The sequence below is a fragment of the Drosophila miranda genome, chromosome 2 (assembly GCF_003369915.1).
Source record: "Drosophila miranda strain MSH22 chromosome 2, D.miranda_PacBio2.1, whole genome shotgun sequence".
NCBI lineage: Eukaryota > Metazoa > Arthropoda > Insecta > Diptera > Drosophilidae > Drosophila > Drosophila miranda.
Window position 1 is genome coordinate 25,625,423 of NC_046675.1, and position 65,066 is coordinate 25,690,488.

At 42.9% G+C, this 65,066-nt stretch overlaps 9 protein-coding genes and 1 long non-coding RNA gene across 12 annotated transcripts; 5 read left to right on the forward strand and 5 right to left on the reverse strand.

The window, feature by feature from the left end:
- Positions 1-11,414: 11,414 nt before the first annotated feature.
- On the forward strand, positions 11,415-13,318 carry LOC108153877. The gene is made up of 3 exons (XM_017283977.2): positions 11,415-11,950; positions 12,954-13,044; positions 13,161-13,318. The coding sequence occupies exons 1-3, from the start codon at positions 11,876-11,878 to the stop codon at positions 13,316-13,318; spliced, it is 324 nt and encodes a 107-aa protein (XP_017139466.1). The 5' UTR covers positions 11,415-11,875.
- Positions 13,319-14,264: 946 nt separating this feature from the next.
- LOC108157520 (tol-Pal system protein TolA) lies at positions 14,265-15,353 on the reverse strand. Of its 2 annotated transcripts, none has more exons than XM_017289623.2 (2): positions 15,137-15,353; positions 14,265-15,079 (listed from the first exon to the last, which is right to left on the reverse strand). In XM_017289623.2, the coding sequence occupies exons 1-2, from the start codon at positions 15,257-15,259 to the stop codon at positions 14,333-14,335; spliced, it is 870 nt and encodes a 289-aa protein (XP_017145112.1). In that variant the 5' UTR covers positions 15,260-15,353; the 3' UTR covers positions 14,265-14,332. The 2 variants fall into 2 exon arrangements, with proteins under 2 accessions (XP_017145112.1, XP_033245916.1); XM_033390025.1 differs by having other exon boundaries at positions 14,265-15,074; positions 15,137-15,212.
- A 2,215-nt stretch (positions 15,354-17,568) lies between these two features.
- LOC108157598 (calmodulin-like protein 12) lies at positions 17,569-19,273 on the reverse strand. The gene is given in 2 exon segments (XM_033389619.1): positions 17,569-18,147; positions 18,738-19,273. Coding segments are annotated over 2 exon segments (918 nt in total). The 5' UTR covers positions 19,161-19,273; the 3' UTR covers positions 17,569-17,652.
- A 6-nt stretch (positions 19,274-19,279) lies between these two features.
- LOC108157596 (calmodulin-like) lies at positions 19,280-19,840 on the reverse strand. Its single transcript, XM_017289723.2, has one exon. The coding sequence runs from the start codon at positions 19,820-19,822 to the stop codon at positions 19,325-19,327; it is 498 nt and encodes a 165-aa protein (XP_017145212.1). The 5' UTR covers positions 19,823-19,840; the 3' UTR covers positions 19,280-19,324.
- A 27-nt stretch (positions 19,841-19,867) lies between these two features.
- Positions 19,868-20,684, reverse strand: LOC108157594 (calmodulin-like). The gene is made up of 2 exons (XM_017289722.2): positions 20,549-20,684; positions 19,868-20,495 (listed from the first exon to the last, which is right to left on the reverse strand). The coding sequence occupies exon 2, from the start codon at positions 20,475-20,477 to the stop codon at positions 19,965-19,967; it is 513 nt and encodes a 170-aa protein (XP_017145211.1). The 5' UTR covers positions 20,478-20,495; positions 20,549-20,684; the 3' UTR covers positions 19,868-19,964.
- A 4,967-nt stretch (positions 20,685-25,651) lies between these two features.
- LOC108157806 lies at positions 25,652-26,121 on the reverse strand. Its single transcript, XM_033389694.1, has 2 exons — positions 26,011-26,121; positions 25,652-25,941 (listed from the first exon to the last, which is right to left on the reverse strand). The coding sequence occupies exons 1-2, from the start codon at positions 26,084-26,086 to the stop codon at positions 25,694-25,696; spliced, it is 324 nt and encodes a 107-aa protein (XP_033245585.1). The 5' UTR covers positions 26,087-26,121; the 3' UTR covers positions 25,652-25,693.
- Positions 26,122-28,741: 2,620 nt separating this feature from the next.
- On the forward strand, positions 28,742-30,910 carry LOC117187441. The gene is made up of 2 exons (XR_004472121.1): positions 28,742-29,394; positions 29,480-30,910. It is a non-coding gene; the product is annotated as an uncharacterized LOC117187441 (long non-coding RNA).
- A 14,173-nt stretch (positions 30,911-45,083) lies between these two features.
- Positions 45,084-45,957, forward strand: LOC108154509. Of its 2 annotated transcripts, none has more exons than XM_017284810.2 (3): positions 45,084-45,497; positions 45,555-45,746; positions 45,810-45,957. In XM_017284810.2, the coding sequence occupies exons 1-3, from the start codon at positions 45,446-45,448 to the stop codon at positions 45,878-45,880; spliced, it is 315 nt and encodes a 104-aa protein (XP_017140299.1). In that variant the 5' UTR covers positions 45,084-45,445; the 3' UTR covers positions 45,881-45,957. The 2 variants fall into 2 exon arrangements, with proteins under 2 accessions (XP_017140299.1, XP_017140298.1); XM_017284809.2 differs by having other exon boundaries at positions 45,323-45,497; positions 45,555-45,755.
- A 113-nt stretch (positions 45,958-46,070) lies between these two features.
- On the forward strand, positions 46,071-47,432 carry LOC108157764. Its single transcript, XM_017289946.2, has 2 exons — positions 46,071-47,118; positions 47,181-47,432. Exons 1-2 carry the CDS (start codon positions 46,086-46,088, stop codon positions 47,420-47,422), a joined length of 1,275 nt encoding a protein of 424 aa, XP_017145435.1. The 5' UTR covers positions 46,071-46,085; the 3' UTR covers positions 47,423-47,432.
- A 10,240-nt stretch (positions 47,433-57,672) lies between these two features.
- On the forward strand, positions 57,673-58,771 carry LOC108154322 (probable palmitoyltransferase ZDHHC24). The gene has a single exon (XM_017284581.2). It carries the CDS (start codon positions 57,759-57,761, stop codon positions 58,665-58,667), a length of 909 nt encoding a protein of 302 aa, XP_017140070.1. The 5' UTR covers positions 57,673-57,758; the 3' UTR covers positions 58,668-58,771.
- The last annotated feature ends 6,295 nt before the right edge of the window (positions 58,772-65,066 follow it).

Below are 65,066 nucleotides of genomic sequence, written 5' to 3' on the forward strand. Positions count from 1 at the left end.
TCCCCAAAGCAGCAGCGGAGGAGCAAAGAAGGAAGCACCTAAATCCGATAGATGTTTGGCAATATTTCTGATTAATTTGCAAATTGGTTTGATCAGCTCCGGCTGATTGCTTGGCTTAGGGAAATCGCTCTGCGACCAGGACTCAATCAATTGGGAGCCGGAAAATTGCAATTGACTGTGTGGCCCTGCCATGCCCCGCTTACGCTTTTATCGCTTTAATGAGCGCCTCTCGGCCTTGAGCCAAGGCAAATAAATCAACTTTTTCCGTTTCCGGTCAATTAGTGTGGTGCCAGGAATAACACTGTCCGTCTAATCGGCTTTGCCAAAGGTCGAGGGGCTTGAGCTTTGCGAATGGAGAGGGCAAAAGCAAACAGATGAACGGAGTGTAGGTGGAGGTTGAGTGGTGCAAGTCGGTTCAATGTTTACATTACTCTTGGATTTAGCCCCTCCCTCTGTCCACTGCTCTTGTTGCAGCAGGCAATGATTATATTTTCTTAACTGTCCGATTCCTTGGGCCACACTCGGGCCACGCGTATTAGCAATTTTAATGCTCTTGGCCTTATGGCACATATTAAATGCTAATTCGGATACGGCACACGACTCCTCCAGACTCTATATACAGTGTATGTTTTTCGAAAACGTAAGGTTCCCAAGCTCACGGACAGGCGCACGGGCTAGAACATATACCCTACATGACATTTACAAGTTATTATTATGCAAAGGACATGCGGTGGATGTTGAGGCGTCCTTTCGCGTGCCTGCTTTCTCTCATGTGTTGCAAAATCTGCTGCGGCGTTGGAAAATTTGCATTTATTCATGGCATAAATAAAGCATCTACAGCGTACGCGTTAGAGGGTGCCAAAAAAAGGGATATATTTAATCTGGTCGTCCGCCAAACGTGGGTACCGGGTCCATGTAGATTGTAAGGTTCAGCAGAATCATGACACGCTTTCGTGTTGATGTCGATGCGTTTTATTTATAAATTATTTTCCCGGAAAGTGCAACACTCACGCACACAAAGAGGTAGGGCAGGAGTGCACCACCTGCCACTGACAACCGCAGTGGCTGCCGCAAAAGTGACGCAAATTTTGTTTGCCCAACGCTCTTCCACATAACAATTACACGCATTTAAAATCTGGTTTCGGTTTAGAGATTCGCGGTTCAACACCCAATACGACTGTACATCGAACAGTTTATGCTGTGGCTGCCGCATCGCTTATTTACATGTGCCACAGAAAACCGCTGATTGGGATAGTAAGTGGCAAATGCATTTCCCCGCGCTGGTAATGGAATTCGCCTTATGCACACACACAGTCGCTGACTACAAAGGCTAATGGAAACCTTCATTAGGTGAGCAAAACATCCAAGGAACCAGACCCAAATGGAATATTTTATTTGGCCTCAAACCTCGGTAAATCTCCTTTAACCCACAACCCCAAACAAGAAATAATAACCTCATAATACGGAATTAGACGAGCGTAAAATTAGCCTCAAACCGAAGTCAACTTGAGTTGGGGTTCGAGTTGAGACCGGGAGCTGGGGAATGGGAGCGTTTTGTGTGTAATAAGGTATACAAATAAAAGAATGGCAAATTAAGCGCCGAGTAGCAGCGCAATATATCACAAATCAAAATGCTGTAAAAATCCAGAAAATGTCCCCTGTTCCAGCTGAAATATGCATACATATATGTACAGCATATGCTTGTGGCGCCATGTGGATACAATAACGGTGACCTTATATCGCTGTGCACAGGAACTGCAGGAATACGCGTAGGGGAACTCATGCTGTGTGTTGTCAAAGCAGTGCTTCAGCTTTCTCTCAGGAAACCTGACTCCCTTTTCATTCACTCTCAGCCTCAGTGGGTCATTAATTTGTTGTAATGTCTGTGTCGCACACCGCCAGCAATTTGCTTACTCTTCTGTTTGACCTCTGCTCGATGCTGGGTTTCCTTACTCTCTTATTACACACGGAAAACGTATAATCTATGGGTATATTAAATCCATCTAACAGGAGAAATGCAAAGTTAGCTTCAGTGATTCAGTTTGTAGTTTATTATAATTTGTATCATACAAAAAATGACAATGACAAAAATTTCATCAACTGAACTGCATTTGTTGCTCTGTGACTCAAGAAATAAATCTTGTTACTAGAGGATATTTTATAGTCGGAATATCGATTATACCCCTCTTACTGGTTCACTCTTTTGAGCTGGTTTATTAAGTCCGAGAATGGGGCCGTCGTCTTTTGTATTCGCCGTTCGCTGTATTCGCTGATTCCTTTTCCATTAGCACTTTAATATTTAATGACTTCTGTTTATCGCACTTAATTGAATTCTGTTGTGGTCTTGGGCCGACCTGCCTTTACCCGGAGCTGGGATGTTTGGAGGCTGGGATGTTGGGATGCTGATGCTGGTGCCAGCCTTTATTATTTGCCCTTGGCTTATTGCTCATTATATTATTATCTTTTGTTTATAATATCCGCAATATTGTTTGAGTCACTCTGGCATTTTTATGAGGCTTCATTATTTGGTTTTTATTCATATAAATAATGCACAGAGAGAGAACAGCTCTTTCTCCTTTTTTTCTCTGGTCTCCTTAGCATAATTCTCAATCAGAATTCAGACACATATGGCCCAGCATGATTTTCTGTATAGGACCTCCGGCTCCATTTTCTCTCCCTTTTCGCCCGATTTTCTCCCTGCTGATTACTGATTCCTGGACCGGGAATGTAAGTAAAAGTTACGCCCTTGCGCCTTTTTGAGTTGCTTGTTTTTGTTCTGTGGGCTTGGTAGTGGGGCATTACCGAAAATTTAATTAATGTATTTTCTTCGTGTTTTCGCATATTCATGCCTCAAAAATTGGCTGCATGTGTGGCACGTTTTGCTCATTAGCCATTTAGGTGGTATAAATATGCATTAAACCATCTCGTAGAATCCCACTTCCTCCCATCCCCGTCCCCTGGCGCTCGACGAAACGTTAGTTACAATTTATGGCCATTACATGGAATGGACAAAAAACGCAATTCACACACCCAGAAAATTCAAGTGCAAGGCAAACCGAAGGACACAAGGGGGCGCCAAGGACAGTTGCCTTTTGTCCTAATGAAAAGACAACAAAATGCGAAGGATAAACGACTTGGCAAAGCTTATAGAGGACTCAAAGCTTGGCCGAAAGCTCTCTCCACGAGTCGGTGTCCTGCAATTGTCGAAATATATATTTGACAGCTTCATAATTGCCCCTAAACATGGGCTCGGTTTTACGAAAAAATTCTAAATTTAACCTGCATAAATTATACGGAAAAAAACATCCACAGTTATTTATTATGCGGTGACCTAAAAGGAAATACAGAAATAAAGGAAAAGAGTTTTGCTGAAAGCTAAAACGAAGGCAAAAAGGTACAAGAGCACATCTCACAGCCTTCAGCCATAATTCAAATTTGTATATAAATTTTATTTTGCAGAGGAACGAAACAAAACCGCAAAAAGGCAACCGACACGCCGGCCCAGTTAACTTTGCCGAACACTGAACTGAACACTGGAGAAATGGCTACAAGGGAAATACCTATCCAAGCCAAGCAAAAGCGCACTTTCATGGCTCTTTAAGCGAATTAAACTTGAATGTGGGAATGTGCGTTGTGTTTTGCTTAGTAGTCGGACCAGCGGGTTGGCGTGGCTGCCCTGGCAATCCATCAGGCGTGCGGCACCACTGACGTACACCCGACGTTGATTGCCTCCCGCCCCCCCACACAGACACAAACGCATATGCATGGTACACTCACTCACATAAGTAAAAGATCACACCAGAAGCAATCTAATCCGGCGAAGAGCAAATTGTCCAACGTTTTTTTGTGCTGTGTATTGCGGTTGACAGGCGAGCGAGCATTTTGACAGCTCCAAAGACAGAGAGAAAGAAAGAGAGAGAGATACGAGTATAGAGGAGGTATAGCAGAGCACTCTCAAATGTATGCTATGGTGTTTTGCATTTATTATACCCTTGCAGAGAGTAGATTGATTTTACAAATATATCTATATCAATCCTATGAATCCTAGTTCAACATTTTCTTTCTCTGAAAATTACACGTAACTAATATTTTAGCTAAAATCTGACACTGAAATTTCTTTATGTTTGGGAACGGTGGAGCTGTGAGGGTATTTCAAGCCACAGCCAACGAAGCAAGTCATTTTCTCGAGCTATCTTTTCCTTTCCACCTAATGAAATGCGAGTGAGGGAGTTGTGATAGGGGTTTCAGCTTACCCCTATTAATTGCACACGTGCCTGGACTGCATCTCTGGAGGAAAATCGTTCACATGCTTAGCATATCTTTTTGCTGATGACCTCAATTTGGTTTTTACGGCAAAAATATGCGGAGAATATGCTGATTATCCGGTAAAAGCCTTCGAGAAATTAATGCTTTGCTTTGATTTTATGTGTATATTTCTTGTGAATTTTAATAAAATGATTAAAACGTATTTGCCAGCTGACAGCTCAATTTATGACCTCGGCTCAAAGGCATTTTCCGTAAGGCTGACCTCTCTCGCTCTCGCTCTCTGTCTGGGCTCTTAATTTGCCCCTGGAGCTGGTCGGGGCGGCAGGCAACAGTCGGGGCCATAAATAAGCCCCAGACCCATGCAATTATGCGCTTGAGCTGTCATTGCAGTTGCGCTGCTCGTTGGTGTGAAAATTGCATATTGGCATAAATTAATCAGCAGCGACAACGCCATCGCCAGGGCCCTGGCGACTCCGACGACATCTGTTGGCCATGATTGCCCGCCGTCTGGCCAACTGATGGAAAGACGGGACGGGGACTGAATGCCTGCAGCTGCACTGACTGCCATTAATATATGAACGGTGACTGACGCATGGATGGTGTATAAGAAAATCCAGGACTGCCTGAGGCTGATTGCCGACAGATTGAATTGTGTTTGATTTGCATCGATCAATGAATTAATCACAGCAATAGACCCGCTGATGGTGCAGGTAAATTGAGCAACCTGAATATTGGATTGATCCAATTCAGTTGAAAAAACTGATGCAACTGTGGCTTTCAAAAGTTGATGGAAGTATCCGATTCTATAAACATTGCATTCATGCAGTTGCAAGCTTTTCTAGGTTTATAAGGAAAAAAAAGATAATAAAATTGCCCCATGGAGTAACCTTTGGAGGCTTATGGTTCCTTTCGTTTATCTTCAGTAATCTTCAATCACACTTCTGCTTCTCATTTGAATATCCCATGCATGAGGCATAAATGTGAAATCCACATACGTATCATACGCAAAATTCAATTTTCCTTTGATTCCCCAACCGATGACAGTTTCAGAAGCTCTAACAGGGGCCTGCTTCAATTTGCGGCGGGCTCAGCTTAATTGATTTGCTTTAAAGCTGAGACGGGAACTGGTCGAGGTAGGCAAAAAACTTTTCCTAGCTGACTGAATAGAAAAGAAAACTGCAGACAATTAAGCCCGGCCAACAGAACGGGGAGAGAGAATAGGGAGAAAATGGGAGATAGAGATAGTGAGAGAGAGTGAGAGTGAGACAATGAGAGGGAGAAATTGAGAACTGCAGCAATTACTTACTCGAAATCTGTTGGCGCTCTTGGGCGAGTGGGTCTCGAGACTCGAGTCCCGACTCTTGTGGCTGCGGCGTGAAAGTGAAATACTTTGCCAAGGACTTTGCCATTGTTGCGGTTTGGCTGCCACTGCTGCCACTGTTTCTGCAAAAGATTGTGCAATCTTTTGGTGCCCCAGTCGCTCTGTCCCGCCCTGTCCTCCTCCTCTGCCCTGTCAGAGGAAGTGTGTCAAGTATTTGGTTTCGTTTTGATTTGCGTTTTTAATGGTTTTTGTGTTTTTTTATTGTTTTTGTTTTGGCAGCGAGCAAATTGCAAAAAGGTTCTTCCGGAGCCTCACAACTTTGGTAGCATTTCACATTTATAATTACAACAATGCCACCGAAAGTGGCCAGCACTTAAAAACCCTTTTTAAACACCCCACTGCCATTGCGACCACACTCTCACATTCTCATTCTCGAAATGAACATCGAATTAACAATTTTAAAGCGATGGGCGGAAATTGCATTGGTTAAGTACACAAAAGACATGGAAAACCAACAAACAAATAAAAATATACAACTCGAAAAAAAACACTTATAAATGTGTGAGAAATTAATTGCACTTTCAACCGAAATTGGATGACCGCAAATAAAAGCGCGGGGCGGTCAATTTTATTGCGTGGAATTAATAAGAACAAATACAACTGAAAAAAAATACAAAAAATATACCATCAATTGGTGAAAAAAATTCAATTCAAACAGTTCGATATCGATTTGAGGCAGTTATCACAGCTCGATTGCAATGGAACCGTGCTATCTGCTATCCATGCCGATACTCGGAACATATTGCACTTTTTTTGGGTGCGAAAATCCGTTTGGAAAGGGAAAAGTAAAGTGTGCTTTAAAAAGTGAGAAAACTTCTGAAAGCACTTCTACATATAAACGTAATTATTGGATGATGTGTGTGTTTCAGCTGATAGCATAATTTTCCTTATAAATACTCTTATTAGGTGCAGTTTGCACTTTATTTAATTCATATATTTTGTGAAAAACCTCTGAGAATCGAATAGATTCAAATGGATTTAAATTTTTATTCTCGTTTAAATTTTTGAAATTGCAAAAAGAAAGTGTTTTTTTTTTTCTATTGAAAATACAAATATGTCATATTCAAATTAAGGATTTTCATATTTTAATTAAAAATATATCCTACAAATTAAATATACTTTAAAGTGCTTTATACTTAGATTAAATACTGGCCGAATTAAAATACTTTTTAATACATTAATATTTAAATCAAGGTAAACTCTTTTTAATTTCATATGTTTGTATATAAAAATCGAATATTTAATTGAAATATGTTTTGTGTATTTCTTTTTATCAAGCAATTTTTCTTGGGTAGGTTAGGTTTCTACGAGTAAATTAAATATATTTGCATGCTCTTTTTAAAGCACCCAGCACTCCATAATGAAATACACAGCTCTGCTTTGTTCCGTATTTATCAGTAAGGCAATTAAGGTAATTTAAGTTAAGCAAACATCAAGCGGGCTTATGCAAACGATTTCGAATCAATTTGGCCGCAGATGTTTTTAAATGGCTCGATGCCATTAGATCTCATCCTGCGGATGGCAATGGCATTCCGCCAAGCGGTTGCTGTCAAGTCGCCTTCCTGTCTTTTAAGCGTCTTGCCGTGCAATCACTCAAAGTTGTCCGCATTTGCATAAACACTTCTAATCCTAAGGCCTTGCAAGCTGCAGCGAGGAGCTCGAGTCCTTGGCTCCAGTGATTCCGTCTCCACATCCTCCTCCTTCTCCCGGCCACTTACACTCAATTGCCAGGCGACCCGTACGGTGGCACCTTCCGAAGTTGAAGTGACAACGCTAAACTGACAGCCAGCCAAGGGATGCTGCTCCACCCACTACTACTGTCTTTCTGCTCCTCCGACTGCTTGGCGTCCTCCGCGTCATCAAATGATGTTGGCCGGCGGTTAAGCAATGTTGCGTGCCAGGACGGCGTTTCCTTTTTCCTTTTGGCACCACTCAGCTACGATTTCATCAAACAAACGTCGAGTGGGCGAATGGATCACGCACACAACAGACTTGCATGTCATTCATTGTGGCGTGATGCCACAGCCGGAGTCGAACTCGGCTCCCTGACTCGGACCCGTACCCGGAGTGGGAGAACGGCCTGCAGGAGCCGGAGCGCTTAGGCTGTCAGTCAGCGTGTCAGTTGTGTGGCATTTCATTGGTTTTGGCTTCTGGCCTGGACTGGCCAGGCCCGGTCGGCCCGGAATGGAATGGAATGGCCGAGCCAACATTGCGGACAATTGACAGCACGGCAAGTCCTCTTCAAAAAGTGTCTCTTTGTTACTTTAATTCCGGTCGCCTTGCAAACATTCTTAAATTCCCCAAGTAGCCCGGTTCGGCCATTAGTTGTCCCTCAGCTGCAGCTGCTGCTGCTCCTGGGCTTGCTGTTGTTGGCAGCTCGCTCCATATTAAAAGTTTGGGACAACAAAAAAATGTTGATTAACTTTGCTGAACTAGGGGAATTTCCCATTTGGATGCACTTAGCACATAGAATGTTAGGTTGAAGTGTTGGAAACTTGTGATGGCAAAGAATGATATTTTATACAGTAATTGTTAGTAATATCTATACGAAACCTGAGTGTTTCGGTACTGTTACGAAAGCGATATGTCTTTGATAAGAAATTTTCATGTTTTCCAGATCCAAGAAATTGTAGTTCCAAAATATATACAAATTTCTGTAAAGTTTAGAAATCTATTTCTACATGGTTTTAAGCTTCCATAAGATCATCTTCAAGTCGGTTATGTTCTTAGTGAGCAACTTCTCAATATTATTCCTGGAAAATGCTCTTAACTTTCGTGCTCGTATTGAATTCGATACGGTTTCGACATGGCATTGGACTGGGGCGGGATGATATTCTGAGGAGTACTTGTCTCCTAAACTGCCGTACTTTGCATAAATTCTGACTTAAAGCATTGCACTTGCCTGAGACCATCCCCATCCACCCCATCCACAGGAGTACCATTCCAACCGAACCATCTCCATTTTTCCACTCACTCACCTCTTTCAACTTTGTTGTTGTTCATTTGTGAAAAGTTTTGTCTTTGGTCTTGCTCTCGCAACAATTTACCGTTAAAAGCTCAACATTGTTACACTGGTTTTTCACTTTTCACTAAGTACCGGGTTTGTGTTACACATAAAAACCCAGACGGAACGATTGAGGCGACATTGCGACAATTAGATTCCTCTTTACCATGGAAAACAGGTGAAAACTCTATCGGAAATACAAAATAAATTAACAGAGCTCATGATAAGCGGCATTAATTATGGATTGTTTAGCTTTATTCGAAATTGGTATCTATGACAGTCTGACATGGTTATATCTTTTCGGCTGTAGAGTCTCGAATCGAGTCGAAAGCGAGAACGAATATACCCATCGACCTTACAAGTACTGTGTAGAAAAACTGCAGGAGGAAAATATACCCGCAGGGAGAGGTGGCAGGGAAACCAAGGTGTACGGATTGGATAGAGCAGGGGTCGTTGAGTAATCTGCTCAAGTTTTGCCAGCGTCTTTTGTGCAACGTGCGAAGTTTGTCACTCCGTCAGTGAAATGGCAACGGACCCGGACAACCCGGACAACCCGAACAACTACGGCAACTATACCGGCAACGGCACCACTTTGTCTGTGTAGTGCATCCGTCCCTGTAATCCACTTGCAGTGAGAAACACCCACATCCACTCCATGGAGTCAGGTGATGGCGGGTGGGCGCGCTCCAGTTGTCGTGTCAACACAAGTTTTGCATTTGGCGATGTGTTTTTCTTCTGGTGGCCCTTTTTTGACACTTCCCTCGCTCTCTGCCCCGCGCATCTCTTAAGTAGTTAAATGAGTTTTCATAGTTTTGGGGCAAACAAACCCTTTCCCTGTCCATTCAACCTCCAACCCTTGACTCTGCTACGAGTATGTGTATGTGCGGAAAATTAATTTTTTCCTTGCCCCACTTTGCATGTATTTTATATAAATTTGCCACGGGGGTGCATTTGCTTAGAGAAAAAGTTTTATATTCCAGCGGATTTTTATTAAAATGTAGCAAGAAGCAGTAGTTTTCGAAAGAAAGTTGGAAAGTAATAGAGAGTTATGGGTTCAGAGCGGATTTCAGAAGTTAAAAGAAAGTAGGAGCTAACATGTGTTATACTTGAAACTTGGGGAATGGCCTTTGGAAATGGTTAAAATATATAATAATTTAAGTACGCTTTGTTCTGCTTTTGTTCTATGTAGATCCAATGCATGAGAGCAATTTATCAACATATTCATAACCTCTAATCAAGCTAATAGCCTCAGCCTCAGAGAACAGCAAACACTTGAGCACCATCATCGTTATCATCAGTATCAGCATCAGCATCAGAATCAGGAGAGCACCATCAACAATAATTAATCAGTGGAAATATAATAACCGTCATTAAACTAAACAAACACATTTTGCCATTTAAGGTTCGCCATTCGCATAAATTTCAATACAAGACCAGGTACATTATACTTAACCCAACCACTCATCCGACACCCACCTGAATACATTTCCAATTAAGCGGGAAAGTTTTCCCCACCCAGCCACACCCACACACGCACTTGCAGTCTCTCTTCGCTTCAGTCATGGGAGTTTTGGGCAAATAATATTCCCGGGCAAATGTTTAATGATATGAAATTAATGCGCAAATATCAGTGGCCTCTACCATTGAGAGGGAATAGTAATTGGGAAACTGGGAAATGGTATAAAACGCGATGATATGCCATTGATGATTCCGTGGAGAGTTTTCACAGCTGGCCCCGCCAGGTGAAAATGTAAATGATATACGACTATGCCAGCCTCCAGCTGAGTGGAATAAATTGACTCCTTCACCAGCCGGCAGTATAATGGTTCTGAAAAGTTCTTAAACATTCGTTCTCTTATTTGCTCGAAAGTCAATTTAAAACCCAGAAATATACGAGTTGTCGTTGTGTCGATTTTCATTTGCATGCTAGTCACACAAACGCAATACATACTACGAGTATGGGTGGGAGAGTAGGGGGAGAAAAGTTCCACAAATTATGTTGTTGCCAGAGATTTTTATGGTCCTGGCCAGGCCACGCACACATTTAACGCCTATTTCCCACTCCCGCGCATAATACAATATTTCCCCCAAAAATGTTGATCCAAGGCAAGTAAGAAAGCTGTAGAAACCCAAACGACTATATAATACCACCTACTCGAAGAACTATCAAGTCATACAAATGTGGTTCGTAATGTCTTTTCCATATCTAGATTCAGTTTCCAAAATTGTATCTATTAAGGTACCAGAGTTCAAATGATGTACATACATCCTTGTATCGGGATTGACAGTGCCTGTTACATACCAACATACGAATACAAAACACCCTCGAACTCATCTCGAGCCGAGGTATAAACAGCAACAGATTTGATTTTACTCAGTTTCTGTTTCTGATTCTGTTTCGGTTTCGATTTCAGGCCGAAAATTTTTATTGTCCAGTGGGCGTAGGAAAAAAGCGACGAAATACGCATGAAATTTGATTTGCTTCATTGAATTGATTTCATTTCATTTGTTTTGATTTGTTTCCCCAAAAATACGCAAGAACGCAAATTGGAAACCGTCCGTCCAAGAGGCAGAGGGAGGCAGGGAGGGAGGGTCTAACAAAAACCGTCCGAATCCGAATCAGGATCCGAATGAGAGTGTTGAAATGAATACATTTCGGTTGAGTTCGAGGCGTGTTCAGGGGTGTGGCACGGCACTGTGGTTTATGTTGATACTGTTGACTGACAAGGCCTGGCCACACTTGCCATTGGTCTCCGGTTCTGTGCCTGTGCCTGACTTTTAGTAGTAGTTTATTTAGTTGTTGGAGCGATCAACACTTGCCATATTGCCATGGCATTAGAGTGTCAGCAAATATTCGGGATTGGTCTGGAGTGGAATGGAATGGAATGGCATGGCATATGGCAGCTGAATAGCTAGGAAACGGTTTTAGTTCCGTTCCTGCTATGATTTGGGCCACATGCGGCTTAATGCCCCCAAAAGAGCTCTAAGCCTCGCTCCGGGTCTGGGTTTCAGCCACGAAAATCCCCAGACACTAAAACAAAAGTTGCCTCTCAATCGAACCCTTTTTGTCTGCCTGTCATCAGCGGGTAGCAAGTGCTCTTAAAGTGTAACAAAACTATAAATGGGTTATCCCAATGGGCTTGCCATCTCAGAGATACATACAATAATGGTCTTTGAATGTTGTTTGATGCCTGATAATTGTTGTCTCAAAAACACACATTGAAATGTATCTGTTGGGGATTTTCCGATCAGGAAAACAAATAATCCCAAACTTTATGCAAGACTCTAACCGTTCCCCAGTGAGTATTTTACCCATCAATTCTCACGGCTCTGAAGGGAAAACTTCACAGTGAGCGTATTCCTATACAGTGGCCCGATGATGACCCAATTAATACTTACATTGAAATTTGAAATGTACGTATTTATGGGAGTAAACTTTTCAAGGCGAAAACGAAACGAAAACTTTAAGCATTTTACGTATCCTCGAGACCTGCCCCAGTGGGAAACCCAGAACTAATCATTATTGAAAACGTGTGGTGGAAACTTCTGTAATGCGCCCCATTGTGTCACGCCCACGTTCACGTCCACGTCCACGTCCACTGCTACTCGGAATGGAAAACGGCATGAGGGAATGGGAACGACAAAGCAAAAAAAAGAGGAAAATACAAACTCAAAAGTTATAACGAAATAGCTTTGGTCAAATTGTTTTACAAGCCAATTGGGTTTGTTGTCCTTTTTTCGGTTCTGCTCAGTTGCCTTTTTGGAGTCCTGCGGTCCTGTGGTGCTTTGTGAGGCGCAGGGAAAGCCCTAAGGCGCTTAGCAAAAGGATGTTCCAATGTGACATCGATTTCTCTTTATAAAGGGTGATGTTTCGACTTACACTTGGGTTTTAACTGAAGCCCCCTGTTAAAATCTTTGCTTTCTTTTCAAATATTGTAGTGAAAATATTTGTCTGCATTTGCTTACAGAAGATTAATATATTCTATTGGCTGACCTGGCATACGATTTGCCGCAGTATTGCGAACTATTTCTGTTGCTCTGAACGATGTCATTTGGAAGAATGTTTCAAATAAAGCAAGCCTTTCAATTGTCTTCTGGTGTTGCTTCAATTTCAAGTAGTTGCTCTAATGAAAATCTTACACAGTCACAAAAAGCGTTCCACACATACAAAAACAAATAAATTAGGTAGGTAGGTAGAGGTAGGAAGGTGAAAAATACTGTTTGTATATGTATATGTATTCGCATACCTACTAAATATACAAACAACTTTGCATAAAAATCGGTTTATCCTTTTTGTTTTAGGTGGCAGCCCATCGTCATATGACCTTTTTGAGGATGTCTTTCATGCTACATCAGTCCAAATCCTTCGATATTAACCCAGTTGACAGCACAGGTAATATATTTAATATGAATAATTTAAATATATGAATAAATAAAAATATTATTTGCATTATTTGCATGGTCCAATATAATATTCGATTACGAATCGGATGCTTCGGACCTCAAAAGCACTTCGATCAGTGATGTCTCCATGGGGGTGCCATCGGCGTGTCGACACCGTCGAAAAAATTATTTTACTGGACGAAAAAAAACAGACGGTGATGCAAAAATTCACCGTCAAATGCTGTAAACCTATAGAAATAAATGAATATCATTTACATATTTGAACTTCATTGAACTTTTTATTCATACAGAACTATATATAAAATGTAGCCCCAAAGTGTGACGTATAACTTCAGCCCTTATATTCAAGTTCGCCCCAAAAGTTGATGAATAGTTTGCTCTTGCTCCGTATTGATCTCTGCTTCGCTCTGCTAAACTGAGAAACTGTCGGAAACTGAGCAGCATCCAGTCTGTATACAGTCCAGGATACAGCAATCCAAGCAATCCTTTGGACAAGCTATAGTAAAACGTCTTCTGTTCCGGAGTAGCTTATACAGAAAAAGGGGTTCATTACGATCTTTGAAAATGTTAATGCCAAATCTCGTAAAATTATAACTAATACTTCAACACAATAATAGTAATAATTTATTAATTTTCACGGGACTCATTAAATTTTCTATTCATTTTAGATGTTTCGGAAGTGTGTGAAAATCTGTAAAAATAAAACACCATTTCTACTGCATCTTGAGATCTCGCTTGAACTTCAATATGACTGAATCTATTAGGGAATTTTTTCGCGCAATTATCATTTAAATATGCTTCCTTCGTGATCTTCTCCTGGGTGGGAAATTTGCTGGCAGACACGACTCAGCTTGTTAAGCAATTACCTCACGAAAAAATTCCAATAATATGCGGCAGACAATGGCTTGGGACACGCAAAACATTTTTACGCGCCAAAACTTTATTTTTGATTTGCTAGTTCTTCTTCTTACTAGTGGTGATGGGCACGATGGGCAGAACTTGGTTAAAATATTCGGAAAATCGGAAAATCAACTTAAACGCCACCATAACTCAACTTTTTGACAAAACTAGGCCCCTACGCTTATCAAACGTAAAAAAACTGAATTTGTCTAAAAACTGTTAGCTCAATGACTCAAGCCTGGAGTAAATAGGGTATAAGATTATTAGAGTGCAAGTTTTCAATGGAAAATTCCTGTGCATGAACTAATATTGAAGCAAATTTTTTAATTGTAACCAAAAAATAAATTAAAAAATATAAGTTTATGCTGTAGACTCTGTCACCATTCTTCTAATTGTTGAAGCAGCTGTTCCATCCCCTTCTCCTCCTGTTGCTGCTGACGCTGCTGCTGATGCTCATTCTGTCCCAATTTTTGCGGTTGCTGAGAACGGAATCTCCCCCTTAATGATCGTCGATCTCTGGCAGCCTTTTCTTTTGCATCGGCCGCGGCACTGGCAGCCTTGCGGGCCTCCTTCTTGGTGTTTTCGTAGTCAATCTGAGCGGATTTCAATTGCTTGAGTAGCATCTCTGCCCGGTTGTGAGCGGCGTTAACGAGCTGGTTCCTCTCGGCCAGCTCCTGCTGGGCTCCTTTTTCCGCTGCCGTTGCGTGGCCGATACTCCCCTCGGAAATTTTGACAGCGGCGAGAAGGTCTTGGTGAAGTAACTGGGCCTGCTTGACCGAAGCGGCGGCCGCTTTGACATTTTCCTCAGAGTCGACCAGGGAGGCGACCTCATCCTGGGCGACGGTCTCGGCCTCCTGCACCTCCTGTTGCAGCTGCTCGACAATCTGCTGTTTACCTGTCAGTGCCGCCTCGGCCGCGCGGGCTGCCGATATGGCCCTGTCTGCGAATTCGGTCTTGACCTGGCGAGCGGCCTCCGCCGCCGCTGACTGCTGGGTGTCGGAGGCTTGCTTCGCCTCCTGGGCGGCCTTCTGGGCAATGTTTGAGGAAGTTTTCATCGAGTTTTTACGCCCCAGGCCCATTAGCGAATTACCGTCACATTGCCCCATATTGTTCATTCTCCTTTGCTAAACGGATTCGCGGATAAGACTCAAAGGTGGGCAAACAGATGCACTTCGGCTCACCTGGCACTGCTGACGTTGCTTCCGCTGTTGACGTCGTTCTGGCAGCTGGTAGCTCTGAATGGCTGCGGCAGAGATTAGCAGTACGTAGACGAAGGCCAGGGTGCAAGGCGGCGAATGGTGCATAATTATGTGGGCCTTCAAAGTTGCGACAAGTTCTCCGTTCCAGCTCGAGCTCAAACATTTTTACATTTGAAGTAGTTCGCTAAGCCAGCGTGTTCCATAGAATGAAATGTTTAACAAAGTTTTTGTTAGGAAAAGTCAGGGAGAGTCGTCAGGAGAGTCAGGAAACGGAAACGAGGGATCGATGGTGGGCGGTGGTTGCGGGTTGGGCAAGGGCGGCATAACTTTTCCGCGCAATTTAACTTAACGTTCACGAGTTTCTCATTTTTATTTTCTTTCTTTTGTACGGTCTTTTTTGCACTTTTTCTTTGACATGAAAAGTAGACTAACAATGCATGTGGCAACGTTTTTTCTTTGCTGTTGTTGAACCAAAATTAATTGGGTCGTCAAAGTTCTTCAGCCCGCCGATAAGCTTTCGGCCTTATCAAAATGGCAGCTGAGGAGCGCCGAGAGAGCACCAGAAAAAGAGCCGACAAAAAGTTGGAATAAAAATGAGGGAAAACCCAAGACGATTGCTTGGGTCATTTGTGCGTTGATCTGTTAATCCGGAAAGGGTTTGCCGGGTTTCCCAGCCTGAAAGCTACGGATTTTCGTCCCATTTGATTGAGAGTCCTGGACTTTTGTCGATGGGAAAAGGCTTCGCCCAGCATTAGAAGACTAAAAAAGGTCTCTGGCCACAGTTGCTCGGTTTATGGCTCATAGACAAGCCAACAAAGACAAGCGTATGCGTAATAAAATCCCCAACTTAAAATTCTACATATATGTACCGTTTCTCTCCCAATTAGAGATAACTGATATTTTTAAAAGTTTAAACTATTTATGTGGCATGTGCCAAGGCAAGGTCCACATTTGGGTCCCCGGCATCATGGAGTGGAGCTCCATGGACACACTCACTCGGCCTTGTTCACGGACCTCGTCACTTGCATCCGCCTTTTTGCGTATTCAAGTGCCTGTGCACAAGTGCTCCATCGCCCCCGTATCTCCACTCCCCTCCACACCCTACACACACACGCCCCAAATGACACTCTGAGTGGGAAACGTGGCGGCAAACCGCAAAAAAGAGTCTCCTAGAAGGAGGAATCGATGTGCATGAAAATTTTGCCAGCAAAATGCTGGCAAAAGACCTCAACCACATCGAAGCTGAAATTCTCTAATGAGAAATTGTGTTTTTGGAGAGAATTAATGGATTAATTAATGCTATAGGCGTTTTATATAATATCTTTAAGATTGATCTCCTCCGATCAAAAGTTAGTGGGTTGAATTGTGTTTCCCTCATTTACGCTAAGCGAATAAAGATCACTAATATTACGGATTTTATTTGAACTTTTGGGAATATTCCTGATGTTACAACTTGTTTTTCGCCAGTGTATGGCTGCCTCGTAGTGCAGTTCCCTGCCCCCAAGCCCTTACCATACTAGAGGCCATATGGACTGGTCCACAAATTCAATTTCCTCTGCAGTCAGTCCATCGAGCAATGTCCTGTGCCCTGCTAACTGCCTCGTCTATGTGGTGATGCGGCGATGTGCCGATGCCATGTCTTTTTGGTGTTTGGACATCCCACCTACATACACACATATAGATGATGTACTCGTATACAGGGTATATATAACTTGTATATATAATATTTATGCCACAGTAAGTGCTTATTGATGTCAGATCTGAAATTGAAATCTGTTTGAGGCTTTTGTTCTTATTTCGTATGGATCCACGTTGCAGTTAAGGTTTCGTTTCGTTTTTGGTTTCAATGGTTTTATGGACTCTCAATTAAGCAAGTTGGCATTTCTGACATGTCTGAGCTTCGACTGAAACCGAAACTGAAATCGAAACTTGATGCATGAAAAATTGGAAATACACTAGTACATCCATACGTACATACACGTTTACGTTTATGCATGCACACGAAATATTTATAAAGTCAGACACAAGGCCCATCTCCCAGGAGAAACCAACGAGAACAAGAATGGAAATGGGCATGGATGTGGGGGTATGTGGTATGAGGTACAGAAGAGGAGCAGGAACTGGGGTGGCGGTGGGGGTGGGGCCGTTGAGGCCACAGTAAAATTTAATTTCAATGCATAACCAAATTGAATTTAAGCAACAGGAAAATTCCTCGCCTGGCCACAAAGGTGCCGCATATGGGCGGGGAAGGAGCTGAAAGAGTAGGCTAAAACCACGCAGAGTGTTTCAAGTTGAAAGTTTTCACCTAGAGTAGAGTAGAGTAGAGTAGAGAAATTTCTCAAAAGCCAGCCAACCACAATAACCCGAAAGTGGAAATTGCACGAGTAGCAACATTTTCGAGAGCAAAGAAGGAATTTCAAGAGTTTTGCCTCAATCCACAGGAAATGCTTTAATGTTTCGAAATGTTCGGTGTGTGTCTGTACTTTGTTTCAGGGTGCCTACTTCTGGTTGATCATCCAAACAAACTCCTCGTAGTTTATCAGGCCGTCCCCATCGAAGTCAGCCTCGCGTACCATATCGTCGATCTCCTCCTCAGTGACCTTCTCACCCAGATTGATCATCGCGAAACGGAGCTCTGCCGGCGATATGAAGCCGTCATGGTCGCGGTCAAAGATCTGGAAAGCCTCTCGCATCTCCTCCTCCGTGTCAGATTCCCGTTTCTGCTTGTTCATCATCTGGCAGAACTCGTTGAAGTCGATCTCGCCGTTGCCATCGATGTCGACCTCGTTCACCAGATCCTGAAGCTCGGCCTCGGTGGGGTTTTGGCCCAGGGAGCGCATCAGGATGCCCAATTCGCGGGTGGTGATGGACCCAGTGCCATCCTTGTCAAACAGGGCGAAAGCCTCCTTGAACTCTGCAATCTGCTCCTCAGTCAGTTCGGCCATTGTTTGTGATTTTTTGTATTTTTAATTTAGTATTGCTGTGGATTTAAGCTGCTGGTTGTTGTTGACTCAAAACTAATTGTGATACAGAATTCTGTGAATTTTGTGACCACATCCCGTTCCGTTTCGATGTTACGGCAACGCCTGCCCAGTTCTGATCTCTCGGACATCAACTTACAAAGCCTACGTAGTCGATGTTTTCCTCCTCATCGTATAATTTTTTTCTCCCAAATATTTTCTTATATGACAGAGCTCCGCCTCTGCTCTACGGTCATGTCCCTCCTTATCGAATAACTTTAATGCAGCAATAATCTCGTCCTTGGGTGTCATATCCTTGTACATCTTGGACATGACGTATAGAGAGTCGTCCCGCAACATATCGATTTTAGTTCTTTCAAGTGGAATGTTTTCATATAGAGCAGAGTAGAAAGGAGTAGAGGGGAGTAAAGAAATTTCTCAAAAGCCAGACAACCACAATAATCCAAAAGTGAAAATTCCACGAGTAGAAACATCTCGAGAGTAAAGAACGAATTTTAGGAGATTTTCTTCAATCCACAGAAACAGCTTTAATATTTCTAAAAGGGTTTGTGTATCTGTATTTTTTTTTTTTCGGGCGCCTACTTTTGGTTGATCATCCAAACGAACTCCTCGTAGTTTATCAGGCCATCTCCATCGAAGTCGGCCTCGCGTATCATCTCATCAATCTCCTCGTCGCTGACCTTCTCACCCAGATTGATCATCACAAAACGGAGCTCTGCCGGCGATATGAAGCCGTCAAGGTCGCGGTCAAAGATCTTGAAGGCCTCGCGCATCTCCTCCTCCGTGTCAGTGTCCCGCATCTGCTTGCCCATCATCTGGCAGAACTCGTTGAAATCGATCTCGCCATTGCCATCGATGTCGACCTCGTTCACCAGATCCTGAAGCTCGGCCTCGGTGGGGTTTTGGCCCAGGGAGCGCATCAGGATGCCCAATTCGCGGGTGGTGATGGAGCCACTGCCATCCTTGTCGAACAGGGCGAAGGCCTCCTTGAACTCTGCAATCTGCTCCTCAGTCAGTTCGGCCATTGCTTGTAATTTTTTGTCTATTTACTAGTAATTTTGTATTTTGAATTTTTTTAGATTTAGTGTTGCTGTGGATTTCAGTTGCTGGTTGTTGTTGAACCAAAACAAAATTCGATACTGACCCTCTCCCGATCCGTTTCGATGTTCCAGGAACGCCTGCCCAGTTCTTATCTCTCGGACATCATAGTCACAAAGCGTACGTAGTCGATGTTGCCCTCCGTATCGGAGTCTGCGTCACGTATGATCTCCTCGATCTCGTCCTCCGTCATTTTCTCACCCAAATTAGTCATTATGTGACGGAACTCCGTCTCTGCTATAACGCCAGTTCCCTCCTTATCGAACACCTTGAATGCAGCAATAATCTCGTCCTCGGGTGTCATATCCTTGTACATCTTGGACATGATGTATAGAAAGTCGTCCCGCAACATATCGCCGGATCCGTCCGTATCGATTTCAGCATAGATATCGCTCAGCTCCAAATCCGTGGGAAAGACGGCCAAGGCACGCATTAGGTACTTTATCTGTTTCAGTGGCAGAACTCCCGTATTCTCCGGATCGAACATATCGAAGACCGTAGTGCAATCCTTGCTTTGCTCATCGGTTAGCGTATGACTATGGCTGACCCGCTCCTCTGGCGGCGGAGTGCTAAAGTCAAACTCATCCATGGCAGAGGTCCAGAGAGCGCTGGCGTCACGGGTCTATGGGGGGTCTAACAAACGATCACTTCAAATTTTTATTTATGTTTATTTCATATTGTTTTTCAATTCCATTTCATTTTGAATTTTGGGGCAAAGAGATTTTGTAAGACTATGCGGATGTTTCTCTCTCCTGAAACTTCTGAACAAACGGCTTCAGCATCATGGCCACAAACTCGGCACAACTGATCTTGCCATCGCCATCGATGTCGCCGGCTTTTAGCATTCTTTCGATAAGCACATTCTTGGGTTGGATGTTCATGCTCTTCCACACATTGACCAGATCCTCTCCGCCTATGTAACCATCGCCATCCTGGTCGAACATCTTGAAAGCCTCGCAAAGCTGGCGCTTCTCTTCTCTCTCGAACCTGTCCATAACGAAGCAGAACTCTTTGAAGTCGATTTTGCCATTCCCATCAATATCTGAGGCTTTAAATGTCTCCTCGAGCTCAGATTCCGACGGATTCTCGCCTAAAATTTTGACCATTACGCGTAGTTCGTCAATTGTGACCACTCCGTTCTCATTCTTGATCAAAAGACCGAAACTCTTTGTGTATTCGGCCATCTGTTCCTTCGTTAGTTTCTCCATAATGTCATCGAATGTATGCTTCGATTTAAGATCCATCGAGTGAGTCGATGAGTTCTGCAATTTATTAGTATTTTATTACTCTATGCTTTTATTGTTTTATTGCTTACTTTTAGGTGGTTCCAAATTATATAATGTTAACCAAATTTTAGTTATTTTAAATTGCAGTTTTTACTGGTTTTTTTTTATTTTTTGTATTAAAAAGGTCTATCCTATGTATTCATACCAAATAATTTTAGAAATGAAAAATTGAAACTAAATTGAAGTTAAATTTGAAGATAACATGATTAAGAATTCATTTTTGAACAGTTGACACCCTTTCTGTCCATTGCTCCGTTTCGATAAAACAAAAATGTTGTGAAGACTGTAGGCTGACTGCTCCAAAACAAACAGATATTTTCCCCAGTAAATTTAACAATTTAATTTACAGAATATTCAGAAAAAGTATGACCTTTTTATAGCCTTTTGCCCAAGCCTCAAGCGCTGCGGCAGTTTAACAGCTTGGGTAATTACATTTTTAATTAAACGCGACGCAAACGCAGTTTGTTCCATTTTCTTTTATTTGTATTTTTATTTGGGTATTTTTTGTTTACCGTAATGTATTTCCCTTGGGCAGCCATTTCATGCCGCCGCTGGTGACCTCCTTGGACATTCTTTTTCCCCGTATTGAAATTTACGTGCAAATTCGAAAATTATCCAATCCAAAATTTCGAAACAATTTGCATAATTTTCGACAACGTACAGAGGGAGAGACACACAACCCAATTGCATAAGCCTAGATCCTTGGACATCCTTTATCACACGTTCTCTCCCCGGCAGCGGCAATGGGATATTCTTGCTAATGAGAAGCAAATGAAGAAGCAGGGGACGAGGGACAGCTTAGGGACAAAGGGACAACAGGCCAAGGGCCAAAACTCGGGCCACACCCAACGTGGGATTGTCAAGCATTTCTGTGCATAGATTAGAGATGGAGTTTTGGGCCAAGAAACAAGGATATATGTATGGTGTATGCAGCAAGCTCATGATGGTGATGTGTTTGTTGTTTGACTTTAATCAGGCGTAAACAGGGCGAGGGCATCCATGAAAATGACAACTGCCCTTTGGGTATTAGTATAATTTGCATTTGCGTTGTGCATCAGACACGAGCATCGCTGCACAAAAGGTTCCCCCATGCCAAAATCTGTTAATGTTTGAGCTCAGGGCAAGGTTCTCCATAATATCAAGTATACGCCGCAGTGAACACCGTTCTTTGAATGTACTCGTATTGAATGAATGAAAGCGACTCAGAATGAAACCGGACAGGACAGTCCATTGATTGTTTTTCCTTCACCGGTTTCGACCCGCTTTGACAGCGCCATTTCAATTAAGCATATGAAGGCGGAGCTGGCTACACAATGCCCCACTCCGAAATCCAATTGAGTGGCCAATGGCCAGTGGCCAGTGGCCAGTGGCATACACTGGCAATCGCGTCCGAGCAGCTCAGTCGCCATTCAATCAATCCGGTCGGTGCCGTGTCAGAGTGGCCGGCTCCGGGTCCAGAGCGGGCAGAACAGAGTTGCAATCTGAGCCAGTTGGCCCCGGCGTGGATTTGTCTATGCCAAAGCGTTTTCAATATGCGGACTCGGACTCGGACTCTGACTTGGTCTCCGGCTCACACACAAGTGCAGGCTCCGGAAATGAATTATGGCCAACGGCAATCCATTGTGGCCCGCAATGAGCACAGCCATTTGTGAAAAATGTTGACTGCCACGTCCAGAGGCATCTCCAACAATTGATGCGGAGTTCCCTTATGTTTTGATTTTCAATCGTATAGCTGGCAGCCACTGGCTGGCTGCGACTGCCACTTTTCATTACGGCGACTGAAAGTGAAGTTCAGCGTCATCTTGTAGTCCTTTCTTATGCATATCGGATTCGCTCATGTGTATGCTTTTCTGCTTTCTGGCTGAGCAAAGCAAACAGTCAATGTGCTCGACAACGTACTTAAGCCGGATTGGCATGAAGGGAGCGTAGAACAAACCTGCTCCTGCACCTACGCCATCTATTGCCTTTTCTGTTTGTTTCTCCTTTGGTGGCACGTGGTGCGTGGAGTGTTTCAGGACCATGCCCAGGTACGATACGGAGTAGGGGTTGGGCTTTCTACTCAAGTACAAAAGCAAATATCCAAGTCAATGGCAGAATGTTGCCCCAAAGTGAAGTGAACTCCGGAAATACGGCAAGAAAAAGCCACAGGAAGGGGAAAACCACAAACCAAAGTTGAGTTTTAAGGTATTTGAGTTTATTTATCTGGGAATTTAGTTTCCATTTCTTGGAGAAAGAACACTCAGATCCATGATAATCAATAAAATAATAAATTAGTTTATTTGTCGCTTAAATGTTGCAAAATTACACAATCCTTTCTGTGTTTAAATTCAATATTTAAACTTCAACTACCTCTTTTGATTCTTTTAAAGCACTATGAAAACTTTTCATTTTTTAAGCAGGGAGTATTTTTTGAAAATTGTATATATATCCTCAGTGTGGGAACGATTTTAAGCATTGAGATATGAGATAAATCCGTCTATAAAGATCTCATCTGGCACTTTTCTCACCAAAAGTGATGTCTAAAGATTAAAAAAAGGATTTTAAATAAACACGTACACACATGGTACGAGTATTGACACAACTATAATCGATAAATAGATGAAAGCAAATCAATCATTGGTTACAAAAGTATGACGGGAAGCAATTTCGCAGAGACAATGTTATACTCACACCGAGAAGTATGGTATAATATTCCATTCTGGTAAACAGAAATCCTTCCGTTCGATGCTCATATTATAAATGTAAATCCACCTTGGCTGGCTTTCTCTGTGTCTTATTATGCTAAGAGCATCTGCAGTGCTGAAACTAATCCTAAAACTTAAAATCCAATCTGGAATATAACTTTGTTTGACTTTTGTTTGTTGCCTTGTATTTTCTTCTATTTTCCCCCAAGATTTTCCTTGTTTGTTTTATGGCGCAAATTGCATTCTGTGGGTGTCAACAAAAGCAGCTTTCTCTGCTGTGGGTCCACATCCACGCCCCCTTCCTGTCTTCACTTCCTTTGTCCAGGGCCACATGAAACATGATTAAATTACTCATACGCCTCGTGTGTGCGTTTTGTGTGCATGGACAACAACTTCAATGGAGTTATTGTTTTTGTTGCTGGCATTTAGTTAATTAAGTTTTACAACAGCTTGCACACCAACCCCTAGGACACCCCACTGCCCCTTTAATTAGTTTTTAATTATTTCAGAGTTTTTCGTTGAACGTTTTTCCAAAATTTTCCAACGGGAGGATCCACAGAGAGCCACGACTCTACTCGTGTTGGACTTTGGCCTGGAGTTTGCTTTGAGTTTTAGTTAATTTTATTTGTATTTTGCAAGTATTTGCCACGCCCCCACACAAAAATAAACTAAGGCTTTTGTTCATTAAGCACATTATTTCTACACGCTTTGTTTTTACTGCAGTTTGTTTGTTCGCCTGCTCGTTTGTTCTGTTCTGTTCTCTTCTGATCCCTCTGTTCGGAGGGACTCTGGCCAAAGTTTTATGCAAGCCCATTAGCCTAATAGGCCAACCAGCAGTCGCAGCAGTCAGCCCTGGCTTATGTAGTATAATTAACTTTTGTTGCAGATTAATATAAAGAACAATGCAGTAAAGTTGCAGATATTCGGCAGCTTCGCTTACGAAAAATAGTTTTCAGGACTAGAGTTTAATAAAGTGAACCCACTTTTGGTTTTCGGATGTACAGAATAAATGTACATCAACTTATGTAAGGGTTAAGTTAACACACAACAAACAAATTAAGTTCTTTCCGAAGCTTTTAAGGTGTGTAGAGAGATAGTTTCCATTGAAGTTATAGTATTTGGTAGAGCTATTTTGTTTAATATATTAGCTAATCGTTTTTTGTTTTAGTACATATTAAAATATAATGTGATAACTTTGCTTCATATCTTTAGATACTTTAGATGAGATAAACTCACAAAGGTTAGCTTTCCGATCAATTGTTTTTATGGCAGCTGAATTATGTATATAGCGATATGTCTTATCATTGGACATAGGGATTTCCGATTTGAAGTTACACTTTCAGCAGAGCGGAATACGCAACATTTCACCCTTCAAAAAACTGCTCTTTTTCAACATTTTCAGCTAGCTTCAAACCTGGAGAACATAAACATACGGACAATTGCATGGCCTGAGGTAAATATCACTCAGTTGCTGATGTCAATCCTGTATATTAGATTGCAAATAATCTCCTCGTACATTGCAGGCGTTGCTCCTGCAAAATAGGTTTCAGCTAGAATATGTACAAAATAAATATTAAATGAAGTATTTTTCATGGGAATTGATAATATTACTCCATGTTTTTTCCATGGCTTCTGATGACACATCAGTTGGTAACATAATGCTGATTGAAATGCACCAGCAAAAATTTCACTTTATCAACTTTTGCATGTTTAAGCGTTTCCGTTTCGTGTGTGGGTCCGTGTCTGTGAACATTTCCCTCCAACTGAATACAGCTCTGCATCGCCTAGAAAAAATATTTACACGGCTCGCTGTATGGCATTTGCCATAAACTACCATAAAAACAATAAAATTCGCAATAAACCAAATGGAAAGCGGCAACTGCCGGCTCATGTGAAATGCATGCAACAAAAAAAAGCAACAAACAAAAGCCACAACACAGCACAGCACAATTAAGCAACAAAACCAAACGAAACGGAACGAAACGTTTTTCATAACTTAAATTGCAAACTGTAGTAAGGGGGTAAAAGCGAAGAAAAAATCATGTAAGAACGTAATAGTTGACATTTCGACTAAAAGATACCCGCTAGTGCGAAAGGGAATTACCAGATAGTCAGCAATCGTAATTGGGGATAAGTATATACTTTTTATATCTAATCCTATAATGCTATCTATTTTGTATGATCAGGAGAGGCATTACAAGATCATAACACACCATACGTTGCTGCTCCAATTCAAAAACAATATACCTCTATCGATTAATACAATATACCCTTTTGTATTCTACGAGTAACTGGTACAAAGAGAAGGAACAGAGTGCGACTGCCTGGAACATCAACAGTAGAGAACAAAGCCATATAAACAATGGAGGATGGAAGTCAAATGTGACTGAGTAAGAAAAAGGAAAACTTCACTTTGATACTCGTACGTACATCCCATGGACAAAGCAATTAGATTTGGCATTGTTAGCAGCTATGCCACATCATTTCCATTTATTCCCTAGTAAAATTCACATACCACATTATAATGTTGTACAAAAATGAGAATACCTTCTTCAATTTGCTGAAGAAGGACACCTGCGGAACGTTATATTCTTCAGCATCATCAGAATCGTCAACCTTTTCCTTAGAGACTTCCACTGTTTCGCCTATTGTTTCTGGGTATGATGAGCGACTACAGCTCTCATCTACTCCCAAGCCTGAAAGTTGGCTTAGGCTTTTTCCAGAATGTTCACAGGAAGCTGTAGAATAGATAAAATATATCTACACTGTCTTCGATCCCAGCAATCCTTAACAATGGTTTTACTTACAAGCATTTGTCCCATAATTGGGAATAGTGGCCAAAACCACCAGCATTAGCAGCAAAGCCAACGAAATGTACCGCATGACGATATTGGAGAAACTAAAAGTTGTGTAAGGTGGAACTTCAATATATGTGGGTGTACGAGTTGCCAGATTAAAAGTACATGGTGGAACGGATTGATGGATTTCTTGGTCGGAAATGTTTACAAAAAATTTAACTATTTTTCAAAACTTTACAACAAACTGCTCCTTTTTTTATACCCGATACTCAAAAAGAGTATTAGGATATATTAGATTTGTGGGTAAGTCGATATGTGTAACGCGCAGAAGGAAGCGTTTGCATATCAGCCTATAATCAATAGCCGAGGCGATATAGCCATGTCTGTCTATGCATAAATCTCAGAGACTATAAGAGCTAGAGAAAACAAATTTTGTATCCAGCCTTCTGTGATACACTGCCCCCACAGAACTAAAAACCTGTGTCATTTACAATTTTAAAGATACGAGAAAACTATAAGCGCAGAATAGAAAATATCTCTAGAAGATTGACGAATCTGGATCAGTTCTAAGTATTATAGCCAAAATTAACATATCAGTTGGCAGTGACTGCGCAACGTCGTCCACGCGCTTACTTATATCTGACTCGCACACTCTCTTCGTGCAATGTGCGCCCTCTGGCGGAGTAGAGCCATACTGACTGAACCGTTCAACTCGTTCACACTATTTTTGAATTCCAGTAATTGAAAGTTTGGCCAGAAGGCACCATTTTTTTGCTTTGTCAATTTATCCATATGTTCAAGAACTTGAAACTATTTAAGGTAGCCACACGAAATATTATATTGTAAGATATGAATATTAGTTTATAAGATTTGAATATTAGTTTAAGATTTACTCATCGATAGTATTATAAGAAATACCAATGTACTCGATAAATCGATACTTGTCCTCGACAAGTATCGATATGCCAACACACATTCATTCGAATACGCCGATCAAGAAAGAAGAACATATAATAAAACCGTGCTATTAAAAGTTTACAATATTATGTAATTAAACATTCCTGATGCGTTTAGAAATACTAAAACGTTTAGTATCAAGTATCTCTTAGTCGAAATATTCAACTTCACCGTGTCCCACTTGCATTAGCTAGTCATCTTGTTGATTTATCTGTATTACGACTTGTGTTTTAGCCACTTTCCGCCTACATCTGCCTTTTACCACTTTGCAACATCTTTGGTTGTAGAAGCACGACCCCCTCGACCCCTTTCAGCGTGCAAGGGACTGGGAGCCACCGGCACCGCCACCTGTAACAAAGTTCGTTCGATAAAGTTCGCCCTCAGCTCTTGGCTTTCGCTTTGATCATCGTATGCGTCTCGGGCGGCTTTTGCTTTTGACCCAGAGATTCACCCATTTAAAGCCTTTTGGCATGGCAACATATTCAGACTTAGCGGCTTTGCGGAAAATCTCTTTGAAGTGGGCTTTCATTTAGCCATTCCTTTTCGATGCCCCACTGTATCAGCTGTTTATATTTAGGTCCTTTAATTTATTGCCTGTCAGGGGTAGATGTGGGGAGAATAAAATGCACGGAGAATTAGCAGTTGATAAACGGCCTTAGCCGCTGGCTAGGATTTCTGTCTTTCGGCTCTTTTAATAATTCGACTTTGGTCGTGGCCATACATCACATGAATTTCGCTTGCAGCTGCAAAAATTAAAGCCATAAAAATCTGCAAGGGCAGGAAGTTGTTAGTTGTTGGGCAACACGGGAAACAGTTGAAACAGCAGCAGCAATATTCAGCTTCTAGGGCACTTGTGGTAGCTGATGTCGAGTGCACGACGCCGTATGCAATTATCACCCAAAACACTACCAGGGCCAAGAGCTGTACATGTCCTCCGCCTTGTCCCAGGTACGGAAGGAAAAGGAGAAAAAAACTCACACACATTATGTGCTCAAAATGTAAATGTCATTTGTACCAACAACTGGTGGCAAGTGTTGCACATTTGAAAAATGTGCTGCCGGTGAAGTGGGCCCCGGACAACACTCCACGTCTCCACCTCTCCATCTCTCAGACTCTATGAATAAATGTTAAAACACAATCGAGAGCCGTAAATTCCGAGAAGTCGTGAGCTGAAATAGGTGTAGGGAGAGAGGAACGAAAGAATAAAGTACATAAAGAGGGGAAAACAAAAGAAAAGGACAATCCACTGCGAATGGGAATGGCACAATGGACCCAAGAGAATGCAAAGGAGGAGATCTCTAATTGGCATAATAAAATGTCATAAAAGGAAAGAGCAATGCACTATAGGACTCCAGAGGCGAACTGTAGGCGGAACTGATGATTGGTTCAAGTCGAGAACAATAGTAATGCCCATATTGATGCATGTCTGTCCCCAGACAAAGCGATTCCGATTGATGGCAGCAATGGATGCAGGAGTAAGGGATATTGATTTGTCCGATTAGACAGAAGAAAAGTAATTTTCCCAGCAAGAAAGAGATTTCAATCAATTAAAGATAATTTGACCAGCTAAATTGTCTACAACATCTCACTTGACAACACACCATCATCCAACCGAAAAACGAAAAGCGAGATACGAACGAAAAATAGCAAAGAATTCTCTAAACTGACAGCAGCTACTAAGACACTAAGCCACGCCCCCACTCGACCATATATCAACTGTCGATGGCTATAAAGCTTTTGCTGCTGCTGTTCCCAATGCTTATGCTGGTGCTGATGTTGCTGCTGGTCCTCGTTCCGTCAGCGCGAATGTACAATCAACAAAATTAGTTTCATTTGAGCAAATGGCATGGCTTGGCAGTCAACGTCGACCCACATAGCAGACTCGGCTTAAATAGGTGTAGGGGCTGTGATGGGACGTCTTTGCAGAGGAGGAGGACGACCTGGCAGAAGGATAAGCAAGCCGGCTACTTTTGATTGCTGGCTGGCGTTCGCTTTTGATCTCTCCAAACAGCAGATAAATGATAAGGTGCCCGGGCTGGAAGAAAAAATGCTGCAAAGTGTAGAAAATTGCGCCGCAGGTGTGTGATGGACCCATCAGTCTCATCTCCTGTTGGCCCTGCTGCTGGAGCTGCTGCCGACTCTGTGGGTTGTTTTGAAAGTAACTTCAAGGCAACCGCAAAGCAAATAATTAAAAATTTCCCGGCTGTTACCTACTGCAAGTGAAGTGAAAATGAAAAGCAAAATCAAGAGAAAAATTCTGCGGACATTGGAAGCCTGGTGGAACTGTTGTGGGTGTAACGGAGGCCGCTGACTGTGAGCCGTTGCCAATTAGCGGAAAAATATACAAAAATTCACAGCGAAAACTAGATAACCTGCTACGTGCTTGACTCTGTGCTGCTTGGTCTACGAGTACCTCCGTACTCGTCGAGTACAAGGGTATGTTGTTTCGATGAGATGTTCGATAGAACAAAGACTAATCTTTCTCTACACCAAAAGTAAATATGTTTCTATTCTTGACCAGCATCAACAGATGAGAAAGCATACTTAAGTCGCCTATATCTACTCAAATGCATGCAAACAGATCAATAACTGCATCCAACGAGCGGGAACGCTAACAAGTACTTCGAACCTTTACATCCGTTTCGAGTTTTCGTTTCGCATTCGAATGCGAGCTAAAAATTGAATATTCCGCTCATCCGAAAGTGCTGATTGCTGCTATGGAGAAAGAATGTGTTGCGCACCTGGAAAACAGGACTTATCTGAAACTGAACAGCTTGCTCACCGGCACAGATCCAGATTCAAACCTGTTTCTGAAGTCCATTCGCACATTTAATTCTTTCTTCCAGCAAGTTTCACAAATGAATACGATTTCAAAACCAGTATATCTTATGCAACCGTAAAGTTATATGTATTATGATTCGATCCGCCTTCGGCCTTTTATTGCTCTTTGCTTGGAGAGGGCCAGTTCAAACTCAGACTCAGACCTAATCAACAAAAATACGAGTTACAACAACAACAGAGTTGGACGGTGAAATTAAATCTGACCTTCAATTGATGCTCTTTTCAGACACTTAATTGAAGACTATAGGTACTAATAGTACAAATACTGTGTATTTGCAATAATCTAGTATAGCATTTATGTTTTATTCGGGAAGTAAAACGAAGAATAGTATACTATGATTGCTTTATGGTTCATTTTCAATGCTAATTGCAAAATAGTTACTGTGACCAAATTGAAGGTTCGGTTTACATAAAAAACACTTGCTGCATCACAATGAAATTTTAAAACGGGTTTACATACTCGTTGGAATAGGAACATTCAATTTCCATATTGATGATTTACTAACAACATTTAAAGTTTGGAGAGTGTCTAGCAGTCGGAATTTAATCTGTAGCGTTTCTCTGTGTTTTCTATACGGAGGACTGCCCACTGCAGAACAGAACAGGAGCCTTGACAGCCAACCCCCGGCTGTCCACCCTCCAAGCTGGTTGCGAGAGAGTTGGGGAGGAAGGGGCCACTGTCTGTCAACCTGCAGCCATAAATAATGGCCGGCTGCAGGCTGCTGGCGGCAATTTATAAATCTGTTTATTGTAACATCCTGGCGACTCGCGCATGTAATTTATGTATCTGAAATCTAGTTAAGCCACTGTCGTCCCTCTGCGAGAATGGGCTAATGAGGGTCCGATTGCAGCGCAACGGAGTTGACGGAGTTTCAAAAATGTTGCCGTTTCCTTCCCAACAAAAAATCACTCAAACTCCATGGTATTATCCTTTTTTTTTTTTTAATTGCATAGATAATTCTATGAGCAATTCCAATTCAAAAGAAAGACTGTACCTCCCAGTGTTTGAATATTAAATGTTAATTATTTAAATCATATCTCTAACTTACTTTATCCAGAAAAAATATTAGTTTGTTATGACAGCAAATAAAAACTCTTACGAAGAACTTAATAAATTACAGCACTGAAGTTATTTAGTATTTTGTATTGGTAATTTAGCTAAAACTCGATTTAAATTGGTTCGAAGCGCATAAATTGAATATTTGTCATTCAAACAAAATACATACATATTTTGAACATACAATGTATTCATAACGAGCTAAAATTGTGAATCATGGCAGAGAATTTGCATATACTACATTTTTACAGATATATAAGTCATCTTTTTACTCTGCTGCAAATTGTGTCATTCCTAAAAAATCTACGGACCGAATCCAATTAAAAATACATAACTATCAACCCGTTTTGCGGTCATTCGAAAGTGCAAAATGTGTTGCGAAATGCCTACGGGGAATCACGACAGGTTTTTGTTTTTCTTTAGCAGCAGCTTAAAAAAGTGTCGAATAAATTACTGCCTTGTGCTTTTGGGACTACGGACTGGAATGGAGTTAGGTTATAGAGGATTTGAAAACTGAATAATGATTCAAAATGCCGTTGTTGAAATCGTAATAAACGAATATTTTAGAGTGTCCTTCCAATTGAATACCGAAAGATTATCATTAACATTTTATTTGCACATCTCGTTTCATTCCTTCCTTTCTCTGTTTTCGTTTGCTTTCTAATTATATTATGTTTTCCCCATTCAAATTAAACATATCTTCTTCGCATTACCATTATCCCCACAGTTTAACCCAGTTATTTTCCTGAGCGATTTCAGTCCCTCCTCGCTTTTCCGACATTTTCACTCAGCTTTCTTTACGCCTGGCATTATCTTTGGCTCTGTCTTTAGCGGATGCAGCGCATTGCCACTTCGTTGGCCCCTGCGTCCTTCGTCCTGGGTTTTCCATCAACACTCTCATCATTTCTTTTGTTTTGCTATTCTTTTTTCCAACCATTTTTTAGTCATGTCATTCAGTAGGGTCCTTCCCCAGACATCAGCAACCAGCTTACCCCCCACATCTCCACTCATCTGTACACTTTTTTATGCCTTTTCATTGTCTTCTTGGATGCTGCGGAGGAGAGGACTGGACTTTTATACGAGTACGGTGCTACCGTACCCCGGTTGCAGCTTCTGTTTTACATTGGCATACATATTTGCATACATTTTTTTGACTGCCTTACAACCCCTTAACCCACGCTACTATTCTGGCACCATCGTTCTACCATTCTGTCGCCATCGTATCACCTTCCTGCCCCCTTCCCGATTCAGTTGCTTGTTTTAATTTCGTTTGCCAGCGTTTTGTTCCTATTTTTCCTGCTGCTATTGCTGTTGCTGTTGCCGTTGCTGTTATTCGGGTAGGACCAGGGCGGAGTGGAGTGGAGCGGTTCTTTGATGACAGCTCTTGGAAATTGCAGTCGCAGTCCCGGCCCTACTTTTTTCCACATCCCTTCGGAGCTACATTTCAATTGAATTGTCAGCGTTTTGCTCTTAAAAATGTGTCATAAAATGTTGGCTCGTTAAGGTTTCTCATTTTTTGGCATTCGCATTTTAAAAAATTTTTTTTGAAACTAAACCAACAGCAAGTATCTCAGGTAAAACTGACTGATTAAATCCGAAAATGAAGGATGAAGGAAATTCCGTAATGGAATTTAAAATTTTCAAATAATTTAAAATAATTGTATTTAAGAGTTATATCGTGCACTAAGGATTTTTCCCTGGCTTTACATATAAATATTTAGACACACACTATTAAGTACTTCTTTAATGAAATTTATAAACAAAATCCGTTATGGAAATAATAAGTTAATGATGAGTAAAAGCTACTCGTTTTTGCGATTGGCTTTGGCTTTTATTTGAATCATAAATGAATTAGTTGTCCAAATGTAAACAACAGTTTTATGGAGTCCTTTTTCCTGGTATCCTGCTGCCCACTCGATGCTGAATTAATTTATAATTTAAATGCACATTGTGCGGCTTAATTATGCTCATTATGGAGTCATCGCTGGCATTGTTCGCCGTCTGTCGTGGAAAGTTGGTTGGATTGGTGTTACAGCAGAAATAATTAATGTTTTCATTGGGGCCCGGCCCGCGCTTATCTATGGTCTTGCATCCGACTGTCAGTTACAGGCGAACTTTTACGGCTGGGGTGGGGTTGGAAGGTTGGGGGGTGGGACTTTCAAGCAATTGAACATCGAACAGACTTTCACACAAATCCCAAGTGCAGCTGTCAAATGTCTTTCCCCCCCAAAAATCGGCAATAAAAACGAGCCAAAAACAAACCGAGTGCCGAGTTGAAATAAACTTTAAGACAGTCTTGACATATTGCCAGTTTTGCTCGGCTCGGGCTCGCAACATAATTTTCCATTAGTCGGATAGGAGGTAGAAGCAGGGACTGAGCTGACATTCGGTTGGTTTTTCTTGGACCCGAGTTGACACATAAATAAGTTAATAAGAAGCCAGCAAAAACGTGGCCCGGACCAGGAATCAGGTATTTGCTTTGCCCAAGACCTGGCGAAGACGCAGACAAGTGTCAGCCAGCGGTGAAGTAGCTAATCAGGGAAGGAAGGAGGACTAGATTTCTTGGCAAATTGTCTCCAAGTCAATTTTGTGTCCCTGAATTATAGATAACATTGCAGTTGCAACAGGGCGTACTCTTGATGACCTCAACGCTGGCAAAAACCCGTGTAAAATTTTAATGAAAACACAAATTATACATTATTTGGGCCCCAACAATTGGTGAACACAGGCCTGTCTAGACATCAATCATCCTCGGGCAAGTTAAAGCTGTGCTTTAAATGGGTGGAAACTTCCAACAATTGTCAGATGCAAAACAATTACGCACACACTCGGACACACAACGAACACACACATAAATCAGGGAGTGGGAGAGAGAGCTGTATTTGTGCACTTCCGGTCAGCGCACGGATGTTCCGGTGATCAATTTTCAAATGCGCTGTGTCAGTCCAGCCATTGGTTACAGTGCTCTCTGGTCAGTTGTATTTATGTGTCGGTGTAGTGTGTGTTTTGTGTGCGTTTTCGTGTGCGAGTATGTGTCTGGGTATGGCATATCCTGGACAACTGCTCAACCTGTCGGTGGCTCCTCTCCGTCCACTTGGTTACGTTTTTGTGGCTGCTCGTTGCAAAAGTTGTGCGCCAGCAGAAATTGAAATACAAATTCACCCTTTTTGCATACATACATATTTGCCCGCCTTGTCTGTCGGTCAGTTCCTAGGCTCCTAACTAACCCGGATCTCCCTCATCGGGCTGCAGCATACACTCGTATATCCCTGCCTGTTACGTGGCATTTATTTGTGAATTTTAAGCAACATTTGTGTTGCTCCTTTTCCTTTACTGTGGATTAGTTTTATCTATTTCTTTCCCTTATTCTGTCAGTGCAATTTGTACTCCACTCCGTGTTTTCGTGCGTGTCTAAGTCATCGATTGGGAGAACCACAGATATAAGAATCTTTTAATTATTTATGATAGCAATTCCGTTTCACTAAAATGGTTTTCGGTTGGATAGCAAAACAAATAAGAAATAAATGCAAATTTGCAAAGAGCAACACTCATTTGGCAATTATCGAGCCAATGAATTATTTATGCAACTAATTTCAACATTAAATCGACATCAATATCGCTTACATGCCGTGGGATCCTGGGATCATGGGATGCTGGAGAGCCAGGATACTCGAGATGCCTCACACAATTTCTGACAATTTCCGTTCGCAGCTGTCGAAAAGTTTGCCAAACTAATTGCGATGCCTCTTACCCAACTCCGTCCCATCCTTAGGAACCGATTCCCGATGCCTGCCCTGCCCTGCCTAATAATGAAATTAATTAGCAGCTAATCAAATTTGCAACTAGAAGGAGTTTGTGCTACCGACTCTGGCTGTCGCTGGCAAATTGCTTGGCTCAACTTAATTAGACCCATTCTGGCATTAGCTATTTTTAGTTGCTTTTAAAATGTTTGCCAACTGAATCTTTGGCTGGGCCAAGACTTAAATGCGAGGACACGAATGTGATTTCCCTGCTGTGGGGTTTGTTTAATGTAATTTTGGGTTGGCGTCTGTCTTTGGTCCCTTTCCATTTATATCACCTTTTGTCATTCTGCCAAATGAACCTTTTGTTTGCCGTTGCAACGACATTCCTGTGTGTGTGGGGCTGCAACAATTTGCCTGACAATTGTTTAATTATGCAGGACAAACATTAAGCAAAGTGCTGGCGGCAATGGAGATGAAAAGAATGGTTTGGAGCAGGAGCTGCAAGTGAACTTTGCATAGTTTCCCCAGGCATTTGGCAACAAAGAGAAAAGGTAAATAACACTTTTGGCTGGCCTCCGGCGAGACACAGAAGCAGACGACTACGAACCATACCTCATGCCATCATCAGAACGGTTGCCCCAACGGTTGCAGCGAGCCCCTGCACCACTATTGCACCGGGCCAAAAGAAAACTTTTCACTAAGGAACTTGCTCAGATTTATTTCAATGCTACCACGGCCCAAGGCAACGGCAAAAGCAAAGACTTTGAGGCAGGACTCGACCCACAGAGAGAAAGAGGTTGAGGCTGAGACAGAGGCTGAGGCTACGACTGAGACTGAGATTGGGGAAAACTATGTCAGTTGCCAGGTCTTCCACTGCTTCTGCACATTCTTCTTCGCCTCCATCTTCATCTTCTGCTTCTCCTTCCACTTCCATTTCTTCCTTCCATTCAAGCTAAGCGCAAAGAAAAACACATAATAAGTAAAGTGTTTGGGGGAAGGAAGCGGAAATTTATGTTATTTCGCCAAGTGGTTGCATAAAAAACGAAACGGAAAAACTAAAACAGCACCCCAAGATCTCAAACTGCTAGTCGAATACAAGACTACGAATACCGCGATACCCTATCGAAGAGTTCAGCAATAGACTGAAGGGCTTGGATCTATACATTTTCGTTTCCTGTTTTACTTTAGACAGTAACTCCGAGAGCATTTAAATTTGTAAAAATCCGAATTTCAAGAATCCAAAATTGCTTCTGTCAGTGTATGGCTATCATCTTGTTTCTTACAACACCTCATGGCAAAAGGGTAAACAAATACAGAAAATAAAGATGAAACTTTGGCAGTGAAGCAAAGTTATTTATTTAGCTAAAAATTTACTTAAAGTTGCAATCGTTGTATGCTGTTCTTGTTGGCTGCTGCACTCCTGCATCTGGATAAAATTTCATCTGCAACAGGAGCAGCAGCAGCCGTGGCAGAAGCTGGGGCGTCAGTCGCTTGGCTTACGTTCAACTCATTTGCATGCAACATGACAACAAAATTGAGTCGCTATGACTGCTGCTTATAAATTATGCTCTTTGGTCTGTCTCCAGCAGTCTTCCATTCCCAGTGGTGTCATGCCAGGATCCCTTTTATATCTCTTTTCCTGCAGCCCATCAGAAATTCAGAATTAAATTCGACGCCCTGATATACTCGTGCCAACAGAACTTTGCATTTCCAGTTGAAGCTTTTCATTTTCATTTTCGTTTTTTGGCTTTGGTTTTTTTTTATTTTGGCATCAGACAAAAGAATTGACTTTTAATTAGGCAACTGTCAACAGTTTTTGAGGCAGTTGCCTCTCAAACTCCGCGCCTCACAAACTTCTATCAAAATCTCATTAGCACAACGCATGGCATGAGACCACAAAATGGCTTCCCACTCTGTCTCTGTTCTCTGTTCCTGTGTGTGTTTTCATTGTGTCTGTGTGGGTGTGTTTTTGGGAGCGTAACGGTTCACTCCTTGCGGTTGCCGTTTCGCTGTGTGTATTTATCTGGCCCAAAAATGCCGAAGCGTCGAAACAGGGAATGTCAGAACTGGGAGAAAAAACTTTTTATAATTAGTTTGCTTGCCATGTTATTGTTTAAACATCCAGGTCTCTCTCTCTCTCTCTCTCTCACTCTGTCCCTCTCCTTCTTCTTTCCATCTCTTTCCCCCACACATGCTCTCAACATGCCAGTAATTGTGATTCTAATTGCAAAGGGAAAACTTTGACCAGGTGCCAGCTACAATATTGCATTACGAGTACTCTTCTGTTTCAGTTCTGTTGGTGAATATTTTCAGAAATTGCTTTGTTTTTTAGTTTTTGTACAGCTTACAGCTCTTGTTGGACTGATATTGAAAGCTTGTAATTAACAGTGCCCCGTCAGGATATGCTGCAGATGGATGAGCCAGGTCCAAGCCACAGGATGGCCAAAAATAACAATGCAACATTTCCTCCTTCTGGATTTCATTTGAAAAATGTTCCATGCTGTGCGTTCCATAGGTCTTTTGGGAACCTTGGCATAATTTGTAAAGGTATTTATCTGCTCTGACAGACTGACAGAATCTCAAGGTGGTTGTTTCATAGGATTTTGAAATATTTGGCACTTGTTTTCGATTTTTATGCTGCTTTCGTATCCATCTCCAGGTATTTACATCTCCTCTTTTCTGACAGGCCAAAACAGGGAACCATTTTTATTATGCGCAACGAAATTAAAAATTAAATTTTCTGTTCGTGTTGATGCTGATCTCTCTGGGCACGTTCTGTGCTTGGAAGGCACTGGCCTGAGCATTGGCTTACCCTGCCCCTAAATGCGGCAGTAACAACAATCAGTGTAGATGAGTTCTGTGGATGGGGGACGCATCCCCCTGGGCGATGCGGCAGAGGGAACAGCGCAATTTGCGAGCCGCAAATTGTCTAAGGTAATCACTTGCCGCAAATTGTTGTTGTTCTTTTTGCCCCAACACGAGTCCTCCCCGCTGCTGTTGCTGCTGAAGCTGCTCCTGTTTTTGTTGTATTATTATTGTGCATTATACGGAAATTGACAAAGAAGAAATTTTTTGTTGGTTGGCTTGAAAATAGCAAAAGGAAAACTGGGAAAAGGCAACAGAAAATTCGACTTCGAATGCCACTTGAGAATTTAATAAAAAGGACGAAGAAGGAACAAGGAGGAAGAAGGGCAGTGAAAGCAGGAAAGGGACAGAGACGCAGTCAGAGAAAGAGACACACAGGAGGATGCTGGAATTGTTGAGCACAAGTGCCGGTTAAATATTTTAGGCAAATGCCGTGGCCCCAGCTCGGATCCAGCCCTCGCCCACACCCACACCCACCCCTAGGCTGACGAGTTACCAGGACAAAATAAATCAGCTGGGGCGTAGGCACTTGAGTTGATTTATGGCCAAGACTGGAGGAGGCTCACGCTACGGCAGAGGCTGAATCATCAGGTTGGGATGCTATGCTCCACTTTCCCAAATTGCTTCGAGCCGAGCTGTGGAGACAGACTCCATCTCCAGTCATTGACAATGGCTGCCGGAAGGAGCTAGGGTACCCAGACGCACTTGCGGAGCATCTGAACTCGTTTTGAAGTTTGAGCCTCTGTCGAAAAAAATTAAAAAAGGGAAACAAATCTCGAATCCGAGACAAGAACTCTCCGCCCAGCTGCAGTTCATCAGTCAGCCAGGTAGTCTGTCATTCAAGCATTCAGGCAATGCAACATTTAGTCAATCAGAGCTCTTGTCCTTTATGCCACTCGAAGCTGAAAATTGTCTTTGATATTTGGTAGACAATTCTGGCTTCGCTTCGTTTTGCACTTCAACGTATCTGATTGTCTTGCTCCCTGCCTTCCTCCCAGTCTCTATCGCAACCACCTTTGCTACCAATTTTGCGCTGTCCGCATTTTAATTACGCAGACATTAAAAAAATACACAACAAAACGAAATTAATTCTGGGGATGGCCTGAAAAGGTGGCCAGGGTACGAGTAAGTGAGCCTACAAGCTGTCGGCACGTGGACAAACTCAGGCCGAAGTGAAATCGAAGACAATCAAAAGGTGGAACGCACTTTGAATACACTGTCGATGGAAAAGAAAGAGGTATTCAATGTGAAATTAATGGAATTTGAGGAGATGTGATTTATGGAAGAACGAGTAAAGAGGGGTAGTAGCTTTTGTAACAAGAAAACAGGTATTAAAATATTTAAAACCAGCAGAAAATCCTACAAATGAAATAAATGAATGGTATTGGTAAACAAAAACTGGAGTCTTAGTTGGAAACTGAAACATATTCTTGTTAGAACTAATCTTGTTACCGAAGATATTCGTGTTACGTAGAAGATTTACCCCCACAAGGGGATAATCCCAATAAGGCTGTCCCTCTCCTGTAATCTTGTCACCAATTTAAGTATTTTCCCAGCATTGCCAGCTCTTACACCTGAAAGAAATGCTCTCGGGAAGGGCATTCAGCATATTTATGGCTGCAATTAAACTTGAATGTCTTTCGTGGGCCGCCAAAAAGTAGGCAACACATTTTAATGAGCCAAACGCCCTAAAACCGAGCCAAATACTCGTATAATTAAAACAGTTGAGTTGTGTGCTGGATGGGGATGGGGATGGGATTAGCAATAGAAGAATTGGACCAGCACTCCGCTAAAGCCCTATTAGAAGGGATAATGGTATGGCTGCTGCTGGGCCACAGATATCATTTGAGTGTTAATATTTAAGGTGGAGAGGATTTGAGAAGCTGCAGCTAAAGCGCACAGTCACACCTTTGCGGAGGACAACTAGGAACCAGGAAAAATTTCATTACTCTAATGTGTTTCACGTCACATCAATGTCAGCCGGTGTGCACTCTAGATGTGGCAAATGTGAAAATCCGGAACAAGCTGGAGTCAGATGGCCAGGACGGAGAATGGCAGGACCAGGATCTAGAGCAGGGCGAGTGCCTGCCTGGGGCTGGATGTCGCTCAGGATTCTTCCCGGCTTGTTGTCACTGCAACGTGCCAACAGCAACAGCAACAATGACAATGAGACCTCTTCCACCCACCAACCCAACCCCATATCTTTTTTTCTTCCCCCCACTCTCTGTTTAGTTCTTTCTTTGTCTTCTGCCATACATCTTCGTCATTTCATTGCAGTTGTCAGCCCCAACAATGCCATGCAAAATGCCACAACCCGCCTCTGTCTGTAACACCCCAACCCTCTCCCAGAGTGATGCATTGTGGTGCCACATTTTTCTACCCTCCCATAGAGTATTTTCGATCTTATCCAGATGATGTAAAGAAGAGAAGAAATCATTTCAAGAACGATACAATATATATTTGGGGGCCCGAAAAAATATATTTTGTTGAGCGATTTACACACCAGACACTTTGTAGCTGCGAATCGAAACGATGCATCTGAAAGGGTAACTATGATTCGGCTTGAAATACTTACTTTCATTTCTTGTGTTTTTTAGAATGAACAATTTAATCTTTCAATCCGATGATTTGCTGGTCCATATTTTTGTACCTTTCTCTGGTGGAGTCTTTCTGATCCAACTTGCCACTGGTATCCTGGCCAAAAATCTCTTTCGGTGTCAGGGGGTTCAATTTGCCTTCGTCTTGCTTGTGCTCCAGTTCTTGGTTCTGTTTCTTGCTTTTGCGTCTCAAAAAATGGCTTAAAGAGCAGACACATGGGATTGGGCGTGTGGCACAAATAAAAGCAGGTAGAATTCCATTTTATACTGTCAGGGTCTTTGCTCAGGTAATTGGACAATCCGGGCAGTAGGCAGAAAAACATACCCATAAATGTGCCCATATCGGTTGAGTTGTCAATGGATAAGTTCTTAGCTTTATTTCACATGATATATCATTGGTAACGCAATTCAGAACGAATTTTATGATTTTCTAGATACGGTAGTTTATCGATTGACACATAGAGGTTTCATTACAGATTCGATATAAGTAATAAAACCAAACCAGAAGTTAACTATCTTCACATTTTGTTTCTTGTTAATTTGGTTTCTAAATGATTGCCTTGAAGGTGGTCTTACATGATCATATTGCAGGTACTCCAGAAGATTATAAACTTAAATCTTACCGTACAATCTTTTAGATTATCTTGAAATGATAATATATTTTGAGTTACAAAACAACTATTTGCTATTAAAAAGGGTTGTTGTCTTTGTTGAGATCTCTGTCGAATGGTTATTGGTTATTGTTAAGAATGCTTTCTAATAAATAAAACCGTAGAAAATCAATCATTTGGTGCTGAAAAATGGCCAAGAAACTGCCTTTCCGCACGTAGCAGAATTTATTTCCTCCCACCAAAATCAAAACATCAAATTTATGGCTTTAGTTTAAAAATTTCAGCTTTGATCAATTTATTGCCCGGCACGTTTCCACGCTAACTAACTCAAACAATTTGGGGCCACACGTGTCCCGTTTCTGCTCGGGCTGAACCTAAACCAATTGAGACCGAAAACTGACCGCTTCTCTACCGCAACTAAAACAAAGGCCTGGACCTACCTGGACGGAACAGCAGGTGGATGATGGAGCTCTGGGTGGAGTATTGGGATTGGACGGTGGAACCACACTGTGCTCTCTTTATGGAGCCATGTGCACGTGTTTCTGGCAGACAGTGGCCGCTGGCCAGAAAACCTCCTTAGTGTTCGCTGGAGAGGAAATTCATGGCCACTTAAATGCTGTAAAATAGACCAAACTGCCGGCACTAAAAAGCAAAAGTTGCTCCCTCTACTCGACCCAGAACTTTAGTTTAGCTTTCAAAACCACACACACACACACACACACACCTTGGCCACTTTTATGGCTCATCATTTTTTTGGCCCCTATCTTTTGCTTCTATTTTCTCCAGTTTGTTTGGGCAGTTATAAAAAGCTAAAGTTGAACTTTTTCTAGCCGAGCGGGTAGCAGGCGGTAAATCGGTTTTTATTGTGCATAAATTAAAAATGTTCAATTAAAACAGTAGAAAGTAAAAAGAGTTTCTCAGTGTTCCTCTGAGGCAGAAACTTCGGTGTAGATGCAGGTGCCCTAAAGCTCGGGCTCCAGCTCAGTCCTCTTGGACTTTGTTAGCCCGGTAAAATATAACATGAAAGAAACGTCTATTTACAAATTTACTTATGCAAAACACACCGAGAATAGAAAACGAGTGGAAAGCGAAACTGCAAACATATGCCTCACACGTGGCGTATGCGAAATATTCGATGCAGACACAAATACCGAGGCAATTATTTATCCATTTGTTGCACATTAATGCATAATTATTGTCAATAATTAACACAACAAGAAAACAATGAAATGCTGCAGCGCATTACAATTATTTTTTCAGTGTGTGCTCCATATTTATCGAGTACATTTGCATAATCAGCGGCAAACACATGATATTTTTTCATGATATCCATTATTAATACAGGCCAAAGCCCTGTTCTGGCACCACCTTTTGTTTGGATGCATTTATTATATGTGTTAAGCTTAAAAATTAATCCCAGTTGCTTGATTAACAAAAGACCAGATATGTGTGTGTGTGCATTATTAATGATATTTTTTATGCTACAAAAAATGGATTTTGTAGCGCCCGGATAAATTTTCAAAATAATGTGTAAATGGCCACCAACAAGAGAATTATCTGAGGGAAAATATCATTAAAATCCAAATAATTTGAATCAGATGTAAACTAAGTGAAAACATACTCCCAAACAGCGACACATGAGGGAAAACTTTCGTTTATTCTGCGTAATTAGAAAACATTTTATAAATCTCTTATTTTCTCTTGAGTCTTCCACCTTCTTCTTAACATTTTCGAGCCAAAACTAACAAACTGTTAACTTCAAGCGGAATGTCTGTCAAGCAGTCAAATGCAAGTCCCGGAGGCGATGAAAATCAATTTTCTATGGCAGCGTGCAGCACGAAAAAAACCAAAGTCTGAAAGGAAAAATTCCCAGAGACACATGCCGAGGCGCACACGGAATGATGCCAGCCATCTCCATCTTCATCTGAATCTGCCGCCTGAATCTGAATCGTGAATCGGAATCAGAATCAGATGGAATCAAGGGGCAGGAATCAGCAAGTCGAAGGAATGCCGAGCAACGCAAATAGCTCTAAATGCATTTGACGATGCTGTGATTTGATTTCGATATACCATGCGCCTCCTTTTGTGGGTGTGGGCCTGTCTCTCGTATCTGTGTGTGTAAGTGTGTGTGTGTGTGCGTGTTGACTTTCAATTTCTGTTCGCGAGCGAAACTTTTTCTCTTGCTTTGATTACACTATGCTCCAAGGGGAGCTTTTTTCTCGGTCATGAAGCAGAAAAGGCATCTCCTCGTCTAACATTTTCAGTATTCAAAAATGGCTATAAAAAGAATTGGCGTTAGAAATGTAAATAAAAGTATGAAAAAGGGGAGAAAAATGTTAAGTTTCTCACAATTTCAGTATTTTGCTGAAGAGTGTTGCCGTTGCAATGCAACGACTTTTTCCTTTTGCAGAAATTGCATGTGAAAGTTGGTAAACTGCTTCTAGCATGCTTCCGTTTAATCATTTTCCCCGCTTTACCCCGATTGTCGTTTCTCCTGGTATTGTTGTTATTGGGCCCGTTGTTGGCTGATTGGGTGGCTGGGTGGGGTAGTGGGGTGGCTCCACGCTCACTTAGCTGATTGCAGTAGCTATCAAAAATTGGCCGGAGACAACGTGTCGTATGCGTGATATTATGTTGGGTCGTGCTCATTCGCACTTGTCTCGAGTGGCACGGGCCACGTGGCCTGTCCTCGCACATCTTCATTCATATTGTCTGTCGCTCCAGGAAGCACCTGGAGGTGTGCAGTATGTCGGAAGGGAGCCTAGAAAAAACTTTGTTAATTTTGAGAAGCTCACGCAATAAAGCAAACGCAGGCAGCGCATCACGTGCGCATTTAAGTTGCAAGTTACAACGGCAACGTGCCGCATCCGCAGATACACGGACACAGCCAAAGACACACATAGATACACGCTCGCACACACACGACTAGTTAGCTCATGTCAGTGTAAATTTTACACATAACAAAACCAGAGAAACCTGATGCCGCATACAAAACCCACTCGAGAGCAGATCCCCAGCTTCCCCACGAATTTTCACCTTTTTGCGGTTTATTTTCACGCGCGTGTGCAATAAAAAGATACTCGTATACCAAGGCGGGAGTAACGGAAGTCGAGGCAAGTTTTTGGCATCTACAACGGCATAACGGAAAGAGGTCGCTCACGTGGAGGCAGAGGCACCACCGTCGCTGACTGCGCTGCATAATCAGGCAAAGGCGCCGTCGACAACGACAACATTTATCAAATGAAATGCACGTGCCAAGCGCTTGCCTCGACCTGCCCTGCCGTGCCATCCGACTGGTTGCCGCTTCCGTGTGCCGCTCCTGGTTGTTGGGATAAGGTTCTGGGGCACCGGGCCCATATCTCTTGGGCATAACTTGTGCGCGAGGGTTGATCTTGTGAGTTCCCGAAGCCAAGAAATAACTTTCTACCTATGAGATGGTAAGTGCAACTGGTCTATAAAATGCTTTACTACTCAAATGTTACTCATTACAAATGGGGATCTGCAGATATATTGAAATGGTTGAAAAGTCGATAGAGTTTAAGAAAATATGTTTGGTTATCAATCGAATAATGGGTACAAGTTGAGAAATGAATTGAAACCGTAAAAAATATTATTTTTGTCTGCTTGTAGGGTGGATAGAATTGAAGTTGTAGTTGGAAAAGTGATCCCAGATCTCTTTGAATACGAGCTTTAGGTATCATCCGAACTCCTTTATCAGCCCTCTCTGCTGGATAATATCTATCTTTACAGAAAGAGTTTATATCTTTCGTATTCGACTATGGGAGCTAAGTCAGCTGCCAGTTGCAGTTGCAGTGCATCCTCGTAATTATAATGAGCAAAGTTTGGAGCATCGGATTCTTTTTCAATGAATTAGCATTGCGCAGCGATTTGCAAGTTGGCCTGGGACCCAGGCTATGGATAGATGAGTGAATGAATGGATAGTCCTTAAGTGCAGGCCCCTCCCGCACAGCAAACTGGCTGTGACTGATTACACAAATACATACTCGCATAGTGAAGAGCCTCCTCCTTTCCGCCTTCGAGAGAGAGAGAGAAATTGCATTCTGCTGTCGTGGAAGTTTCCGCACCTTGCAACCAAGTGGCTGCCACCGATGCTGCTGCTGACTCTGATGCCAATGCCACTGTTGCTGGTGTTGTTGCTCCAGCTGCCTAAGTGCCATGCATTGAGATTGAGTTGTTTTCCTTGTAGGAGTGCGATTCCTCTTCAACCTCATCTTCTTCATCTTGGGGGTCCCCATCCTTGGGGCGCATTCCACTCGAGAAAATCGATGATGTCTTGGGTGCTTTTGTTTTTGCAGCCGCACTTCAACTTGAAATGTTTTGATAAACTACGTAGCTCTGGCTATGCAAAAAAGGAAGGAAAACCCAAGGAAAGGAAAGCAAAAGGAAAAGAAAAGAGCCAGGGAACTTTAAGCTGCAACTGCAGCAGCAGCAGAAGCAGCAAAAGCAGCAGTTGTCAAAATGCTTAAGTAACAGAGGTGGAGCCATGGAGAAAGAAAAACTTTGGCCAACTGTCGAAAAACAAGCGAAATGAAATTGGTAAAACAATTGTCAATGCGTCAATTTGAATGGATTTCAGTTGCAGGCGACAGACGGCGGCAGATAAAAACATCAGCAAGAACAAGTGTCGAAAGTTTTCCCAAAACAAACTTTCACAATAGAGAAAGTAGTCCTTGACAAAGCTGGATAAATAGAGAAGATCTATAAACAGAGCTATTTTCGGAGAGAGATTGTAAACGAGCAACAGCCACAAATATGAACTGCAAGTTTCCTATATTTTGTATAATATTCAACTTATTTTGTATGGGTGAGTAGCCAATGAAAGCCAATCAAATCACTCCCCTGAACTCCGCGGCATTCCCAGATTTGTTAAGCAGCGCCAGCTGTCTGCGGAGCACACGCGACATGTGGCAGCTGCAGCCTCCCAAAGAGATGGGCAGCTGCAATCGACCATCACCATTACGCTCGGAATTTGACGACAAAGGAACTGTTCCTGTTGCTGCAGCCCTCAATAATGGATGGTCAACCCTTGGAAATTTTCTCTCTCAATATGCAGGTATTAACCGTAAGTCCGATTATAATAAGGCTGTTGAACAGCAGATAACGATGAATGCGACAGTTTCAGGAATAGATCCAACAGATGGGCAACTGAAGAACAAACCGGCGAAGATACATCGCATGTCCATATAAGACTCTATCCCACAGTTTCGTTGTCTGTTAAGAGCCTCATTTTATATTTTACAAGTTAATAAAGATTAAAAAGCAAACATCATTTAGTTATCTAAAGAATATGCAGGGTATATATGCCCTTGCTTATCTAATGTTCTGCCGGCTGCCTTTATCTTTTATCAGCAGCCACCTCAGACCTCGAGAGATTAGTTTGAATCGGTCACTTATGGCAGCTGCAGCACCCGCTTGGATCACCGCTAAATATCTGGAAGATGCACTGCGACGGCATTACCAGGAGCCCCATATTGTGGTAGTTTTCCTTCAGCTCCAGTCAGCTCTGGGCAAGGGTGAAAACTATGGAGCCGTCCTAACACGCATACGTCTTGTGTACCGCATAGGATTGGGTCAAGAGGTTACCGAATATCTGATAGCCAAGACCAAGCTGGATGATGAGGATGCAGACACCAGAGAGAAGAAGGCACCCTACGACATCTACAATCGCGAGCTGGAGATTTATGAGGAGGTGCTGCCGAAGCTACAGCAGCTGGCAGGTGAGAGACTCTGCCCCAAAGTGCTGCACATAGATCGCCAGCGAGGAGCTCTCATCATGGAGGACCTGAGCAGGCAGGGTTATGTGATGGCCCCGCGATTGGAGAGATTGGATGAGCAGCATTTGAGATTGGTGCTGAGAAAGTTGGCCATGATGCAGGCAGCCTCGGCAGTGCTGGAGGAGAGGTCCCAGCGAGGGGGTTGTTTCTCCCTAAGGAAATACGATCGCGGATTTTTTAATCGCTATACGGAGAGCTTTCGTTCGTATTTCGTGGGATGTCTGATGTCATGTGCCAGCTACCTTAAGACACAGCCGGGCTACGAAAAGCATTCTGAATTGCTGGATGAGCTGTCTCCCCATTATATGAGACTGGGATTGCTTTGCTTTCAGCCCGAGGCAGAGCACATAAATGTGCTGACTCACGGCGATGTTTGGACAAACAACATGATGTTCAAGTACGGTGCCGAGGGGCCAGTCGATGTGCTCCTGATTGACTTTCAGTATGCCTTCTGGGGCTCGCCCACGCTGGACATTCATCATCTTTTGAACACCTCAGCGGTGGAGCGGGTGCGAAGCGAGCGTCAGCTGGAGATGAGATGTGTCTATCATGAGGTGTTTGTTCGTGAGCTACAGAGGCTCAAGTTCAAGAGTCAGAGGTTGCCCAGTCGGAAGCAGTTCCATTTGGAATCGGAGCAGAAGCGTTTCTACGGTGCGGATGGTAGTGGTTTATCCTATATGAGACAGATGATCAAGGAATTTGTATTCTTTCAGCTGTCCACTGCGGTCTGCTGCTGCAACCTGTGCTGCTCAACACGGACGATACGGATGCAGATTTCGCAGCACTGCTCTCGGATCAACCTCGCGGACTGAACATGAAACGAAGGCTCTACCAGAACGAAGCCATTCAGGGGTCCATCAGACAACTGGTTACAGAATTCGAACTTGAGGGACTGTTAGACCCGCAGCAATATGATGGACTTACCCTTAATGAAGTGGGGTCTGGCTCCTTTTGATAAACTCTCACCACATTACACGTTTCAATTAGTACGGGGGCTAATAAGCATAAGGGATGCATAGCGGATGGAAGACACAGCCACAGGCCGCAGGCATTTTAAAGCTTTTCGCCAGAACATCTCTCTGAATTATGAGCCACAAAATATACAAAGCGAAAACACATTCAGCCAGGCCAAAACAAAAGAGCAACATATTTAGCCAGCAAATGGCAAGAAAGAGGCAGCAAAAGACCGAGACAGCCATGGATGGGGCCAGGCTCCGAATAGTTACACACATTTTTTGAATTGTTTAGCATTTTTGTATGAATGTGTGAGTGAGTGAGTGAATGAATGAATGAATGGCCGGACGGGCTACGAGGGTTGCAAGCTGCGGGAGAGCTGTGAGTGCGTGTCTGCCACAGCCAAATGGGAAACGGAAAATGAAAAGAAATGGAAATGCGGAAGAGAGAGAGAGAGAGAGAGTGGAAGGCACGTGCTGCTGGCAATGGGCTCTGGCTTAATTAAAACTTTGGTGCGAAATGCCAGCCAAGCTGTTGGAAATTAACAAAATTATGACGAGTCTCTGGCGTCAGCGTCTGACTCTGGCATTCGCTGGATGCATTCGCATTCAAAACTGCATTAAAGCTTGGCGCCATTAGGCTAAACTTTGCATTTAGCTGGAGGCCTGCCTGCTACAGCCACTGCACCTGAAACTAGGCAACAGTTTAGGGACACAGAGAGAGAGAGATAGACAGCATTACTGTGATGGACAGAGGGACAGACACCTGGAGGGAGAACTGCAGGGACAATAGAAAATGGCGACGACGCTGCCAAAGTCGAAGTCGACGGCGGCCGGGCCTGGGCCTGGGCCTGGTGACATTTCACAAATTCCAACTAAGCCTAATGCATGCCATTTAGCGATTGTAGTGTCACAGTGTGTGTGTGTGACTGCTTCGGCATGTGTGTATGTGTGCCAGCGTTATCTCACGCCGAGACGTCCTCAATGCGACAAAAGTGTCGCGCGTAAAAAGCAGCCCCGAACCAACAATTTATTCTCTCTCTATCTCTCTCAGCTTTGTCTATGGTCTCCCTGTCGCTGTCTCTTTCGCTTCTTTATGTTCATGCGTATGTGTGTGCTGTCATCCTCGAGGCAGGCAACACAAACAGATACGCATGCATACACACACAAAAAGACACAAAAAGCGAAGCTCATGTCAAACATTTTAACGTTTTTAGGTGCTCGACTTGGATTTGCTTTAAAATAGGAACCAACAAAAATCTGAACATTTTATGTACTTTGGCTACATTTTCACATTTTCCCTGTGAATATTTCAACAATTTTTCTATGGAATGAGTTTTATATAGAATATTATATTAAGCTTGGTTTTAAACTATTTTGTTTTATGATTTTTCATTGCAAACTGTATGATTCCCTTTGTCGAAACTATGATTTTTTGTACAAATTTATTTCACACTTTTTTGTATTATTTCTCGAATATATATTTTATGGTTTCAGACACAAGAGTTGTGCTTTTATTATAGTTTTTGCTACATGAAATTTAATTTTCAATGCTGGTAACTTTTAGACTATATGGTCAGGTGCTTCCTCCGATTACATTTTGAAAAAAAGAAGAATTTTTTACTCACAATTATCTCATTTTCTTTTATAGAAAGATTACCCAATGCTATGACAACTTTTGGTTAAGAAAGTTCATTTCCATGTAAGCCAAAAATTGGATTACATAGATTAAAACTTTGCTTTGTCCAAAGAGCAACGACAAAAGATAAAAATAGAATCAAGGATGGGCCTGGGGCGGGGCCAGGAAAAATATTAAAATTGTCCAGCCAAGGACAGGATTTATTTTCTTAATCCAAATAATGTCAAAAAGCCACAAACAAGCGACAGCCACATAAAACAACTTAGCAAATGAGCACACAAGCACACACTCGCACGATTCGGAGTCCAAGGGAAAAACCAAAGAAAAATGTAATTTATTGTTATTACGAAAATAAATAAGAAAGACACAGCAGAATGAAGAGAGAGAGAGAGAGAGAGAGAGAGAGAGAGATGTAAAAAGAGAAGGCGGAGCATGCCACACCCACCACACATACGAGTACAGCAGTGCAGCACTGAAATTGTGGCAAGTAAAAGCGTAGAAATTAAGCAACTGACCGCTGGCAAATAAACCGAAAAAGTACACACATGGACACAGATACACACAGAGAGAGAGAGCGCAAGAGAAGGAGAGACGAGGAACAAGAAATGGCAACGGCAGCCATTTTATATGCCATTACATTGTAAATAAAGTATTGTTTATTTGTACATACATATGTATGTGTGGATGTGTGGATGTATGGACGTTTGTTTGTGTGAACTATAACATGTGAATTTATGTGCAGCCAAAGTTGTGCCACATCCACATTTACTTAATAACCTGGAGCGCCAGCCCTGATCCACTTTTACGAGTACATTCCATGTACGAGTGTATGTTCGGGTGTGTCCCCCCACATGACATTATCGTTAGTGGGGCGGAGCCCAGCCCATAAGTAGGCAACACTTAATCAATCCCGGATGGTAGTAGATCCCTAATTCTTAACCTAATCAACCTTGGGACCTGGGAACTGGGACCTGGTGCATAACTAAGGCCCAATATTTTCCCTAGCAAATTGCAAAAGTTCCTCACCAAATGAACACTCCATCAATTGCAACTGTAGCTTGGAAAAAGTGTGGTCCAGTGCATACTTGGTCCGAGCGAGGCACCTCCTCGATTGGCTTTGCCCGGAAAATTTCAATTTATACGGAACCAGCCGAGGCATCGAGTCATCGAGGCACAGGGATGGGATGGTTTTACCCTTCGGGGTCAAGTGTGAGTAATTACCGCAGTTAGGCAGCCTGGAACCTGAACAGCAAATGAAATTTCCATGAGCCAAGCGACTGGCCGTAAGGGCCAGGCTTTAAAAATAGCTGCCTCCAGTGGATTGTTGCTCAGTTGGCCATGCAGCAGGTTGGGGGTGGAAGTGGGCAGAGTGTGGGCAGAGGGCAGAGGTCAGGCTACAGTTGACTAAACATTTTCATTTCGGTCTTCTCAGGCATGGTCTGCTCTGTGGGAGGTAGTTGGAGCTCCAAGTCAATGAATTTTGGCACATGGCGTATACTTGATATTGCGTGTCCTTCCCCAGTGGATGTTGTTGTTCTTTTTGTTTTTTTTTTTGTTTTTTCTTTCTGTGCTAAATGATTTCATTAAGTGCGAAGACGAACACGCTGGCCAATCGATGAGTTTTCCCAGGCCTTGCGCTGCCAAACTTTGCACTCCAATTAGCCCAGGCATTAAGTTCTTATTCCTATTTTAATTGTAATTGAATCTTGATAACTGAATTTCCCCAATTAAGGCCTAAGCCGGACAACAGTTGGAAGTCAAATGACACACGACCTAACATTTCAGAAGGCGGAGGTCGTTGCACGGGGCGACAAAGAAATGCGAATTACATTTCGAGCACAACTGTAATTTATTCACTGCCGGAGGATCAAGCAGAAACAAAGGAATGGACCACATAATGAATGGCAAACAAAGCATTCTCTTAGGCGCCGCTGCAGCTGTCTGACATGGATATGCATGTGTGTGTGTGTGCGGTCTAGTGTCAAAGTTCAAAGAACGCGGAGCAAAAAATAAAACGGATTAGTTGGGCAGCGAGACATAAGCCATGCTCCATCTTCATCCAATTTCCAGTAGTGGCAGCAACAGTGGCAGCATCAGCAACAGCACCAGCATCAGCCCGGGGCGTCAAAGGGTAAGAATATAATTGCATTAGCCAGGTCCGTGTGCGGCCGGGCCCAGGCCCAGGTCCAGAGATTAAACCATCAGAGGAGGCTGCCCTAGTAGCAGGGCTCAGACGTTTATTGAAATCTTATGACACCCTGTCTGTCCAGGCAATCTAAATTGAAATGGGAATTTTAGCCATTCGTTTGTGCACACGAGCAAATTCCATATAAAATTTACTAAATCAATGGCCAGTGAACCTAATTGAGTTACTTGAAATTGATTTAGTTGACAGACGAATATCCAAAATGCTATTGGAGCTAGGCTTGAAAGGCAAACTGTGGGAGCAGGAGAACTAAATTGGTTATGAGACGAGTACTCGTGTATGCAAAGAAAAATATGGTATTAATTTAATATTTTATCAAATAAATGTTAGTTGAGTGCAAATTAAATTATAAATAATTTGTACTACCACTATGAATATTTAATTAAATGATTTGAATAATACCATGTTGCCATTATGGCATTAAATAAATCCAAGAAATTAGTCTAAAAACAATATTTGGAAATTATTCGAAATTTAAATTTCCTTTTTTTTTAGTTTTAGTTAAGAGAATTTAATACAGAGAAATATTTAATGTCTCTTTCGCTCTTGTCCTCTCTCGCTGCTCTCTTATTCTCTTTCTGCACAAAAGCCCTACAGCTTTTACTCTCTTTCATTCTCCTCATTCCAACAAGGATGCTGTGAGTGAGTCAGCTCTCAAAAGCTCTCCCGCTCCCCTGATTTGAGTGGAACGAAACCCTGTGCTGAAGTGAGTCCCGGCATTGAGTGGCCATCGAGTCAAGCGCTTCGCACTTGATATCCCTTTACATCACTCGTATCCCTCTTGGCCCGAAGCTTCCTCCCTCCCTTCTCCCCTACGCTGCCCCATCATTTATTGCTTCTTCAGTGTCCCGTGTTGTTGTGTGCAATTCCACTTGGCTTAAATTTCATTTTCCTATGTCTTTAGCATTAGCTAGCACATTCCTTCTTCGGAAGCTCCTCTTTTTCAACTCTGTTTTTGTTGCCACTTCATTCTGGGCCAAAGCAGCGATAGACAGGGAGAGAGCGTGGTGGCGGGAGGCAATCTCTCCATTTGGCCTTTTTTTTTTATCTTTCGAGCATTACTCTGTTTGCCCTGCCTTGGGTTGTACCCGTTGTAGAGGCTGCCCCAGCCGCTTTGCCTTCATCTTATCTTCGCCTTTTTTTGTACTACGTTATTGGTGGCACATAGGGGTATATGGATTCACGCATCCATTATCTATATTGCTTATTGGGATCAGTTGATCATATAGATATCCTTATGAATGCCTGGATCTTAAAGACTACAGTTACTTCATGTGGTGCCCACAGCGATTTTGGTTGTTTCCAATGTTAATCGGTTAAAACTGTCAGATTAAAGAACTCAACTTGTAGTGAATTGTTCGATTTATTGGCAGCAAACCAAACAAAGCGCACTCCCTTAGAGGGTATCCCATGTTCGTATTACTCGACTATACCTTTGGTTTTTGGTTTTTTCCCTTTCTGGTTTTGTTTTTATTGAACAGCGTTTTCTTTGTTTGATTTTTGTCAACGCTTCTCTGGTACTCTGGCACTGGCTCCTGGGCTGCTGCTCCTTTGTTGAGCTTGGGCTCCATCCTTAGTTACATAAGTGGCGCTCGGCAAGGACTCTGCATTTTGCGTGTTTGATTTTTATTTGGCTTCATTTGTTCATTGTTCATTTCCCGGTTAGTTGCTCTTTTAATCGCCTTGCTTAGTTATCTCTGTCTTCCGTCCTGCGTCTTGTGCCTTCGGGATGTTCGAACTTCTGCGAGAGCGGGCTTTGGGCGCCTTAGCCGGGCTTTCAACTTCAATTAGTTGAAGAGCGTTTGAGCGCTGGCTACGACTTAATCCTGTTGCTGATGTTTTGGTTGAGCTATTGGGTTAATATTTAATTGACATTTGCCGAGATCAAAGTGCGTTTTCCTAATTGATGCTTGCAATCTTTTCTGGGGCAAAACTCTTTGCCAGGTAATTTATTATTTTTGCTTTGGCTTTGCTTCTGTTTTATCCCTATTGATACGCTAATTACACGAGATAATTTATCAAACGAACACTCAGATAATCTTGAACAGAGTAGCACGTATCGGTGGCTGCTAAAAATTCTGCTGCAGTGGCAAAAATTGCTACTTAATTACGTTGGCTTCGGCATCCGCTCCATGCTCCATGCCCCACGCCATTCCATCCTCCATTCTTCTCTCTCCAGTTCATCCTCGACGTCAATGTCACGACTGCAGGCTGCCCCACCTGCCCCTCGCCGGGGTAACTTTACAATTAACTACTAATTGCTCATACGCCACGTTGCCTGGCTGGCACTAGGAAAAAGTCAGGTGTGCGTGGCGGCGGCTCCACACACCCACCCATCGCCTCCATCGCCTACATCGCATCCATCGCACCTGTCTTTCTTGGCCTTCATTTTGCTCTAATTATCCGCGTTGTCACCCACCTTTGTCGCTGTTGTTGTCTGGCATTTACTGAATTAAGTTTTAAATTTTTATTAAATGCCTTTTGCGCATTCTTTCACTCTCCCTCAGTCGACTCTCTTTTCTCTCCCTGTCTTGGGCTTTCAGCTACTGTAATTAGTTTTTAATTGCTTTTCAGGGGAACGTAACTATGCGAGCTCCGAGCCGGGCCTCCGACAGGACCTCCGTAAATAGTTCACTTTTGCTCCCGCCAAGCCTCAGCCCAAAGATTTCCCCGTTTTCCATTTTCCATTCGAACTTTTTACACTTTTTTATGGGCACAGACGGAGGCCCATTCGCAGCTGTGGCAAAGTCAATCAGCAATCGGGAGTGCTCCACATCAACGGCATGTTCAGGCAAATGGCACAAAAGCAAAGAGAGGCAAAAAAGAAGCCAGTAAGGGAAAATCAGCAGGGAGAAAAAGGAAAGTAATCACAAAACTTTCGCAATAAATCTATGGAAATAATGAAAAACCCAAAGTGCTACCCGACATTCTCTCGCTCACTATTACAATTTTAATATTTCCATACATATATCTGTATGTCAATATGGAAATGGATGGCGGTCAGTGCGACAATAAAATACTCTCAGACGCAAGAAGGTTGACAATGAAGAGGATGCCTGGCCTAGATGGATCAGTTAGATTAGGACTCGACTTATAGTAGATATATGTACATACATAAGTAGTAATCAATAATACACTCCATTCAAATTTTTGCTAATAACATGATTGTATTTGCTGCTCAATTTCTAGACTTTGATAAGGATCATCAAGGGTTTGCCTTCCCCATTTGAGACAATCATTCAAAGATATCCATTTCAGATATTTGCAGTTGTATCATTCCCATCAATCAATACACACTTTTGCTCTTATTTCGATTAAAGTATAGATATAAACAAATTAATCTTTGCCAACTCTCGATTACGGTAAAGATATCTTCAATTACATAGGGTAAATACTTTGCACAAACAGAGTATCAATCAACAGACATGGTAGCCAAAAAGGGTCCACACACAAACATGAAGAGTCCTTGTTCGTTCCAATTTCCCCAACACACATACACACACACACACTCACCTCATGCAAATTGCAAACACATGTCGAAGGCGCAAAACATTGTCAAACAAAAATGAAAAATTTATGAAAACGAAAATGAAACAACAACAAAATCATAAGTGGAGCAAAAATATGTCGCGCACAGCGAAAAAAAAATGTATGTATAAAAAAATAAAGAAAATTTTACAGAGGAGAGCAGAGGTGGAGAAGGGTGGACGGAAAAGCGAAATTTTCGTTCCGTTTAGGTGAAACTTCCAACTCATTTCGCACAAATGACAAGCCATTTTGTGTGCCGAGTGCCAAATATTTTACATGCCAGGCAGCAAAACATATTTTTTTTGGCACAACACAGTACACCCCCAAATTGCAAGGAGCAAAAACCAGTCTAAGAAGAAGCATGAGGAGTAGCAATATCAGCACAGCAGATGTCTGCTTTCGAAAATCACCCATACGCAACGTTGCCGCCGAACATTGAACAGCTTCAATTGCCGTTTGATGGTTCATTAAAATTTTGCTTGCTGCATTGGGTCGAGAGCAATCGAGCACAATAAATCGAGACCAGGTGCCAAGCGAGCAGAGAGCCGAGTATTCAAATAAATGATGCAAGCTGCTGCTTCCACTGCTGCAAGCTCCAGTTCGACTTGTGGCAGGAGAGGCAGTGTCAGATGGGATGGGGGGCTGTGCAGCTGCGACCTATGTATGCCAAGCTTAGATAAATAGCGAAATAAATTAAAGTGTGCCGCATGTTTTAAGCATCGACCTGGCTGGCACCTTAATTGCCGAGACTTGAGAGAGCCTTAACCTGAAAAAAACTCATATCCCCACATATCGTACTCGTAATAATATTAATAGCATACCACATAGCAATACAGACACGCCAATGAGGCCGGCACACGTGTGGCAAGTATTTATGTACTTTGTTTATCCCAAAATTGCAAAAGGGGCTAGAGAATGAAATGCATCGAAGGACATAGAGATGACAGCAATTATTATTAATATTAATAAATTATTGGATGAAGAAGGATTTCAACATGACTACAAGTTTTTATATTTCGCACAAGATTTTGGGGGATATTTCAGATCCTGACCAGACCTATAACAACATTTTTGTCGTGAGCAGATTAAATTCAAAGGTTTCAACTTTCTAATAATTGACTAAGATATTGATCGATTTTGTTGAATTCTGAACAAATCAAAAAAATCTGAACAAAATAAAAATAAATCATTTTTAAAGTAAAACCATAATTATTCTCTCTAGACGTAGGTAGTGCATCACTTTGTCGCCTCTGCGGATTTCAAACAATTTTCATCAGTTTTTTCCAAACGTTTATGTATGCCATGCACGCACCTGCTTGGCCTGGCCTGGGCCACATATCTAATTTTAAACATTTTTCAAACTCAATTACATTCCAAGGACCCCGCAGAAGATTATAGGGAGTGGGAAGACGAGAGGAGTCGTGTAGGTGTAGGTGTGCCCCTTGCCAGGTAATTGCTTGCAAATTACACAGTTACAGGGCCAACAGAAGAAGAAAAAACCCCACGGGAAAGACAAAAAGTGAATGAAAAAGAAAACTGGAACCGGGATAACTTTTCAGTAGAGCTACGAGTAGACATATACAAAGACAAAAGTCTGTCTTCTCAGCGTCGTCGTTGCCCCGTCTAATGAAATCAAACAAAGACACCGCACCGGCAGGATGGCAGATCTCAGTCTCTCTCGGGGTGGGAAATCATCTTAAATTAGCAGCAAAACTCGGCAATTATGCGAGAAGTTGGCCAAAACCAGTTGCCAACTTTACTTTACTCAAACTTTTCTTGGCTTGCCATTCTTTTTGTGTGTGTTCTTCTTTTGAGCAAATGCTAATGACTGAAAGTGCCACACTGAGCCACACAGGAAAAGGAAGACGGAGGGGATGGGATGGGAGACAAAGTCAAGCCACAGGTTGACTGACAAACACATTGACAGCGCGTCGAAGGGGCGAAGTGGCGAAGTGGCTGCCGGAAATGGCAGCACAGCACAGCACGGCACAAAATGGCTGTTTGCTTGCATCCGGTCTAGGCCAAAGATGGCAAACAAATTTAGCCATGAAGTGAGGAAAGTCCGTTCTGTTCCTTGCATACATATTTTATGCAAACGAAAAGCACACTACCTCTGCCGCCCCCCACCGCAAACCTAAAATGGAAAACCGCGGCTTCTCCTTCAAATTTCTCCTCCCTCCACTTACTCTTCTAAGCAGCAACCTTACCGCCCACCAGCCCTAGCGTACTGGGAATGCTTAGTTCATATTAATAATTCATAAAAATTTATGCGAAATAGACAACATTTGTGTCAGTTCTGTCAGTTGCTTTTGCGGTCTAACCTGGCCGACAGCTGCCGACCCGGACCACGGCTGGGTCGTGAGCGGTTGGGAGGAGGGTTGGAGTCTGCTAGCTATTTTGTATACTTTACTGGTGTATCCATAAATTTTTTTTGTTTTGTTTTGCGCCCTGTTTATATTCTTGACATAAAATTCAGCTGCTGTTGTTCGGAGTTATGAGGATTGTTTGTACACTCTTTTGTTGGTGTATCAAAATTTCGTTGCATTAATATTCAATTTCAAAGTTAAACTATCTAATTAAGAGTATCATGCGGGTTGTGCGCTAATTCAACCATATCTTTTTTTATAAGTTTAACATTCAGAAGAACAGGCCTTTAGTCAAAACCGCGTTCAAATACTTACACACACACATTTTTACATATTTTTTCCGATTCTTATTAAGCCCCAGTCTCAACAATTAGAAAAGCAATTTCACGTTAAGCCGCTTACAAGTAAAAAGAAAATTGGAATTGAATTTCCATTAGAAACAAACACAGCTCTGTTCCCAGACAAATAGCAGATTTTTTTTACATCTCATTGCCTGATGCGATTATGTCATTTATTTCTAAATCAAATCAGTCAGAGCGTTCGAAATTTTCTTCAAGTTACTAAAACACTCCCCAAATAATAGATTTATAATTATTTGTATGGTTAAAATTCGGAAGTTGATTCTGCGCCAGATTATGTGCATCCTATTTTGTTGGGAGGAGGTGGCCCTCGACTTCATGGATCGCCACAACACCAAGATCCAGGCCGTACTGCATCCGGTCTCTATGGCGACGCTGGTGTCGGTTATCGGGTTCCTGCTCTTCTACGATATGCTCTACGCACTGCCAGATCTGACCGACCCCGACGGTCTGTGGTACAAGATAAACTTATTCTGGAGCATCTTCGTCGTGTACAGTATCTTCAGCAATCTGTGGATCTGCTTTTGGACGGACACCTCGGTGCAGGCGCTGCCCGATCACCTCTTGCGGCCGCCGCCGGATGAGGCGCACCTGTGGCACTACTGTGCCAGCTGCGACATTATGGTTCCGCCGCGGGCCTGGCACTGCCGCCTATGCAAGGCATGCTGCCTGAAGCGGGACCACCACTGCACTTTCACCGCCAACTGCATCGGCCACCGCAATCAGCGCTACTTCCTTGTCTTTCTCTTCTACGGAACGCTGGGAAGTTTCCAGTCCCTGGTCTACAATTGTATCTATGTGTGGACAACTGGTGCCTTTGTCGTTGCGGATCCCTTCCTGATCTTGAGTTTTGGGCAGCCGAGAACAGACCCATCCACGGGCTGGAAAATCATAACATCTATGGTCCTCAAGTTGAACATAGTCGCCGCCATTGCCGCCGGTGGCATGTTCATCACTCAAGTGTTAATGGTCTACCGGAACAGTACCTGCTTCATGATATCCGACCGCACCTACGACCTCGGACCCATGAAGAACTTCCGCCAGGTGCTGGGCAAGCGCGGCTTCTGGACCCTCCTCTCGTCGCACATCAATAGTCCCCTGCCCAGCGATGGCACTGAGTGGCATATGACCAAGCACACGGATGTCTAGATATCCCACTAACCCACTGTGAAACCATCAACATCATTCCCCTGTACTAAATAGACGCTCGCTTCGATTAAAGATTCTCAATTCCCATGCTTTTGGCCAGACAATCGAGTTTCTCGCTTCATTTAATTCGGCAATTCGTGTCGCCATTCAATGTGCTAATTACCATTGCCAATTCGGTGCGAGTGTTGGGGTTGGATGGGAATGGGAATGGAAATGAGGGTGGGATGGTCACGCGTCTATATTTTATCTGATTGCTGGATGGAATTGCAAATTTCTGGTTTGCTTTGTAAGAGAAGGGTATATGTATTTTGATGGGTTGGTAGTAGCGAGTGCAGTGAGAAAACTAAAGATATGTAGAAATAAATGAGGTGAATGAACGACAAAGAAATGTAATGATATAATAATGAGTGTTCAAAGATGAGATTCCACGACTAACCTATCTGGACTCTGCCTCTGCCCATAGTAGTATTTAAATATAGAAAAAAATGTAAATAATAGTAATTTATAGCGTATAAATGGAGGTACAGGCATAGGAACGAAAAGATAAAGACATTTAATGAAGAGAAAGATAGATTGAGGGGAAAATAAAAGCATAGAATGTTAAAATGTAGAAATATTGTAGACGTACTATCCAATAATAAAATTGAACATATACTTACTATTAGTTCTTACGCCCACTTTAATTTCTTCAAAAAATTAGTTCTTAAGACCACTGTGCTGTATTCTCAGTACCAACACATAACATATGTAAGTAAACTCTCCTTGCAGAGAGCGCATGTAATAAGAAAGAGGGAAAAGAGAAGAACAAAATTGAAGAACACACGTGCCAAGTTCCAGACTACAACTGGAAAGCTACGATGCATTTTATATCAATGGAAAAAATGAGCAACATTCAGAATAATGCTTAAGAATTGAAGGAACATTTAAAATGATAAAGATAGTTACAGTTACAGTTATAGTAACCATCATTTATCTGGACAATCGGATTGATTTGATCCACAAAAATTGGAGATATAAAGATGCCTTCATTAACCTGCTTGACAGTTACCCCAGTTAGGATATACCAAATTCGTCTACTAAACGAGCATTTCCTTTCAACATTAAACGCTTAACATTTGCATAAATTTTCGCCTCACCGAAATCCCACCGAATTGGCTTGGCGGAAGAGTCTCTCCACTCTCTGCACTCCTCAAACCTCAGATCAGTCCCTGGCTTGTGACACCTTTTGCCGCAAGTCGAAAACACTTGTCAAGTGTCAGGAAAAGCCAAAAACCGTTTGAAAAATGAAGGCGACTGAGACAGGACAGGGATTGGGGGCTACTCCGAGGATGGACTGGAGCCTGGGGATGGGCTCGAGGAGAATTAATGACGGCGCATGTCACTGACAAGCCTCGAAACATGGAATCAAAGTCCAACAGGGGCAGGACGGCGGCGTGGGCGTGTTGCCGTTGCCGTTGCATGAAAAATGTTCGAGGTGCGAAATCTGTTGCGAGGTCTAAACAACATAATTGCCAAATAAAAAAGTCGCCGCCGGCTTAAAGCGATGACCATTAATCAAAACTCAGAGCTGGAAAGGAGCATCTGCCTCCGGTCGACCTCTCTTCCGCACGGAACGTGCACTGGAAGTCCGCTGAGAAATGGCACTGTCAACACTTTTTGGCCAATCGGAAAGAAGCCGCCAGACGGGGGAAGGGTCCCGGAGCCAGCCAGCGACATTTGTTCCGGCCATAAGCGTTGGCCATGTCTAAGCAGAGCTTTACTTTCATTACCGCCTCCGTCTCCACTGCCGCCGGCTGATGGTTGATGGCTGATGACCTCCGATATGGGGCCAAGTCTGATTTCTGATTGCAGCGCACTCAATTGGACAACTTCCTGTTAGGACAGGACAGGACTGAACAGGATGGCATAGAAGAGGACAATATTTGCTGATACGTGTGCCTCTGCCTGGCCAGCATTTTTAAGGGCGAATCAACTTTAAAGTAAACTCCGCCCGAATCGGAGGGAACAAAGATCCAACCGAGACCACAGACCACTCTGCGGAGTCCGGGTCTAGGGGGAGTGACGACTTTCCTCACATTAGCAGTCAAATAATCATACGCCGCATTGTCACGGGCCTAACAGGGGAATGGGAACAGAGGAAGGTGGACCTGTCATGGCATCTGTTGTGGATTTTTGAATGTGCCGTCAACAGGGTCCACGGCGGGAGACGAAAACGTTTGCCTATCGGGGAATGGAAACTGGAATGGAGCTCGGTTGGAAATGGGAATTCTCGCACTGAGAGGAGGCAGGAGGTACGAAGAGGAACTTTAGTCTGCGGGCCTTTAGCTGATGGAGGAGGCAGGAGGAATAGTCAGAGCGGAGGAGAATGTGTCCTCAGATAGCAACCACTACCACTGCCACTACCTCTGTCCCTGCCTCCGTCTCTGGTTAGTTGGTTGGTTGAATCGTCCTCGTCCTCGCCCTCCTCCTCCTCCTCCTTCTGGCTGCTGGCTTTGGCTACAGGACAAAATTTACCGCTAAGCATCTGCCAACATCGTGCGACTCTTCAAAGGACCGGGAACAAGAGGGGGACTGCTACCAGGGCCAGAACTACGACTGGTATGACACGCGACTGCTGGTCGGGATCATGGGGGTCATTGTAATCATAACGGTGACTCTCTCTTTGCTGGAGTTTAGTCCTAAACAGGACAAAAAGTGCGCTGAAATGGCGCCAAATTAGTCAAATCGCATAATGGCCAACATACAGGGTGGCCACTGCATAATACTCGAATTCGTGTACTTAATATAAGCAATTTTCGACCATTTTCGAATGTAAAGTCAATTGTCCAGAGTCCCCATTCCACTCCTTATTTATCCGTCGCTTCTCTTTTGGCAAACAAACAAAAGCAATTGACTGGAGCAGCTCTTTCTTCATGTGCTGCTCCTCTAGCGTCTTAGAAGCTGACGCTGGCTGCTCTGCTCTGCTGCCATCTCTGCTGCTGTTTCTGTCGTATCTCTGCTCTTCCTCTGCTTCTGGATGGATGATGGACAAATGGCAACCATCCCAAAGTGAGCAGCGGCTAAGCAGCGCAGCGGACAACAGTCGCAGCAGAGGCCCGCGACAGTTTTTATGAATTTTCGTTTGCCTTTTCTCTGCCTCTGTTTCTGTTTCTGTTTCTGATTCGGGTTTCCTTTTGTTTGCTTCGCAATTATTTCCCCTGTAGCGAAGAGTGTGGACTGTAATGGCAGCAATGTTAGCGTTGCTTCTGTTACAGTTACTATTACAGTAGCTGCTGTCTGCTTTGGGGGGGTGTTAGCCAAGGGGTGGCTCGTCGCTCACACTCCACGCATCGCTTCACTTCTTGCATGGTTTTCGGGGGAATTCTTTTGCAATATTTCCTTTGAAATTGAACACTTTGCTTCCACTTTGTTTCCGTTTCTTGGTTTTGCTGTTAGAATTTTGCAAATTTGCATACATTTCATGCGGCTTGCACTTACACTCCCTGTCTCGCTCTGCCACTCTCTCTCTCACCCCTCTACCTCTCTGTTTCAATGTATCAATGTATTTGTGTCGTGTCTTTGGGTCTTTGGGTAATTTAATTTTCACGAAATGTTTCACCTTTTTCGGGGACATTTTCTGCTCTCCCCCTCTCTCAGTCTGTTTCTTCGTGTATTTGCATTTGCAGCTGCTTGTGATCCGTTCTTGTTATTCCATCCTCCTTCCACCCACCCCCTTTATTTGCCAGGCACTTCACACGCTGCCACTTTCCACTTAACTTACCCTCCCCCACACGTACACACATTCATTTCCCACCCTTCTCCCTACCTACCCCTACCTAGCCGTTCCTTTGTCCACCCCCAACACCGCACCCATTCCTTGCGGTCATTTAACTGATGTTTCTATCATGCCCAGTGCTCTCGCTTTCTCTCTCTCTTCTCGTCTCCGAACTGGTCCTTGGTCCTGCGGCTGGGAAATCGTTGTTGAAATCGTGCGAAAAATTAAATAAATGACCATGTCCGATTCCCCTATTTTCAGGTCCCATTTCCATTCCCCCTTCCTGTCAAACGGCTCCAGCCGATCGGTGTTTCCTTTATTTCCACCTTATTTATGGCTTTAATGTCCTATAATTTTGCACTGATTTCCATTTACCTTTCCGATTTATGGCTCAAGGGTTAGGCGTCTCCCAACTCGGCTCCATTTCCAATTCTTATACGTCTGGATTCCAAGCATAAACATAATTATAGAAGAAGAAAAAACACCTGCTCGTACATCTCTCTAGGCGGAGCAAGTGAGCCGGGTTGCCACTATAATATTTATATTTCATAGCTTTCGAAAATATCAAAGTGATACTTTTAAAATTTTAATTAAATAAACTCGAGTATATGGTTAAACCCTCTCAGCGGGTATAACCATTTCAAAAAGATGTTCAGATTAGTGATATCTTGATTCCATCGTTTGCAAAAACAGTATCCGATAATCTTTTCTAGGGACGTCCGGTAGAATGAATAGGTCTTGTCCATGTTATCGAAATCGAACGACATATTGATATGGAAGGGTATGACAAGTATCGCTCCCAAGGCGAGCATTCCACTCTTGTTCCATCAAATATTACATTTTTGTTCAGTGCACTCACATCAAGAGACCGCAGATCTCACCCTCCCGCGTTTAATATGAGTTTTTACATATTTCATTCGCTTACCCTTTCCCCCCTCGTTTGTCCATTCAACAACAAATTGGCCAACGGCCCTGCGCTTGTAGTCCGAAATTGCCTTTCATACCGTCAATTCCATCAGCAATTTCCGCGCCAATTAAAAAATTGTTGCAACTGGCCGGCTCCGGCTCCGGCTCCGGCTCCGGCTCCGGCTCCTGGCCCTTGGCATTCGCCACTTTTGCATGCCACGCACGCACTGCAGAGGAGGGAGTGCTTTGCTGTGCGGGGTACAGGGTGCAGGGTGCGTGGCAAGCGTGATGGGGGAATTCGGTTGTGGAATCGCGAATGAGGTGCCATCTCCCTCCACTCCATTCGCCCCTCCTTTCTTTTTGTTGTTCATCATAAATAAATACTGTTAATTTTTCAATTGTCCGCCAGAACGCTTAACGGTTCCCTCGCGTCGTGTCCTGGAGGCACGTGCAATGTAATGCCCATAATGGAGGACCCCGTCACCCCAGTATTCAGATATTAAGGCTAGCTTCTGTGGGGCGAGGCTTCAAATACCCTTTCGGAATCTTAGAACTTTACATTATGTGTTATACACATGATATTTTGATCACATTGAACATAACACAATGATGTCCTAAAATTAAGAAAGTTCAGATATTATTACGTCTGAACTAATTAGTCGATGATGACGGATGGATATAAAGACTCGTTTGCCAGGGTATTCAAGGGGATTTTCGAGCATGGACCAGGGGGGAATCCGATTTGCCACATGCCATATGCTAGCCGAAGTTAAAATATGTGTTGGCCGGAAGTTTTGGGCTACGTGGCGAAGGAGATTGACAGACCAGAGCAGCAGCAGGATCGGGTGCTGGTGCGGGGGCGCGTGCAGGTTCGGCTCGGGGCCCAATAAAGTTGACAGCATTCCAGCAGCCGGGAACGTGACAGATGGGAGCGGGGAATGGGTATAGATATGGAGATGGAAATGGAGATGGAGTGAGTCCCGCGTGTCCCGGAGTCTTGCCGAGCACGTGGTGTCGTCTGGCCGGGGCGGACGCCGTCTGGCGGCAAAGTTGCAACCGGCGTCGTAGCCGGATATCAAACAGTTTTGGCTGTTTGTTAGGATGCTCTCTCTCTCTCCGTTCTCCTAACAAATTTCTGCGAAAACACACATGCCCCAAGCAGATGTCACCGATGAATCTTCTTCTTTGGCCTGCCGTCTGTTTATCGCGCCGGAACGGAAAAGTTGATAAGCAAAAACCGTTTTAATTTCAAAGGTTCTCCGTTTGACATTCTATAAATCTGTCAGCATTGACAAGGCACAGCTGTCCATCTCCCTCCCTCGAATTGGGATTCCTAATCGAAGTAAATTGAATCACATGTCCTCTCGTTCTCCTTCTCCTCCTACCCTTACGCGATAAGCTCGACAGGGTCTAAGGGTACCCGTTCCCGTAAACCCAACCCCCCACCTCCACCAAAAAGCAATGCAGAGAGAGGCATCCAGCGGAAAACGGCTTTTGTGCGTAGGGGGTGGGCGCCTAAGCCAGCGAAGCATAAATCTGCTCTCTAGCAAAGTGGATCCCTAAGTGACAGGATATAGTCAGAAGGGGAAAGAGAGAGGGATGCGAACAAGAAATAGAGGAAATACCAAAATGCCTCTTTTCAAAGATTATTGCAGATCTCGCTTTGAGTGGGAATGATAAGGGAAGGAATAAATGCACTGCCTCCCGGCAGGAGGATTTTTCTCCTAGTTTCGCTCTCG

Excerpts from the sequence above, each read along its gene's own strand:
- LOC108153877 (XM_017283977.2), top strand. The coding sequence starts at position 11,876 with ATGTATCTGTTGGGGATTTTCCGATCAGGAAAACAAATAATCCCAAAC. Across the intron at positions 11,951-12,953 it reads AAGACTCTAACCGTTCCCCA|GTGGCAGCCCATCGTCATAT; the intron begins GTGAGTATTTTA and ends TTTTTGTTTTAG. Across the intron at positions 13,045-13,160 it reads TAACCCAGTTGACAGCACAG|CACTTCGATCAGTGATGTCT; the intron begins GTAATATATTTA and ends GGACCTCAAAAG.
- LOC108157520 (XM_017289623.2), bottom strand. The coding sequence starts at position 15,259 with ATGCACCATTCGCCGCCTTGCACCCTGGCCTTCGTCTACGTACTGCTA. Across the intron at positions 15,080-15,136 it reads AGCAACGTCAGCAGTGCCAG|CAAAGGAGAATGAACAATAT; the intron begins GTGAGCCGAAGT and ends GAATCCGTTTAG.
- LOC108157596 (XM_017289723.2), bottom strand. The coding sequence starts at position 19,822 with ATGGATGAGTTTGACTTTAGCACTCCGCCGCCAGAGGAGCGGGTCAGC.
- LOC108157594 (XM_017289722.2), bottom strand. The coding sequence starts at position 20,477 with ATGGATCTTAAATCGAAGCATACATTCGATGACATTATGGAGAAACTA.
- LOC108157806 (XM_033389694.1), bottom strand. The coding sequence starts at position 26,086 with ATGCGGTACATTTCGTTGGCTTTGCTGCTAATGCTGGTGGTTTTGGCC. Across the intron at positions 25,942-26,010 it reads CAATTATGGGACAAATGCTT|CTTCCTGTGAACATTCTGGA; the intron begins GTAAGTAAAACC and ends TCTATTCTACAG.
- LOC108154509 (XM_017284809.2), top strand. The coding sequence starts at position 45,446 with ATGAACTGCAAGTTTCCTATATTTTGTATAATATTCAACTTATTTTGT. Across the intron at positions 45,498-45,554 it reads ATTCAACTTATTTTGTATGG|ATTTGTTAAGCAGCGCCAGC; the intron begins GTGAGTAGCCAA and ends CGGCATTCCCAG. Across the intron at positions 45,756-45,809 it reads TCAATATGCAGGTATTAACC|TTTCAGGAATAGATCCAACA; the intron begins GTAAGTCCGATT and ends TGAATGCGACAG.
- LOC108157764 (XM_017289946.2), top strand. The coding sequence starts at position 46,086 with ATGGCAGCTGCAGCACCCGCTTGGATCACCGCTAAATATCTGGAAGAT. Across the intron at positions 47,119-47,180 it reads GGAGCAGAAGCGTTTCTACG|CTGTCCACTGCGGTCTGCTG; the intron begins GTGCGGATGGTA and ends GTATTCTTTCAG.
- LOC108154322 (XM_017284581.2), top strand. The coding sequence starts at position 57,759 with ATGGTTAAAATTCGGAAGTTGATTCTGCGCCAGATTATGTGCATCCTA.